We start from the raw sequence: 72089 nt of genomic DNA, 5'->3' as shown, positions 1-72089 counted from the left end.
GAAAGCTGGTTAGTAATATAAACATATAAGTAATAAGAGTTTCTATATTATCTAAATAAGAAAAGGGTGCATCTGGGGAACTGATAATGGAAAGTAGGAAGATAGCGGATGAATTATTCAGGTATCTTGTTTCAGTCTTCACTATAGAGAACACAAATAACATCCAGGAAATAGCTATAAATCAGGAAATGGAAGGGATGGAGGAACGTGGAAAAATTATAATCACCAGGGAAGTGGTATTGAGCAAATTGTTGGGGCTGCGGGCTGACAAATCACCAGGTCCAGGTGGACTTCACCCTAAGGTCTTGAAAGAAGTGGCTAATGAGATATGCACTGCTTTTAATTTTCCAAAATTCGCTAGATTCAGGGAAGGTTCCATTACGTTGGAAAATAGTAAATATAACTCTATTCAAAAATGGAGGGAGACACAAAGCAGGAAACTATAGGCCAGTTAGCCTAACATCTGTCATAGGGAAATTGTTCGAAGCTATTATTAAAATGTTATAGCAGGCCACTTACAAAAATTCAAGGCAATCAGACAGAGTCAACATGGTCTTGTAAAAGGGAAATCATGTTCAAACAATTTATTGGAGTTCTTTGAAGGAGTCACGTGTGCTGTGGATAAAGGGGAACTGGCAGATGTACTGTACTTAGATTTCCAGAAAGCGTTTGATAAAGTGCCACATCAGAGGTTATTGCAGAAAATAAAAGCTCATGGTGTAGGGGGTAACATTGGCATGGATACAAGATTGGCTAGTTAACAGGAAACAGTGTTGGCATAAATGGTTCTTCTTCTGCTTGGCAGGAAGAGACAAGTGGCATGCCACAGGGATCAGTGATGGGGCCTCAAATTTTTACAATTCATATAAGTGACTTGGATGAAAGGACCAAAGGAATGGTGGCTAAATTTGCTAACGACACAAAGATAGGTAGGAAAGTAAATCATGAAGAGGATGCAAGCAGGCTACAAAGTGACAAAAATAGGTTAAGGTGAATGGGCAAAGATCTGGCAAATGGAGTATAAAGTGGGAAAATGTAAAATTGTGCATTTTGGCAAAAAAAAATAAAAAGGAAGCTTATTATCTAATTGGTGAGAGATTGCAGTGTGCTGAAATTCAGAGGGTTGTGGGTGTCCTAGTGCATGAATCACAAAAGATTAGTATGCAGGTACAGCACGTAATTAGGAAAGCTAATAGAATGTTATCATTTATTGTGAGGGTCGTTGATTATGAAAGAGGGAGGTTACACTTCAGTTGTACAGGGTATTGGTGAGACCGCATATGGAATATTGTGTACAGTACTAGTCTCCTTATTTAAATAAAAATATAAATACATTAGAAGCAGTTCAGAGAAGATTTACTAGAAGAATTCCAGGGGAATGGGCAGGTTGTCTTATGAGGAAAGGCTAGTCATGTTAGGCTCATATCCACTGGAATTTAGAAGAGTAAGAGGCAACTTAATTGAAACCTTTACAATCTTGAGGGATCTTGACAGGGTGGATGTGGAGAGGATGTTTCCTCTTGTGGGAGAATCTAGAACCAGAGGTCGCTGTTTAAAAATAAGGGGTTGCTGATTTAAGACAGGGATGGGGAGAATTTTTTTCTCTCAGAGTGTTGTGAGTCTTTGGAGTTCTCTTCTGCAAAAGGTGGTGGAAGAAGAGTCTTTGAATATTTGTAAGGCAGAGCTAGATAGTTTCTTGATTAACAAGGGGATAAATGGAACATATTTTAATGTAAGGAGCCTGAGGAATAAGACAAATGAGCTGAGGGCACAGAAAGGCACGAGGGAGTGTGATATCATAGCTATAACCGAGACTTGGCTAAAAGGGTAGGATTGGCAGCTCAACATTCCTGGTTTAGGGTATTCAGATGAGATAGAGAAGGGGATAGAAGAGGAAGGGGGTCACAATACTGATTAAGGAATCAATTATAGCAGTGAGGAGGAATGATATCTCAGAAGGATCATCAAATGAGGCAATATGGTTAGAAGTAAAAAACACAAAATGGGCAAATACGCTGTTGGGTGTGTACTATAGGCCCCCAAATAGTCAGGGAGAGATAGAGGATCAAAAATGTAATCAAATTTCAGAGAAGTGTAAGAATAATAAGGCAGTAATACTAAGGGGGTTTAACTACCCAAATATTAACTGGGATACTTTTAGTGTGCAAGGTAGGGAGGGAGAAAAATTCTTAAGTTGCATCCAGGAGAACATTTTTAGCCAGTGTGTAGAAAGCTCAACAAGGGAGGAGGCAGTTCTGGACCTAATATTCGGAAATGATCCCAGGCAGGTGGAAGGCATATCAGTAGGGGAGCTTTTTGGAGATGATGACCATAACTCAGTTAGATTTAGGATAGTTATGGAAAAGGATAAGGCTGGGCCAGGAATAGAAGTTCTAAACTGGGGAAAGGCTAATTTTACTAAGATGAGATACAATTTGGCCCAAATGGACTGGGAGCAACTACTTGCAGACAAAACTGTGTCAGGGCAGTGGGAGGCATTCAAGGAGGAAATAGCGAGAGAACAGGGCAAATATGTTCCCATAAAGTCAAAAGGGTGTTCAAGTCCAAAGAACCTTGGATGTCAAGGGACATAAAAGTTAGGATTAAGAAAAAAAAGAGAAGCTTATGGCAGAACCGAGGGCTCTACACGGCAGAGCCCCGAGAGGAGTATAAAAAGTGCAGGGCAGAACTTAAGAAGGTAATTTAGGAAAGCTAAGAGAGTGCATGAGAAAGCATTGGTGGGTGGAATGAAAGAAAACCCAAAGGGGTTTTTCAAATATATAAAGAGCAAGAGACTAACTAGGGAAAGAGCAGGGCCAATTAGGGACCACAGAGGACATGGGTATGGTCCTCTATGAATAATTTGCGTCGGTCTTCACAATGGAAAAGGACAGCACAGATATAGCCATCGGGTGGAGAACTGTGAAATATGAAAGGAAATTAGCATTGAAGGAGAGGAGGTATTAGTGGGTTTAGCGGTCTTAAAAGTGGATAAATCGCAGGCCCAGATGAGATGTATCCCAGGCTGTTGAGGGAGGCAAGGGAAGAGATGTCAGAGGCCCTGGAAGTAATTTTCAAATCCTCTCTGGCCACAGCTGAATTGCCAGAGGACTGGAGGACTGCAAACATTGTCACATTATTAAAAAAGGGAGGAAGGGATAGGCCAAGAAATTGCAGGCCAGTCAGTCTAACCTCAGTGTTGGGAAGTTACTAGAAAGAATTCTGAGGGACAGAATATATCTGCACTTGGAGAGACACAGATTAATCAGGCATGCATCACAAAAAGCTAGCATACAAGTTCAGCAGGTAATAGGTAAGGCAGATGGAATGTTGGCCTTTATTTCAAAGGGAATGGAATATAAAAATAGGGAAGTCTTGCTAAAACTATACAAGGCACCAGTTATACCACATCTAGAATACTGTGAACAGATTTGGTCCCCTTATCTAAGGAAAGATATGCAGGCATTGGAGGCAGCCCAGAGAAGATTCAAAGGTTCGCTAGGTTGATCCTGGGGATGGAGCAATTTTCTTCTGAGGAGAAGTTGAGTCGTTTGGGCCTGTACTCATTGGAGTTCAGGAGAATGAAAGGCAACCTTAATGAAACATGTAAGATTCTTAGGGGGCTTGGACAGGGTCGATGCTGAGAGGTTGTTTCCCCTTGTGGGAAAGTCTAGGACCAGAGGGCTTAATCTCAGAGTAAGAGATGAAGAGGAATTTCCACTCTTAGAAGGTAGTGAATCTGTGGAATTCTTTACCGCAGAGGGCTGTAGAGGCTGGGTCATTAAGCATATTCAAGGCTGAGATAGACAGATTTTAAATCAGTAAGGGAATCAAGGGTATGGGGAAAAGGCAGGAAAGTGGAGTTGAGGATTATCAGATCAGCCATAATCTCATTGAATGGCAAAACAGACTCGATTGGCTGAATGGCCTACTTCTGCTCCTACTTCTTATGGTCTTATGGATAGTCAGCAAGGATTTGTTAAGGGAAGGTCGTGTTTGACAAATTTGATCAAATTTTTTGAGAAGGTAACCAGGAGTGTTGATGAGGGTAATGCATTTGATGTGGTCTACATGGACTTTAGCAAGGCTTTTGATAAGGTCCCTCATGGCAAACTGGTCAAGAAAGTAAGAGCCCATGGGATCCAAGGCAAAGTGGCACATTGGATCCAAAATTGGCTGAGAGGCAGGAAACAGAGGATGATGGTGGAGGGATGTTTCTGTGACTGGAAGTCTGTTTCCAGTGGGATCCTGCAGGGCTCGGTGCTGGGGCCCTTGCTGTTTGTGGTGTACATAAATGATTTGGACTTAAATGTAGGGGGTATGATCAAGAAATTTGCAGATGACATGAAAATTGGTAGGGTGGTAAATAGTGAGGAAGATAGCTGTAAACTGCAGGAGGATATCAATGGACTGGTCATGTGGGCAGAGCAGTGGCAAATAGAATTCAACCTGAAAAGTGTGAGGTAATGGACTTGGGGAGGGCTAACAAGGCAAGGGATTTCACTATGAATGATAGGACCCTGGAAAGTACTGAACATCAGAGGGCCCTTGGTGTGCATGTCCACTGTTCCCTGAGGGTAGCAGGGCAGATGGATAAGGTGGTTAAGAAGTCACATGGGATACTTGCCTTTATTAGCCGAGGCATAGAATACAAGAACGTGGAGGTTATTCTGGAACTGTGTAAAACGCTGGTTAGGCCACAACTGGAGTACTGCGTGTAGTTCTGGTCACCACATTATAGGAAGGATGTGATTGCACTGGGGAGGGTGCAGAGGAGATTTACCAGGATGCTGCCTCGGCTGGAGGGTCTGAGCTATGAGGAAAGATTGGATAGACTGGGATTGTTTTCCTGGAGCAGCGAAGGTTGAGAAGGGACCTGATAGACTGTAGAAGATTATGAGGAGCATAGATAAGATGGTTATGAAGACACTTTTTCCATTAGTAAAGGGGTCAATAACCAGAGGGCATAGATTTAACTTAAGAGGTAGAAGGCTAAGAGGGGAGTTGATGAGAATTTTTTTCACCCAGAGCACGTTGAGAGTCTGGAACTCACTGCCTAAAAGGGTAGTGGAGTCAGAAACTCTCTAACCTTTAAGAAGTATTTAGATATTCACTTGCATTGCCATAGCCTCCAGGCACTGGAAAATTGGATTAGTGTAGTTAGATCGTCATTGACTGGCTGTGCTGTGAACATCTATGAGTCTATGAGTCTATGAAAGGTTATTAAGAGTAGGCAGGAATGTGCGGTTGAGGTTACATTCAGATCAGCCATGATCTTATTGAATGGCGGAGCAGGCACGAGGGACTGAGTGGCCTACTTCTGCTCCTAATTTGCATGTTCGTATGTTGTATGCATGACCTGGACTTCCCTCGTGTGAAGATGTTCCCAGGGGACATCTAGGAGTTCTCACTGGTGGTCTCAGCTTTGCAGGTCCAAATGCAGACCAGTTGCACTCAGATGAGGGTTCTCTGGCTACAGGTTGATAGCCACAGACAATTTTGGTCAAGATAGAGAGAGGAGAGAGAGAGAGACAGGGTAGCTTTCCTTGTTCCCCAACAAGACTGCCTTCAAAACCAGCACGTTCAAAATTTAACTTTTTTTTTCTCTCAGCAATTTACTAGTCTTTGCTTTTCTTCAGTTTTTTCCCGCCCAATAAAATGATTGCAGCTCAAACAAATAATCAGATCTTCTTCAATTACCATAAAGGTCAGGTGACTTCTTGGAAGAGGCTTGTTGACAGTTCCAAGGTGAACTTATCACCATTTTAAAAAGAACCCCAGGCCAGCATTCAAATTTACAGATAATGCCAAGTCCTTCCCATTTGTAAGAGAAAAATTCAGGGCAGGATTTTCCATACCTGCAGGTGTCAGGCATGTTCAGCGGCATGAGCGGACAATATGGCGAGAAGACCAAAAATTGGTTTCACGACATCGTGAAACTAATTTCCAATTAGCGCTTTGCCCGTCAATGGTGGGTTGCGTTTTCCACTGTCAGATGTCAGGAACCTCACTGTAATCGGGCTGCACTCTCTGTATCATTATAAGGCCAGGCCACCGGAATCATCCCCCCCAAGCTGAATCATCCGCCCACTATCGCGGGAAAACACACCAACATTTTTCACAACAGCATATATAAGGAGTGCACCTGGAAGGCTGCAGTTCACTCAAAACTTCAAGGTTTGCTTGCCGAACTTGCTTCGGGCAGCACTCTCAGTCATCAGTGCCAGGCTTCGCAGACAGCACCACATCACTTTTGGCAGGGCTCTACCTACCAGACCTGTGGGTGGGGGTGGCTTTTCAATGGCTGCAGGGCTAAGGCCTGCTTGGGGAAGGGGGAGGAGTGGCCTCAGACAAGGGAAGAGGCAGAGTGGGGGCTGTACTGGGGAGGTGGGGTTTCCCAGGGTGTGTGTGGGGGCACATGTTGATTTGTGCAAGTGGCCTCAAGATAGTGAAGGCTGAAGAGCCAGTCTCCAGAGGACATGAGGCCAGATGGAGATGTGAGGGTATGTGTGAGAATGGGTGACGATGTCCCTTGAGCTGGCAGTGAGTCAGATGCCAGTGAATGTGTGATGGGCCTAAGTATGTGAGTTTAAAGTGATGAGATGGTTGCCTTACCCTGGCAGCATGGATGAGATCATTCATCCTCTTTCTGCATTGGGTGGCCAACCTCTTCTATGCAGCTTTGGCACTGCCCAACACTGCCATCACCTACCAAGCCAGAGTGATGATGTTGCTGCCCTTCCTGCGGCCAGAGTGGGGTTAGAGGGCATCATGATGGGCCTCCATGGTGTCCAACAGTGCTCGAGGGAGGGGTAACTAAACTTGGGGGGTTGCAGTCTTCTTGCTTTTCAGGACCATGTCTTCTTTGCAGCAGTCCTGGGCTGGAAGCACTGAGAGGTGGGCATGCGGCTGCACTTTAAATGTGATGCCGATGTGATGAAGCTGTGAGGTGACAGTGTGGTGGGCGAATCGGAGTCCTCCAGCTATCCTGTTTCCCAGGAATGCATAATTAATGCGGCAGGATTGGGATGATATGGTGTGAGAGGATGCCTTTGCAGCCAGTGGCTAAAATGTCGCTTTTCCCGCCCGCTACCGCACAGAGTACAAATCTGGGACAATTCCACCCCCAGTCTTGAGAGATATGATTCCAACACCCTGGATGCAGGAAGTTGAAAATATGCGATTCCTGCCTGCCCGTTTCGCCAGAGCGTCAAGCATAAAAATGAGCGGGCCTCTCAAAATTGGAGTCGATTGGCCCTTTAATTGCCTTAACAGGCCCTTTATTTGACAGCAGGCATGCTTCCGACATTCTCACACACCTGCTTAGCACAATCTCATGGCATAGCGCGATGATGTCAGAAACCCCTCCCGACATCATCACACACTATTTCACGCTACATCGGGAGTGCTGGGTGCCCGCATGGGCCACATAAAATTCTGGCCCATGGGGTCAAATGTCAAATTTTCCACATTGGCGAAAGGGTTTCCGAATTCAACTCTGAAGCATATGTAAAGAAAAAGCATGGTTCCTGTGTAATAACAGACTAATTTCCATTATGTGAAAATTAAAACATTTTGACTGAATTACAAAATTTGTTCAGAAGTATGTCTTAAGTGACACAATGGCAATTTTCAGTATTTAAAAAGTACATACTGTAAATGGAACAAAGTTCATACTATATATAAACATAACATAATTATATTACAAAATTACCCATTTTGCAGTTGTGTGAAACCTATAAGTAGATAGCTCCACATTTGAAAATTAAACTAAAAGACCTATGACTATGATCCTCTTTTCCAAGAGTGTGCATTGAATAAAAATGTGCCTTGGATTAGAAAAGAGGACCATAGTCATAGGTCTTTTAGTTTAATTTTCAAATGTGGAGCTATCTACTTATAAGTTTCACATATCTGCAAAGTGGGCAATTTTGTAATATAATTATGTTATGTTTATATATAGTATGAACTTTGTTCCATTTACAGTATGCATTTTTTAAATAAAGATAAATTCAGTAAAGAAATCTCAATTTAAATAACAATCAGATTAAACATTAAACAAAATCACACAAAGCAATTTTACATATGCACAGCTGCAATGAGGTTTATAAAAGCAAACCTAACCTTTCCACAGCAGCTAGCTTTCATGAACATTCCCTCAGAAATAATCTGCATTTTCAACGCTCCTGAGCTGTTAATCTCTTAAATTAAAAGAGAAATAGAAATCACTGTCAGTTTGCAAAAAAAAACCCTTTTATACAGTTCCATCATTGCATCCCTACTTTTGTATTCAATACCTCACCCAATAAAATAAAGCATTCCATAGCTTTCTTGACCACCTTGTCCAACTGTACTGCCACCTTCAAGGACCTGTGGACATGCACTCCAAAGTCTCTCACTTCCTCAACCCCTCTCAATAACTTCCCATTTATTGAGTATTCCCTTGTTTTGATTGTCCTCCCCAAAGGCATTACCTCACACTTCCCTGGATTGAATTCCATTTGTCACTTCTCCGCCCACTCAACCAAACCATTAATATCATTCTAGAGTCGACAGCTATCCTCTTCATTAAAAACTGCACAGCCCAATTTTTGTGTCATCTGCAAATTTCCCAATCATGCCTCCCACATTTAAGTCTAAATCATTAATATATACAACAAACAGCAAGGGCCCCAACACTAAGCCCTGTAGAACACTAATGGAAACCGTTTTCCATTCGCAAAAACATCCATCAACCAGTAACCTTAGAGATGATGAGTATTTAAAGAGCTGGATTCCTGTACCATGACAAAATGGATAGAAGACTTTACGGACATGAACTGCAACACTTGTATTATTTAGGGTTTGCTGATTAGCACTATTAGACGTATAGCAGCTTATATTTTCCAACCATTTATGGCATTCTGCTACATTCCTGTTTAGGCTGAATCACTGCTATGCACTGCAAGAAGTCATTCACTGCAAGAAGGACTCATTCAGCTTGTTATTGCCAGCAAAATCGTAATTTAGAGAAAGCTGCACCACCTGAAATGCTAACTTGTTTCATGTGAAATGGATTCCCAATGTCCATATCAATATGATGTTGCAGCAAAGAAAACTGGGCAGGCTTTAAAATGTGCTGCCAATTTACTATCATCCATATGTCACTGTCTCCAAAGGTCAATAAATGTCATTTGTTATCGTTCAGTGACATCATCCACAATATATGCTGATAATTCCTCACTACACATTCCACCACTGCCCCCTATCCCGCCATTGCCTCTGTTCTGCTAGATAACTTGGATAAACTTTAACTTGCTGAACTAAATATTGGGAAACTTGAAGATATTGTATTTAGTACCAGTTATAGATTCTGTTCCCTTTGTAAACTCTATCCAATGAACATCGGAGGTCTTCAGTGAGATCTAACCATTAATGTACTTCAGAGTATGGGTGAAACCTTTGGAGGCATGGGTACGAAATATTTGTAAAGACTTCTTATCTGCACCCCAACAGAGAAGAATTATGAAATTGTCTCCAAACTGCCTAATTAGTCTTACCCAAGCCAACAAAAAAAATCACAAAGCAAAATTTATTTTGCTTGTCTGTTTAGAGTAAGATGGTTCACAATGCCCAAGGTGATAGGGGAAGGGCAGAAGAGGGGCAAGTGTAGTGTGGCCTTTCAGGAGGATCCTGTTGAGTATGAAGACAGGATCAAGCAGTGTTGTGTTAATTACTGAGTTATATTTATAAACTTCTGTTCTTGTCCTACCTGAGTCTGTTATATTTACACATTAGCCTGTGTCATTCTGTAGTATTCAAAATGATTTATTAACATGAACTATTTTAATGTTACAACATACAAAATAGAAAAGTAGTTAATTAGTACAAATATTATTAAAAACCTTATACTAATCATCTGAAGCTGACTTTGTTTAGCAATAACTATTTCAAATGTCTTGCAATGAACACTTGTTGCTTATATAAAATTTACACTAATCTTTTGCTTGATTTCCTGAGAGGGAGGCAGATGGAATTGGCTACTGTTAGGCCCAGATTTTCATCGTAAAAAAGGTAGAACTGCCCGAATATCATAAGTCACACTCCCAAGCAGGAGACTTCCCATTTTCACAGAGCTGGGAATGAAGGCAATTCGCATTTCACGTAGTTTACGGAGACAGCTACATAAATCATTTAATCATTTAATTTAAATCATCAGCTGCATCCAGTGAAGCTGGGTTTGGTACCCCAGGAGCATAAGACCCTAAGTGCTCTGAATAGACCTGGTATGAGGAGTTCTGAACTTCATTGATTCATTTGGATAGATGGGATACCACTTTGGAGAGGTATGGCACCCCTTTGGATCTGGTCCCAAGGTACCTTTGGGATAGATCAGATGTCCTTTGGTGGAGGTAAGGTGCCCTTTGGTGGAGGCCAGGTGTCCTTTGGAATTGTAAAATTAGGCATGAATGTATGTAAAAAGTACACAAACTCATGAAGTTCAAGTTCATTAGAATTGTCAACAGACCTGTGAAAAATCAAGTGTCAAAACTGTCAAAAGCACCTGTTAAAATGATCTCTTAAAACCATTAAGAGGATCTGTCAATGGCTCCTGTCAACAGAACCAGTGAAAAGTCTCAGCTCTGCATTTGCCCTGAAGTCTGACCATGGTGGATATGGGATAAATTCATAGATGTAAGGGAAAAGGGTGGTGTGTGGAAACATGAGTTGGCACAAAGTTGGCACAAAGTTGGTAAAGGACTATAAAGGGGCATGGGGATTAACATGGAGGGCATCAGTGTCCATGGGTGTTGGTGCAAGAGCGTAGGTTGGCAAAGAGTGTAGAATGGGCCATTAGGTGTGGGTTGAGAACATGAGAAGGCATGGGTTCGCATAGATGGGGCATGGGGAGTGTTTGGGGGGTGAGGAGGTGTGAGGGATGAGGGTTATAGGGATGCTTTATGTTCCATTCTTTTTTATTTTTGGACACAGTGCCAGAACCCCGAGGCAGGACTTCTGCCCAGTCTGCCTCTGCATTCAGCAGCCCCCTCACTTCTTGTGGGGTCACCCATCAGGACTTCTAATCTAGCCTGCCCCCAAAGACCAAAAATCCGACATCCAGGCAGCCATTTTTAAATGTTGATTTTGCAGTGCTGGGAAACCCTTGACTCTGCTTCTCCGACTCATAGACGAAAATTCAGGCCTTAATGTCTAAATCAGCCATCAGCTGCTCTCTAACCACCTCACCAGCTGCAGCCTGGGCTTCCTTAGATGGCTCATGTGACATGGTTCCAGCTACATCCATGTTGGAATCCTTCATTTCATTGATTTCTGGCACAGTCTCATCCTCAAGGCGTAGGTTCAGTATTTCCTGCAGGGCAAAGTTGTGCAATGCACAACAGATCATTACAATCTTTGAAACTTAAAATAAAGAAATGTAAAGTACCCGCTGACCAGTCCAGGCACCTGGAATGTGATTTTACCTTCCTAATTGTCCTCTCCTTGAGTCCCAGTTGTTTTGAACATGATCTTACAATGTTATGTACAGGATTTTAAAAGATCAAATATATGTTTTAAAGTTGTTTTTATCTTACTGAAGAGTCTTTTACACTGAAACCTCAAAGAAGTCAGATAAATATTGATTTTAAAAAGTCATATACATTTAAAGATCTTTTGAAAAAAAATGTTTTGGATTGGGGGAGACTGGATTTTAGCAAAATAAGGCAGGATCAGGACTTATGGGAAAATTTGCAGAGGAGGAGTGGGGGCGTTCAAAAAGAAAATGGGGAGGGTACAGGCTCAACATGTTCCCTCTAGGGTGATTGGAAGGAGTAACAAGCCCAGAGAACAATGGATGACCAGAGATATTAAGGTTACAATGAGAAGGAAAAGAGAGGCTTTTAGCTGGTACAAGGGAAGCAAATCAACGGAGGCATTTGTGGAATACAGACAGTGCAGGTTGGAGCTCAAGAAAGCAATTAGGAGAGCAAAGAGGGGATATGAGAAAGCTCTGGCTGGTAAAAGTTGGGAAAATCCCAAGATATTCTAAAAAGTATATTAATGGGAAGTGGATAACCAGGGAAAGAGTAGGGCCCATAAGGGACCAAGGGGGCAATCTATGGGTGGAGCCAGAGGACATCGCTAGAGTGTTGAATGAATACTTCACGTCTGTCTTCACCCAAGAGAATGAGAAGGTATTGAACTTGGAAAGAGAGATTACGAGGTTTTTAAGTAAATTGATATTTGGAGTGACAAAGCATTGGAGGTGTTGGCGTGCTTAAAAGTGGACAAATCTCCAGATCTGGATGATTTGTGTCCCAGACTGCTGAGGGAGGCAAGGGAGGAGATCGCAGGGGCTTTGACCCGAATTTTTAATTCCTCCCTGGCCACGAGGGAGATGCCAGAGGACTGGAGAACAGCTAATGTGGTTCCGATATATAAGAAGGGTTGTAGAGATAAGCCAGGGAACTACAAGCCAGTGAGTTTCAGTTTGATCAGGGATAGTTAGCATGGCTTTGTCAGAGGGAGTTCATGCCTAACAAATTTGATTGAATTTTTTGAGGAGGTGACCAGGTGTGTAGGTGAGGGTAGTGTAGTTGATGTAGTTTATATGGATTTCAGCAAAGCCTTTGACAAGGTCCCACATGGGAGACTTATAAAGAAGGCAAAGGCACATGGGATACAGGGTAATTTGATAAAGTGGATTCAAAATTGGCTTAGTTGTAGGAGGCAGAGGGTGATGACAGAAGGATGCTTTAGTGAGTGGAGCCAGTGTCCAGTGGCGTGCCACAGGGATCTGTGCTCGGTCCCCTATTATTTGTCATATATATAAACGACATAGATGACTATGTGGGGGGTAGGATTAGTAAGTTTGCAGATGACACAAAGATTGGCCGGGTGGTTAACAGTGAGGTTGAGTGCCTTGGGCTACAGGAAGATATAGACTGGATGGTCAAATGGGCGGATAAGTGGCAGATGGAATTTAACCCTGAAAAGTGTGAGGTGATACAGTTTGGAAGGAGTAATTTGACAAGGAAGTATTCAATGAACAGCATGGCACTAGGAAGTTCTGAGGAACAAAAGGACCTTGACATGTGTGTCCATAGATCTCTGAAGGCAGAGGGGCATGTTAGTGGGGTGGTGAAAAAGTCATATGGAGCACTTGCCTTTATCAATCGAGGCATAGATTACAAAAGTAGGGAGGTCATGTTGGAGTTGTATAGAACCTTGGTGAGGACACAGCTGGAGTAGTGTGTGCAGTTCTGGTCACCACATTATAGGAAGGATGTGATTGCACTGGAGGGGGTGCAGAGGAGATTCGCCAGGATGTTGCCTGGGATGAAACATTTAAGTTATGAAAAGAGGTTGGATAGACTTGGTTTGTTTTTGTTGGAGCAGAGAAGACTGAGGGGGCGACCTGATCGAGGTGTATAAATTTATGGGGGCACAGACAGGGTGGATAGGGAGCAGCTGTTCCCCTTAGTTCAGTCACAAGGGGGCATAAGTTCAAGGTGAGGGGCAGGAGGTTTAGGGGGGATGTGAGGAAAAACATTTTTACCCAGAAGGTGGTGATGGTCTGGAATGCACTGCCTGGGAGGGTGGTGGAGGCAGGTTGCCTCATATCCTTTAAAAAGTACCTGGATGAGTACTTGGCACGTCATAACATTCAAGGCTTTTGGCCAAGTGCTGGTAAATGGGATTAGGTAGGTAGGTCAGGTGTTTCTCACGTGTCGGTGCAGACTCGATGGGCCAAAGGGCCTCTTCTGCATTGTGTGTTTCTGTGATTCTGTGAAAGTAACTTCGATCTCCCTAAAGAGTCTTTTGCACTGAAATATCAAAGAAGTCAGAAAGGGTGCAATGATATTCTGGTCAGTTTAACATCCATGGTGGATAAACTTTTAGAACCAATAATTAAGGAAAACAGAAACATGCTCTTGGAGAGTTTTGAGTCAATTAAGGAAAGCCAGCATGGATTTGCTGAAGGCAAGTCATGCTTGACTAATCTCGTTGAATTTTTTGATCAAGTAACAGGGAAGATTGATGAAGAGAATTCTGGAAATGTTGTCTATATATTGATCTTTACAATGTATTACATAAAATGTTGGTTAACAAAATTGTGGTTTATGGAATAGAAGGGTCAGTGTCAGCTTAACTAAAAAATTAGCTTACGGACCAAAAACAATGAACCGTGATAATTGGTTGTTTTTCAGATTGGAAGATGGCACAGTGGTGTTCCCCCAAGGATCTGATAATTTGTTATATATAAATGACTTGGATATTGGACTACAGAGTACAATTTCAAACTTTGCCGATGATACCAAGCTTGGAGGTATTGTAAACATTGTGCATAATACCGATCAACTGCAACAGAGCCTGGATAGTCTAGCAGAATGGGTAGACAAGTGGCAGATGGAATGTAATACTGAGAAATGTGAGATGATGCATTTTGTCAGAAGGGATAGGGAGACAATATAGACTAAATGGCAGTGTTCTGAAGCGTATGCAGGGGCAGAGGGACCTGGAGGTACATGTGCATAGATCTTTGAAGGTAGTAGGAAAAATTGAGAAAATCTTAGCAAAGTAGGTATTGAGTACAAAAGCAGGGAACTTATGCTGAACCTTTATAAAGTTCTGGTTAAGCCACAACCAGAGTATTATGTTCAGTTCTGGTTACTACACTTTAGAAAGATGTGACCTTCTAAATCCTTGAGATGGTGCAGAGGACATTCAGCAGAAAGGTTCTGGGTATGGGGGAATTTAGCTACAAAGTTAGTTTGGAGAAACTGAGATTGTTCTTCCTGGAGCAAAGGTGGTTGAGGGAGATCTGATAAAGGTGTGCAAATTATGGCAAGTTTAGATAAGGTAGTCAAAAGAAAAGCTGTTCCCATTAGCTGAAGGTATGAGGAATTAGGGGAGACAGATTTAAGATTTTAGGCAAGAGATACAAGGGGGATGTGAGGAAGACCATTTTTATGTAGTGAGCAGTAATGACCAGGAACATACTGCCTGTCAGGGTGGAAGCAGAGCCAGTCAAAGATTTCAAAATAAAATTTGATAGGCATTTGATGGGAATAAACTTACAGGTCTACAGAGATAGTAACATTTGCGCCACACAAATGCCAGGCAATCTGCATCTCCAACAACAGAGAATCTAACCATCTCCCTTTGACATTCAATGGCATTACCATCACTGAATCTCCCATTATCAACATCCTGGGGGTTACTATTGACCAGAAACTGAACTGGGCTAGCCATATAAACACTGTGGATACAAGAGCAGATCAAAGGCTGGGGATTCTGAGATGAGTAACTCACCTCCTTACTCTCCAAAGCCTGTCTACCATCTACAAGGCAAAAATCAGGAATGTGATGGAATATTCTCCACTTGCCCGGATGAGTATAGCTTCCACAACACTCGAAAAAGCTAATGCCTTCCAGGGCAAAGCGATCTGCTGGATCGGAACCCCATCCACCAATTTAAATATTCAATCCCACCACCAGCAACGCACAGTGGCAGCAGTGTGTGCCATCTACAAGATGTCCTGCAGCAACTCACCAAGGGTCCTTCAACAGCATCTTCCAAACCCGCGACATCTACCACCAAAAGGACAAGGTGGTAGACACAGGGATCAGTATTTTTTGCTCGGCATGCGAGCGAGAACCCGACTTGCTCAAGCGTGAAATAGTGCGTGCTGACATCAAGCAAGTGTCTGGACGTTATTGCGCACTTGTGCGATATTTCAGGCAGCTGGCGCGCGGGAGAGATGGAAACACACCCGCTGACAATTAGGGGGCTTATTAAAGCCATTAAAGCTGTAATTAACCGAGATTTTTCATTGTCCGTCCAATGCTACGGTTGATGGGTGGGCGAATTGGCCAGGCAGCTTTTGCATTTTTCAGGAAATGGGATGAGATTTTTGTTATGAAATTAAAAAACATGGACAGAATTTTCCTCTTGTATATGTCCTGATGACTGATTCTGCTGCGTGGACATTTTTTCCAGAATTTAAAATCTTTTTTTATTGCGTTTAAATTCTTCAGCTCCCTGAGGCAGCTCTCTGCCTCACGGAGCTTTCATTCCGCACTCCCCATGCTTGCGCTGACTTCAATGCTTGCCTTCCTCCCGCCCCGACCCCGGCAGCCAATTAATGGTCAGCCAGTGTGAAATTGCGGTCAGGGGCCGATCACGATTGGGGGTCCGTTCCCCGGCAGCTCCCGGGCCCAATGATCATAGGTGCCCGCTGAACTAAAAATCCTGCCCACAGCAACACTACCAACTGCAAGCTCTGCTCCAAGCCACACACCATCTTGACGTGGAACTATATCACTGTTCCCTTTCTGTCGTGGGATCAAAATTCTGGAACTCCCTTCATAACAGCACTGAGGGTGCATAGACACCAAATGGACTGCAGTGGTTCAAGAAGGCGACGTGCCATCACCTTCTCAAAGGCAATTAAGGATGGAAAATAAATGCTGATCTAGCTAGCAACGGGCACATCCCATGAAAGAATATAAAAGGGCAGCGGAATGAGAATAATTTGATTGCTCTGCAGAGAGTTGGCATGGACCCAATGAGCCAAGTGGCCTCCTTCTGTGCCTTAATGACTCTATGACTCTATGGGTTGGATTTTTGTAGCATTGGGCCAACTCTGAAGGCCTTTAAAAAGGGCGGGTGGGACCCAATTCCAGGAATGCCGGTAATTTGCACCCTACACTGCCAGCTTGACCAGTTGCATTGTGGGGGCTGGTGATGGATTGATATGCAGGCAGCTGAAGCCTCAAGGATAAAGCTGGGTATTGAGCTGATCTCTGGGAAAGAGCTGCTTGCAACGATTTATCGTCCATGTAATCCATTTTGATAAAAAAAAATCAGGGTAAATTCTAAACTATCCTAACCCCCTTAACCACTTATCTTACCCTCCCTATGTAGTGAATCAGGAGGTATTCCAAGATTTCTGTTCCTGCTGCTTTTCCATAGTTTCTTCCCCACTATCCCTTCCTGCTGAAGGTATTAACACCTGTCTGGGGTATGGCTTTGAGGGGACAGTAATCCACTTAGCCATTCTATGCGTGTGTTCTTACAAACAGCAAGAGTTGGACACTTTTTTTGTACAAGGACATCCTTAACTGATTTTCTTCCAAGTGCACTTTCAATAATGGTTGCCAATAGCAACCAGGAGCAAGAATTCTGTTAGGAAAAAGTAACTAGAATCAGCAGTGCAAATGCCAGGAATTGGCTCATGACAGGATCCTTGGAATTCAAACTAGAAAATGCAAATATAAAGGCAGCTTGAACCTGTGTGGAAGTTTGAATAATCTATCAATGGTATTGTTGTGAAGGTGTGTTCCAAGCATCACCTTCTCCTGCACTTCATAACTTCAGCTATGCCTGCTATTTTATGCCTTAATTGACTTAATGCAAAGCACTAATGAATCTCAGTTTTCACTGAGCTAATGTGAAAATTACTGATACAAGTGAAACAGCCTAAATCTTAGTTCCTTTTGGAGCAAAGAACAGGCATGTTCAATTGTTAATGATGCAATATCTATAATTAAACTTCTCTGATTTACGTGAGTTTCTGAGCTTTTTATGGTAGACATGACATTCTGATTATAGTCGTTATTGTTAATAGAAAGATCAGGAAAGAATCTTCTTCCAAATGAATAACACAGGCTCTACTGTGCCTGGAAATTCAGATGCAATATGATCATATTCCTGTTTTGAAGGTATTGGGCAGAATTTTTCGGTCGTCGGGAGGGTGTGTGCCTGACCCGAACAATCGTAAAGTGATGTGCAATGACATTGGGCAAGTGTCCCAACGTCATCGTGCACTCACGCGATATTTCAGTGGGTGGGCATGTGTGGGAGTTGGCAGCGTGCCCGCCAACAATTTAAAGACCTATTAAGGCCATTAACAATCCAACAGATTTAAGTTTTTCGTCAAGCGGCCTTTGCATATTTTGTGAAAATTCATCAACGGGTGGGATGAGGTTTCGATCCATCGTTAAAAAAATAAGTAAAAAAATTTCATACTAATTTCTAACATGTCCCTGCTCGTGTGACAGGATCACATGAGGGGGCATTTTTTTTAACTTCTTATAATGATTTATTTTTAATTTTTCATATCTTCATCTCCCTGAGGCCGCTCTGTGCCTCAGGTAGCTTTTCCTGCATGCTTTTGAACGCATGTGCGGAAGTTCATTCTTGCCCTCCTGCCTCCCCCCTCCCCTCCCTACACAGGCAGCGCTGAGTGCTGCAGCACACGTTTCACGCTGGGTGAGCCGTAATTGGCCCACTGGTGTGAAATGGTATTCTGGCCCCAATCGTGGGTGGCGGTCAGCTTCCCAATTGTTCCACTGAGCCCACCCAACAAGGGCAAAATTCCGTCCAATGTGTTTTTAAAAAATTTGTCCTCAGGTTTTGAGCATCACATAGCAAAGCCAGCATTTATTCTCCATCCCATGTTGCCTTGAGAAGATAGTGGTGAGCTGCTTTCTTCTTGAACTGTTGCATGTAGTAAAGATACTCCTACAGTACTGTTAGGTAGGTAGTTCCAGAATATTGACCTACCAACAATGAAGGAACAGTAATATGTTTCAAAGTCAAGATAGTGCTTGACTTGGAGGTGAGCTTTGAATTGATGGTGTTCCCATTCATCCGTTGCCCTTGTTCCTCTAGGTGGTGGAGGTTATGGGTTTGGGAGGCGCTGTTGAAGGAGCCTTTGTTAGCTACTTCAATGCATTAGTGATGGATGGCATGGGTGTTTAAAGTTGTGAATGGGCTGCCAATCAAGCAAGTTGCTTCATTCTGGATGGTGTCTTGCTTCTTGCGTGTTGTTGCAGCTACACACGTTCAGGCTATTTCTTCACACTATTGGCTTCTGCCTTGTAGATGTTGAGAGACTTTGGAGAGTCAGGAGGTAAGCCACTTGCTACAGAAAACCTAGTCTTTGCTCTAGTAGCCACGGCATTTATATGGCTGGTCCAATTGTCATATTGATGCTAACGTGATAAAGTGAAGGATTGCTCTGTGAAAGAAAGATGATCATATAGCAATTTCTCAGCATCCATATTAATTCAAAGCAATAATTATGTACCTACCAAAAATGATGTTAAAAATCCCTATGCTTACATATTTGACAACATTTTGTAACCTCAATGCATATAACTTTAACTTTTTTGTGAGGCATGAGCATTTAAAAAAATAAGATCAATTCAATGAGTCTCAGCTGATGGTGGAGGGTTCCACTAATGATGAATAGAGATAGTAGAATAGGGCTACAGTGTTCTAACTTATCTCTGACCACTATTCATACTGAGCAAGGCCCCATGCTAACATATGCTTGCTTCAAACATGCTGTTTGAAAATATTGCACATTGCATTGCTGGTTCATAATCATGAACTCTGGCTATGCCAGGTAACATTGCAAATAGGTAGTAGAGACAAAAATAAATAAAATGTTAATGTTTAATTTGAAAGAGAGATAGGTTAGTTCTGATAAAGGATCATACTTAATGTATGAAGTTAAATTTAATCCATCCTGAAAGTACGTGCAGAATGGGAGTAGATCTATAACACAGTGAAGTTGGGTTCCTGGAAATTGTGAACATCCCATTTTAAGGATATAAAAGTAATGAAAAATGTGCAGCTTGATTCACTAGTTTGTTACCAGGGATGAAATATCACAGCTTCGAAGTCAGACTTGAGAATTTAGTGTTTTTTTTTTATCCAGAGCTCAGAGGGTTAATGGGTGAATTGGGAGAAGTCTTCAAGGTAATTAGTGATAGGTTGTTCTCCTGGTCAACAATTTTAAGATAATCCCAAGGAAAACTAAGGCAATTAAAGAGTGTGGAAATTGTATTATAATGGGAGATACTAGACAAAGCTCCATAAAGGGTTAACTGTAATTGTCTATGATGTCATAGAAGGAAGTGACATATATTCATTTAATCTGAGAGAGTCTAAGAGAAAGCAGCATGGAAAGAAGCCATTGTAAGGGAGTGCTCTCAAAACTGTAAAAATGTTACAATAAAGTTAGAGTCTTAGCAGCCGATAGTGTTTAGAAGGTATTGAAGTTACTCCAGACCAACAACACATTAATATATGGTAAAATGATGGTGATAGAAATTCTCCACTAGAGAGCTATGAGAAAGTTGCAAGCCTTAATCAGGCTTAAGCATGGCTAAGGTTGTACAAGAGATTTGCTCCATTTCGCACCACATCGGGTCTTGCAGCGAAGCCAGACTGTGAGCAGGTCAGTACAGAATGGGTGACTGTGTGGATGATGTTTTAGTTACCTTGGGGAGTTATGAGGGTAAAGCCACATATATTGAAGCCATTGATGCATTGGAGACGTATTTCAATCCCAGGAAGAACATCATTGTGGAAAGCACAAAAGTCAGTAAATGTACCCAGAGACATGTCAACGCTTCTAATAATGATTTGTACAGATTAGCAGAAAACAGTGGGAATGGCAATCTGAAGGAGGAGCTAATTCACAATACAATAGTTGTTGAAATAAAGGATGATGCATTATCAGGTTTTTGCAGTCCCGAGAAGACTTGACACTGCTGAAGGTGATTCAATTAAGTCAGCAAGCCGAGCTCAGGAGGCAGAACTGGTCAGTTGTCAGTAGGGAGAGAGATAGCTCAAATCCCAAAGTAACCGATATAGTTGAACTTTTTAAATTCAATCATGGGATGTGGGCTTCACTGGCTAGGCCAGCATTTTTTGCCCATCCCTAATTGCCCTTGAGAAGGTGGTGGTGAGCTGCCTTCTTGAACCACTGCAGCCCATGTGGTGTGGGTACATCCACAGTGCTGTTAGGAAGGGAGTTCCAGGATTTTGACCCAGCGACAGTTAAGGAACAGCGACACCAAGTCAGGGTGATGAGTGACTTGGAGGGGAACTTCCAGGTGTTCCCGGGAGACATAAAGCAATTAATGGCAGCAGCCTAGACTAGCTGTTGCTGGTGCGGCAGAGAAAGATGTGGATGTGGGAATTGTCCCACCAAAGATGCACAATGCCATTGGTGCAAAACAATTGGGCATTTTCAGGCTGTATGTCGCAGTAAAAAATACTCAAAAAGAAAAGTTTTAAAGAGAAACACAATGCATGAAATTAAAGATTCATAAGATATTGAAATACACTTCTTAGGAGAGTTTAAAGAAGTGGAAATTATTGGAGCACAGAGATCCTGGTAGAAGGACACACTTTAAGCGAAATACTGGAGCAGGACTGTCAATTCTTTCAGATACTGAACCAGGTTAAACAGGAGAGGATCGTGTTTCCCGCCACCAGATATCAGGACATAATTTTAATACATTTGCATCTAATTATAAGCCCTGCTCGCCGGATTCATCCCCCCACATTAAATTTATCACCCACGTTGGCGTGACTTCAGAACAGCATGCTTCACGACTGCCTTTAAAAGACGTGCACCTGGTGACCTGAACTTCGAGAGGAACTTGGAAGTGAGTGCACACAACTTTGCGCAGCACTCATGAGAATCGCCTGTAGGACACCAAAAAAGGTTACTGCCTTAAAGCGGCAACACAATTAAAGTGACAAATACAAGAAAAAAATAACGGCTATGGATAGCAAATTGGATTTTGTTGTTGGGGATTTGAAATAAACCAGCATGAGGACAGAACAAGAGTTCCAATGAGAATCGGAGCTATAGAAAAAATGGGCGAGAGGGCACAGCGAGAATTGCAGTGGGAGTTGGGGATTTAAAAACTAGCTGGGGTGAAGGCAGAATAGCAGTTAATTAACATTTTATTGTGGTTACTTAAATTCCAATTTCAGTGAGGCAAATAAATAATTCGAGGCAGGGTGGCTCATACCCATTGAGTGCATGTCCTGTACCATGTGGGGGCATGACCCGTATCCTGGACAATGACGTGCTGAAAATGCCACCAAATGGAAAAACTTGAGCACCTTATCTTGGGGCTTGAGGAGCAGCTGGTGTCACTGAAGAATATTCATGAGGACAACAGCTACATGGATAGCACGTTTCAGAAGGTAGTCATCCCACAGGTTATGAAAGAACAGGCAGAGAGGGACTGGGCAGGCTGTCAGACAGACAAGAAAGGCAAAGCAGGTAGTGCAGCAAACCCTTGAGCACATTCCAGTTTCTAACAGGTACTCAGTTCTGAGTTCCAATGGGGGAGAGGGTTCCTCTGGAGAAAGCAGCGAGTCATGACGAGAGCATTGTGGGGGGCTCAGCTGTGCAGGGAGAGAGAAGAAAAAAACAGGAGAGCAATAGTGGTAGGAGATTCTATATTTAGGGCAACAGACAGGTGCTCTTGTGGTCGTAGACATGATTCCACGATGGTATGTTGCCTCCCTGATGCAAGGGTCATGGATTCACCAAGTGGCTTCAGAGCATTCTGGAGGGTGAGGGTGCATAGCCAGATGTCGTGGTTCACATTGATGCCAATGATATAGGTGTAAAAAGGGATGAGGTCCTGCAGGCTGAGTTCAGGGAGTTAGGAAAGAGATTAGCAGGCAGGACCTCAAAGGTAGTAATCTCCAGATTATTTCCAAGGCTAGGTGCTAGTGAGTATGGAAATAGGAGAATACACCAGATGAATGTATGGCTGGAGAGTTGGTGCAGGAGGGAGGGCTTAAGATTTCTGGGGCATTGGGTCCAGCTCTGGGGAAGATGGGATCTGTACAAGCCTGAACAGGACCTTAAGGCACAGATAGACACGTGGCAGCACAATATCATCTCTATAACAGAAATTTGGCTTAAAGAGGGGCAAAACCGGCAGCTCAGCATCCCTGGATATAGATTTTTCAGGTGAGATAGAGAGGGGGCTAAAAATGGTGGAGGTGTAGCATTATTAGCTAAGGAATAAATTACATTTGTGAGGAGGGATGTTGTACTAAATGAATCATCAAATAAGGCCAGAAGGGTTGAACTCAGGAATAAAAAGGGGGCAGCTGCACTACGAGGAATGTACTATAGACCCCCAAATAGTGAGAGGGAGATAGATGAGCAAATAGGGGAATAATAGTTGGGGACTTCCACTACCCTCATATCAAATAGGATATGAACAATGTAATAGGAACAGAGGGAACAAAATTCTTGAACTGCATTGAAGAGAACTTTTTCAGCCAGCACAGAACAAGCCCAACAAGAGGGAGTACAATTCTAGATTTAGTCTTCGGGAATGAAGCTGGGCAAGTGGATGAGGTAGCAGTGGATGACTATTTTGGAGATAGTGACCAGGATACAGTTAGATTTAATATAACTATGGAAAAGGGTAAAGATGGAACAGGAATAAAAGTTTTAAATTTGGGAAAGACAAATGTTACGAAGCTGAGAGGTGATCTGGCGAAAGTGGACTGGTTACAGCTACCTGAAGGGAAATCAGTCTCAGACCAATGGGAGGCATTCAAATGCGAGGTTCTATGGGCACAGTGTAGACCTGTCCCCACAAAGAAAAAGGGTGGTGGTGACAAATCTAGAGATCCTTGGTTATCTAGAAGTATACAAGGTTAGAAGTATACAAGGTAGGATAAAGCAGAAAAAGAAAGCTTGTAACAGTCACAAAAAACTTAATACTGTAGAAAGCCTAGAGGAGTATAGAAAGTACAGAGGTGAAGTAAAAAAGCTAATTAGGAAAGCAAAGAGAAGATATGAAAAAATATTGGCAGGTAAAATTAAAGAAAACCCAAAGATGTTTTACCAGTACATTAAGAGCAACAGAATAACTAAGGTAAGGCAGATCAGAGATGTACATTGTAACTTGTGCTCTGATGCTGAAGATGTGGGCAGGATTCTCAATGAGTGCTTTGCCTCTGTCTTCACTAAGGAGAGGGATGAAGCATATATTCTAGTTAAAGAGGTGCGTGAAAAATTAGGTACAATAAGCATAATGAGAGAGGAAGTACTGGAGGGACTGACTTACTTGAAGGTGGATAAGTCAACAGGGACAGATGGGTTGTATCCCAGGCAGTTAAAGGAAGCCGGGGATAGAAATACTCAAAAATCAAAATTGGCTCAGTGACAGGAAACGAAGGTTAATGGTCGATGGATGTTTTTGCAAATGGTTTCCTGTGGCATTCCACAGGGCTCAGTGTTGGACCCCTTGCTGTTTTATGTATATATTAATAATTTGGTTTTAAATGTGGTTGGCTTGATTGGGAAATTTTCAGATGACACAAAAATTGGCCATGTGGTTGAAGAAGATAGCTGTTGTCTCCTGTGGTTTGGTTAAGTGGACAGAAAAGTGGCAGATGGAATTTGATCCAGAGAATTGTCAGGTAATGCATTTGGGGAGGGCAAACAAAGCTAGGGAATGTACAATAAATAGGAGGATATTGGGAGGTTTAGAGAAAGTGAGAGACCTCAGTGTGCATGTACACAGGTCCCTGAAAATAGCAGGACAGATGGATAAGGTTGTAAAGAAAACATATGGTTGCCACTTTACAGGAAGGACTTAATTTCTCCGAAGAGAGTACAGAGGAGATTTACAAGAATGTTGCCAGGGCTTGAAAATTACAGCTATGAGGAAAGATTGGATAGGCTGGATTGTTTTCCTTGGAACTGAGGAGGCTGAGGAGTGACCTGACTGAGGGGCATAGATAGAGTAGACAGGGATGCCTAGTTTCCCCTAGCAGAGAGGTGAGTTACCAGGGGGCACAGATTTAAGGTAATTGGTAGAAGGATTGGAGGGATGTGGGAAAAAACTTCTTCATACAGAGGATGGTGGGTGTCTGGAATTCACTGCCTGGTTTGGTGGTGGAGGGAGAAACCCTCAACTCATTTAAAAGGTACCTAAAATCTGTAACCTGCAAGGCTACGGACCAGATGCTGGAAGGTGGGATTAAAATGGGTTGTTAGTTTTTTTTTCATTTTCGGCTGGCGCAGTCATGATGGGCTGAATGGCCTCCTTCTGTGCTGTGACTTTTCTATGGTTCTAAGAGGTGTTGTGCATTTGCACGGGGCACAGGCAAGTCACTAATTCCCAGCTGGCTTTCAATGTGGTACTGGGGCAAGGGCTTCAGCACGGGTCAGTCCAGGGGTGACGGGGGGCTGGGATGTGCTGGGGGGCAAGGCTGCACAGGCTGACTGAAGGAAATACTCAAGCACATGCTGGGTGGTGGGGGGGGGGTGGGGAGCAGTGGTGAGGGAGTGAGGGAAGTGGCCACACACTTGGAAAAACTTGTCAAAAGTGAGAATTCTTCCACAGCTGAGACCATTCAACGTCAGCTCCATTGACATGCTTGGAGTCAGGTCTCTGAAGCTTTTTGCCCACTCAAGAACACAAGAGCATGAAAGTGCTACCAAATGCTTCAGAACTTTTTACCCCTCAGGCGCAGACTTCGAATTAACGTGACTTTTAGGGAGCAGCAGAGTGATTGGCCAACTGGGCAGGTTGTAGAATCCCTTTGTGAAAGGTGGTCATGGTGCAGTCATTGGTGGAGGTGCAATGTTTTTATTAAGGTTTTGTAGTAAGTGAAGGTATAGCCTCTCCTACTGTCTATCAGGGATCGCATGATATTTCTTGGAGGCTCCAACCAATGAGCTCTTAGTACGGTTAATCCGGGGGTGGGGCTTCTTGTTGAGGACCTGGTTCAAACATGCAGCATCTGAAAAGCTCTCTGTAATAAAGCTGTCCAGTACATCAAGTCATTACCCGTTTGGACCAGCATCTGCTATGGTTCAAGCTATAAGAGAACCTTGAAGTGTGGGTTAAGAGAATGCCTGTGCCTGAGCTGAGAGCACAGCATGCAGTCCAATGAGCAAAGCTGCCGCCAATTAGTCAAGTGGAGTGAGTGGAGGTGGGTGGCGTTTTAGACAGCCAATGAGCACACTACACACTGGCCATCCAAGTGGTGGCCAGCATTTTCCTGCATGTGTGAAGAGGCCGTCAGGCTTAACCAAGAGAGGTTTTTAGGACACATATGTTAACCCACATCTCTGTCTTTTTCATCCTGCAGGAGGAGAACATCAGGTTCATGGAGTCTAGTGATTTAGCGGTATGCCTCATGGCTTATAGAGACCAGAGAAGAAGAAGAAGAGAGCGGCAGAGGTACCTGGCTCAGCAAAGGGAGGAACATCTCCCTCAAGATAGTGCGGCGACAGGGCCTGCTGTGCACACAGCTGTAAATCCACAGTAAGCTGTCACTTGTAGGGGCCTCACTAGACCCAGGGTCTATAAACAGCTCCTGTATTTCCTAAAGATGACCAAGAACCAGTGTCACCAAAGACTGCACATGTCTAGAGAACTGGTAGGTCACATATGCCACCTGTTGCAAGATTTGGCGCCACGGGGACATGGAAGACATCCATTGCCAGTGGCCGTGAAAGTGACCGTGACGCTCAACTTTTACGCCAGTGGCTCCTTCCAGGGCTCCAGGATGACCTGTGGGACCTCACAAGCCTTCTCGCGCAAGTGTATCCAGGAGGTCACGGGCACCATCTTCGTGTAGGCCTAGAACTTTGTGCATTTAGCCCGGGATCAGGAAAGCCAGGAAGCAAGAGCGCTGGGATTTGCGCAGATCTCTGATATTCCACAGGCACAGGGTGCCATCGACTGCACTCACATGGCGCTTGAGTCACCATGGCAACAAGCAGTCAACTACATCCACTGCAAGGGCTTCCACTTGCTGAATATTCAGCTGGTGTGTGCGCCCACCACAAACTATCCCACAGGTCTGAGCACGATTCCCAGGGAGTGTCCACGATTCCTACACACTTAGCAGGTCTCAGACCCCTGACATCTTCCAGGATCCAGAGAAGCTCCAGGTTGATTCCACAGAGGACGTGGCTGAAGATGACCATGTGGTTGCCCCAGACTGTAGCAGAGCAACATGATAATGAGTCTCATGCCGTGACTATGGTGGAGTAAATGATAGATATTTTGAAAATGAGGTTCTGGTGCCTCGACAGGTCTCGGGGAGCACTGCAAGACAGTCCCCAGAGGGTGTCGTGCTCCACAACCTGGCACTGCAACTGGGTGAGGACCAGGCTGAAGAGGAGGAGGTGGAGGAGCTGCATGTATCTTCCGACAAATGCTGTTTAGTTGCTTTCAGGACAGTCCACAGATCTTCACACAGCTTCTGTGAATGTCTAACTCCTGTCTGGTGTGTGTTCTGTGGTCAGGGTCAAATCATGTAAATGCAGGCGTGAAACTTTAAAAGCACTTGATCCTTTGTCAGCCTTCAGCACCCGATCTTCAGGAGCACAGCTTCACCGGTCACAGATGCTGCAGAGAAGAGGGGCCAGCCCCAGCTCAAAGGTGCTGAGAGCACACAGAAGGAATGGGAGAACTCTGTAACGCCTGCCCATGGCATTCTGGCAGCAATGACAAACAGCTCCGAGGTGCAGGCATCACTAAAGTGTTCAATGAGTGTGAGGCCGGACCATCATTTTGGTCTGAAGTTTATACACTGCACAGGAAAGAGGCCCTGGACTGAAACACCTGCCTTTATCTTGGGCAGGAACCAAGGTTTCACATCTGAGTGACACGAACACTGCTCATCAGAACAAGGAGCCATACATAGGGAGACATTCTTGGGAGTTTATTTACAATAGTGAACATATGTACAAGTGATTAACACCAGTGCCCAGGCTGTGCAACTACATCTTCTTGACCCTCCGTCCTTTTCAATGGTTGGCGGAGAGGAGGGCTGTGGCCGCAGGGGTGACCAGGATCGGGGACGTGCTGGGTGGTGGAGGACTGGGCTGGATGCTCCCGCAAGAGTTGGCGCGTCGCGCGTCTGTGAGTGTCCAGGTCGCAGCCGATGCCATCCAAAACCTAAGGACGGTCGTGCTCGGACCTGATGTCATTTTAGGTCTTGAGGTGGCCCAGGTGCGCGGTGGTCTTCCGTCTGAGCGTTCCCCTGTTCGGACGGAATTCCACATTGGCCCCAAGCCCCGAACCCTCCCTCGGGTGCTGGTGCTCCGCAATATGAGCCACCTCGGGGACATGCCCTCTGTGCCTTTTGGCACGACAAAGAGGAGCTTTTTGTACGGACTGCTGCTGCACACCTTCCATTTTCTCGCCCTGGCGTGCCTTGTTGCCGTTCGGCGGTGGAGGCCCCCGATGGGAGGCCCTCTACGGAGGTATTCTCCCCCTTTCTATCGGGGACCTGGGTTGGAGGGTGTTTCATGCAGCAGTCCCCTATAATAGGAGAATGCATAGGTTCACGGACTCTCAGGACACATGCCCTTTTTGCGGTCTTGTGGAGTCCGTGGACCATGTATACATAGGGTGTTGTAGGCTGCACTCCCTTTTTAGTTACTTGAAAAACCTTTTATTGATGTTTTGTTTGCACTTCAGCCCCACGCTCCTGATCTATGGGCACCCAGTGTGGAAGGGGGTCGGGAAGGAGGAGGACCTCCTCGTGAACCTGCTCCTGGGCCTGGCCAAGTTGGCCATTAACAGGTCCAGGCAGCGGGCGATCGACGGGGGAGTCCCGCCCGATTGTTTGTCCCTCTTCCGCGGCTACGTTCGCTGCCGGATGTCCCTGGAGGGGGAGCACGCGGTGTCTGCTGACACTCTCGAGGCCTTCCGTGCTCGGTGGGCACCGCGGGGACTGGGGTGTTTTGTTGACCCTTTTAATCACATTTTGATTTAAAGTTTGTAAGGTTCCTTTAAACTTTGTCCTTGGTTTTACAGCTGACCTGAATTAGGGGCTGTGCCTGATTTATCCCAATTTTGTTGATTTGGTTTTCATTTAAAAGATTATCAAGAGTTCATTTTCTTAACGATCTCGTGGAGGCAATTGTGGATTCAGTTTGTTGCTTGACACTGAGGAGAGAAGGTGTGTGGTGTTGGTGTTGCTGCTCCTCAGTGTTTCAACTGTTTCTGCTGCTGCCTTTGGGGTTGTTGCTTCTGCGTGTGCTGCTGCTGCCCCTGCACTCGAGGGTGTTTGCTGCTGCTGCTGCTGCCCCTGCACTCGAGGGTGTTTGCTGCTGCTCCTGGACTCGAGGGTGTTTGCTGCTGCTGCTGATGGACCTGCACTCAAGGGTGTTTACTGCTGCTGGACTTGCGCTCGAGGGTGTTTGCTGCTGCTGCTGGACTTGCGCTCGAGGGTGTTTGCTGCTGCTGCTGGACTTGCGCTCGAGGGTGTTTCCTGCTGCTGCTGCTCCTGCACTCGAGGGTGTTTGCTGCTGCTGCTGCTCCTGGACTTGAGGGTGTTTGCTGCAGCTGCTGCTGGACCTGCCCCTGTGGAGCAAAAGGAGAGAGAGGGAGAGAAGAAGAACAGCTTCTGTTGCTGCTTCAGGACAGGAAGGCCAGGAGGCCAGGACTGTGTCTCAAAACAACATCCTAGGTGGGTGTCCAACGTTATTGTTTGTGTAAGGCGGGGGCAATAAAGGACTGTGTTTTGTAGGGGGAGGAAAGAAGACTGCAGGAAGGTTTGGGGAAGGAAGAGAGGGGGGTGTGTGGTTAAAACCACCTTTCTGCTACCCCCCCGCCCCACCCAGCCCTTTCCCAGTAAGGCCAGCGGTGGCTGGTAAAGACATCGCCTCCCCCTGCAAGAAGATCATCAGGCCCCCACCCAACGTCCACCTTTCATTGGAGACACCCACCTGGACTCTTCCCTTTTCCCTCCTGTGCCTCCCTGCCCTTCACTCCTCTCCCTCCTCTACTCTCCTGTACAAAAGCGGGAGGTTATTACTACCTCTCTCCCTAAGGAGGAACATTGTATATTTAAAAATATATATATATATAAAAAAATATATATAATTTAAAAAAAAAGGCCAATCCTTCCCAGAGTGGGTGTGGCTCTGGCCCTAAGGCCAGTTCAACATCTCCTGTGGCCGGGCCCTCGAGGGCTAATGTGGAGGCGGCTTTGTCACCGTTGGCAGGGCCTACAAAAAAGACCTATGCGGGGGTGGTTGCTTCTGCAGCTCCTGCTGCTCCCGCTGCCCTGTCGCTATTCCGTCTCCTCACCAGGGCCCTCGGGGTAAAATGCTACGCTCACCCTGAGATGACTATTGAGGCCTGCGTAAAGGCTCTGGCTGGGGTTGTCGGCCCCTCAGCCATTGTCGCAGCCTCAAAGATGTATGGGAAGGCCATATTCTTCTTGAGGTCCGAGCAGGCGGTGCAACTCGCCCTGCAGAAGGGGCTCACTGTGTGCGGGACTTTTCTGGCGGTGGATCCCCTTGAGGCCACCGCCCAGAAGATTGTTATTTCAAATGTCCCGCCCTTTATACCATGTGGGCTCCTCCTCTCCCACCTTAATAGGCTGGGGGAGGTCAGGTCAGGGGTTGCGCCAGTCCCGCTTGGCCTCAAAGACTCGGCCCTCCGCCACGTGTACTCCTTCCGGCGCCAAGTTTTCGTCCGCTTGGCCCAGGAGGAGTGCCTGGAGGGGGCCTTCTCAGTTAATTTTGAGGGGACCACCTATCGGATCTTCTGGACCGCGGAGGGCGTGCGGTGCCATGCCTGTAAGGAGGTGGGGCACGTAAGAAAGAACTGACCCGCCTCCAAGGCCACGAGGCCCACCCAAGCGGCCGCGGCTGGCACCGCCCCTCCTCCCCCCGCCACCACTCCATCTCCGTCCCCGCAAGGGGAAGCGACCCCAGCAGCAGCTGCCATCTCGGCTGCCGGTGAGGCGGGGGGAGAGCCCCCGTGCCGTAAGAAGGCGCGGAGGAAGACCAGAAATTTGGAGGCGGTCCGTGAAACGTCCCAAACCCCCCAAGCACCTGGAAAAACCGGCTCGGGGGAAAAATCATCATCCGGCCCCGGCGTCGTGTCCGCGTGTGCTCCCGGGTCCGTGGGCGCTAAGGCGCCGAGTGCTGGGCCCAACATCGTCCCTGCGCGTGCTCCCGGGGCTGGCGGGGAAAAGACACGGGACCCCAAGCCAGGGAAACAAACATTGAAAACCCAGAGGGTGGAGTGTCCGGGAGGGCTGGGCAAGGAGGAGGGGGCCTCGGAAATGGAGGTCTCCCTAGCCCCCAGCCTGACCCGGAAGAGAAGTCACGCTTCGGAGGAGGAAGTGGGCGACGCCCAAACTGAAGAAGTTGGGTGTGTCCCTTCCCCTGATGAAGAGGTGGTGGCGTCTCCACCCAGTAAAACCTCGCCCTGCCCTCTGGGGGAACCCGAAACCCCTACCCCTACCACTGTTCCCCCTACCAGTCTGCTGCAGTCCCCTGAACAGGGCCCCTCGGGGGTCACTGAGGGCACCTCCCTTGTGGTGGTGTCCGTCTCCAGTGCACTTAACACCCCCGAGGTACCTTCTGGCTCATCGGGGGACTGCAGCTTGGAAATTTTAAAAAATATAAATGGGTCATTGGGTGGCGGCGAAAAGGAGGGCCTTCCCGCTCCCTCCCAAACCTTGACACCGGGCGTCCTATGTTTAGGTCAGGAGCTTGTCCTGAGCTCCCCGGACGACCCGGTGCCGGGAGGAGAGCGGGCATCAGAACTGCCGCTGCCCTCTGGCCCAAAAAGTTTAGAGGAGACCAGAGAGGACTCCTCTGGCCTTGATCCTGGGGGTGAGATCGAGGCACAGATGGAGCCAGCTGGCAGCTCTGAATCAGCCCCCGTACTCAATGCGGGGGAGGGGTCGGAAGCTGGAGGCGACGACCCGGAGGAGGACGGGGTGTCGGTGGTGAGCGTTGGGGATTACGCGGAGTCGCTCTCAAGCGAGGCGGTGGATCCCCTGGTGCCCTCCACTGACTCCCCCCTCATCCCCCTAAGGAACTCTGGGACTTTTTGTCGGGGCACCGCGGTCGCCGAGACAGGATTCAGTTGGCCTTGGACCGGTGGCATTCGTTTCCGCTGGTGTTCTGGTCCACTCGCGAGGCTCTCAAGTCTCCCGAGTTGGATAGGAACGCGCGGCGGAGGGTCCAAACGTTTCTCGCTGGGCTCCTGAAGGAGAGGAAGGACTAAAAAGTCCTCTTCTTTTTAATGACTTAAGGTGAAGGTTTGATGTAACTTTGACAATGAAGACGACTATAGCCAGCCTCAACATGCGCGGCAGCAGGGGCGCACAGCGCAGGTTCCAGAACTTCTCGGTCCTCAGGGACGGGAAGTATGCGTTGTGCTTCCTGCAAGGAAACCCATACCATTCCGGGAGACGAAGCCACGTGGCTCATGGAGTGGCGAGGGGGGGTCTACATGAGTCACCTAGCCTCCAATTCTGGCGGGGTGGCTATCTTGCTGGCCCCGCATTTTCAGCCGGAGATCTTGGGGGTCAAGGAGCCGGTGCCAGGCCGGTTGCTGCACCTGACTGTGCGTCTGGGGGGGGCGGTGCTTCACTTTGTGAATGTGTACGCTCCCCTGGGCACGCAGCAGCAAGCGAGCTTCTTTGAAGAAGTGTCCACTCATCTCGGCTCCATCAACGCTGGCGAGTGCATCGTCCTCGGGGGGGATTTCAATTGCACCCTCGGGGTCCGGGACCGTCACGGTACCCCGCACTGCACGCGAGGTGTGAGTAAGTTGCGGGACCTGGTCAGGTCCTTCGACTTAGTGGACGTCTGGCGAAATCTCCACGCTGACTCCAGCGTGTTCACCTTTGTGTCACCTGGAGTCAGAGCGTCCAGGTTTGACCGCCTTTACGTTTCGAAGGCGTACGTGTCCTGCGTTCCGGCTGCTTCTATACAGCAGGTTCCGTGCACGGACCACCGTCTGGTGTGGGCGGAGCTCACTTCGTTCTGCGCTCGGACGGGGTCCGCGTACTGGCATTTTAATAACCTGTTGTTGGAAGACCAGCGGTTCCTGGACTCGTTCCGTCGTTTCTGGGCCAGCTGGAGAAGGAAGCGGGGAGGCTTCCCCTCCTTGAGGCTATGGTGGGACGTGGGCAATACTCACGTCCGAGTTTTCTGTCAACAGTACGCGAAGGGGTCGACAATGAGACGCAAATCCAGGGTCGAGGAGTTGGAGAAGGAGGTGCTTGACCTGGAGGCACATCTCCGTCAGCCCGACGCGGACCCGGCCCTGCTGTCGGTGTACGATGAGAAGAAGGGCACGCTGCGGGACCTGCAACTGGTCGGGTCTCGGGGCGCGTTCGTGAGGTCGCGGATCTGTTTCCTTAAGGAGATGGACCGTGGCTCCCCCTTCTTCTACTCTATGGAAAAAAGGCACTGGGTCCGTAAGCAGATCTTTACGCTGCTGGCCGATGACGGATCCCTTGTCTCGGATCCGGAGGGCATCAGGGCCATTGCCCGAGATTACTACACTGCCCTGTTCTCTCCGGATCCGTCCAGTGAGGAAGCTTGCAGAGTTTTGTGGGAGGACCTGCCGCAGGTCGGCCCGGATTGCGCCGGAAAGCTCGACTCCCCTATAAGTCTGGGGGAGCTGACCGGCGCACTCAACGGTCTTTCTAGGGGAAAAACCCCGGGACTAGACGGGCTGACCGTGGAGTTCTTCAGGGCGTTCTGGGACGTCTTGGGGAGCGACTTCGCGGGGGTCCTGGGGGAGAGCATTGCTACCGGGGAGATGCCCCTTTCGTGGCGCAGGGCCGTGATTGCCCTGCTGCCGAAGAAGGGGCATCTCCGCCTTCTTAAAAACTGGCGCTCGGTCTCCCTCCTCAGCACGGACTACAAAATCTTCGCCCGAGCCATGTCTTCTCGGCTCGGCACCGTGCTGGACCACATGATCCACCCTGACCAGTCCTACACCGTCCCGGACCGAACCATTTATGATAACATCCATCTGGTCCGGGACATCATCCACCATTCCCAGAGGGCTGGTCTGTCGAGCGCCTTCCTGTCTCTCGATCAGGAGAAGGCGTTCGACAGGGTGGATCACGAATACTTACTCGGAACTCTGCGAGCTTTCAGGTACGGGACGCATTTTGTCGCCCGGATCCGACTTCTGTACACCGCCGCGGAGTGTCTAGTGAAGGTTAACGGGTCCCTGACGGCACCCCTTCGCTTTGAGAGAGGGGTACGTCAGGGCTGCCCCCTGTCCGGCCAGTTGTATTCTATTTGCGTGGAGCCTTTCCTGCGCCTCTTGCGGAGGAGGTTGTCGGGATTGGTTCTGCGCGGGCCGGGCATCGGGGTGGTCCTTTCGGCTTACGCTGATGACGTGCTCCTTATGTTTAGTGACCTGGCTGACCTGCGGAGGATGCGCGAGTGCCAGGAGGTCTACTCTGCCGCTTCTTCTGCCAGGATCAACTGGGGTAAATGTTCTGGACTCCTGGTCGGTCAGTGGCAGATGGATCCCCTACCCGAGGAGCTCAGGCCTTTCACCTGGAGCAGGACCAGCCTCCTCTACCTGGGGGTCCATTTCTGCCCCGCTGAGGAATCCTGGCCAGCAAACTGGCAGGAACTGGAGACGAAAGTCACCGCTCGCCTGCGGCGCTGGACAGGACTGCTCCGAGTGCTATCTTACCGAGGTCGAGTTCTGGTCATAAACCAGCTGATCGCCGCCATGTTGTGGTATCGGCTGGTCACTTTGACCCCTCCCCCGGACTTTGTCACAAGAATCCAGAGATTGTTAGTCGACTTCTTCTGGGACAAAAGATTGCACTGGGTCGCTGCCGAGGTTCTGAGTCTCCCGCTTAGGGAGGGTGGTCAGGGGCTAGTGTGCCTACGCACACAGGTGGCGACTTTCCGCCTTCAGACCCTGCAGCGATACCTCTACGTCGAGCCTCCTCCTAGATGGTGTGCCCTGATGACATATTTCTTCCGTCAGGTGCACGGCCTGAATTATGACGTGCAGCTCCTGTTTATAGAACAGCTGGGCCTCGGTGGCTCCTTGCAGGCGTTGCCCGTCTTTTACCAGGACCTGATCAAAGTCTGGAAAGTGGTCGCCTCGCGACCCAGCTCTCCCCCGTCAGGAGTAGCGGCTATCGTCAGAGAGCCGCTGCTCAGGAATCCGCCCCTCCGTCCTTTTCAGTGGTTGGCAGAGAGGAGGGCTGTGGCTGCAGGGGTGACCAGGATCGGGTACGTGGTGTGTGGCGGAGGACTGGGCTGGATGCTCCCGCAGGAGTTGGCGCGTCGCGCGTCTGTGAGTGTCCAGGTCGCAGCCGATTCCATCCAAGACCTGAGAACGGTTGTGCTCGGACCTGATGTAATTTTAGGTCTTGAGGTGGCCCAGGTGCGCGGTGGTCTTCCGTCTGAACGTTCCCCTGTTCGGACAGAATTCCACATTGGCCCCAAGCCCCGAACCCTCCCTCGGGTGCTGGTGCCCCACAATATAAGCCGCCTCGGGGACATGCCCTCTGTGCCATTTGGCACGGCGCGGAGGAGCTTTTTGTACGGACTGCTGTTGCACACCTTCCATTTTCTCACCCTTGTCCGCTGCCCGGGCACGCCCTGGCGCGCCTTGTTGCCGTTCATCGGCGGAGGCCCCAGATGGGAGGCCCTCTACGGAGGTATCCGCCCCCTTTCTATCTGGGACCTGGGTTGGAGGGTGTTGCATGCAGCAGTCCCTTATAATAGGAGAATGCATAGGTTCACAGACTCTCAGGACACATGCCCTTTTTGCGGTCTTGTGGAGTCCGTGGACCTTGCATATATAGGGTGTTGTAGGCTGCACTCCCTTTTTAGTTATTTGAAAAACCTTTTATTGATGTTTTGTTTGCACTTCAGCCCCACGCTTCTGATCTATGGGCACCCGGTGCGGAAGGGGGTCGGGAAGGAGGAGGACCTCTTCATGAACCTGCTTCTGGGCCTGGCCAAGTTGGCCTTTAACAGGTCCAGGCAGTGTGCGATCGATCCCGCCCGATTGTTTGTCCCTCTTCCGCGGCTACGTTCGCGGCCAGGTGTCTTTGGAGAGGGAGCACGTGGTGTCTGCTGGCACTCTCAAGGCCTTCCGTGCTCGGTGGGTACCACGGGGACTGGGGTGTTTTGTTGACCCCTTTAATCACATTTTGGTTTAATGTTTGTAAGGTTCCTTTAAATTTTGCTCTTGGTTTTAGAGCTGACCTGAATTAGGGGCTGTGGCTGATTTATCCCAATTTTGTTAATTTAATTTAATTGTTTTAACTCAACAAGAGTTACATCTTCTTGACCTTTCTAACTCTGCCACTATATCTTGGTGCTCCCAGGACATCCACAGCCAGGGTGGAGGCAGCCTGCTGACCGCTACGCCCTGTCTGTGATGACCTTGACAGGCATCCTCTGGAATGCTGAGAACTGGAGGGCCCCAGGCTGCTTTCGGGCCTTGCTGTGTGGCAGTGGCACCTTCCTCAGCCTGTGGAGCAGGAACCGCTGGTGACACAGGAAGAGGGCATTTGGATGGGCCGGACACTCCTGGAGTCACCTGTGATGTGCACCTGCTGATTCTCCTCCCTCTGGGTGCCCAAGGGTCCCTGGCTGACTCCTTGAGGAGAAAGAGAAGCTGGAGTGAGATTGAACTGCCCCACAGCCTTCTCATATTGACACTGTTGGAGGCCAACTATGGCATTAGCGATGGAGTTCAGCCCACGCAGCAGTGCAGGACCAATGTCCTGGGCCAAGATTTCCATGGTGGCTGCAATCCTACCAGTGTTGATCTTGGTGTGTTGGCATGCAGGTGCTATCACCTCAGATTGGGGGCGAATGGATTCTTCCATCATCCCTTACAAACTGAGGAGTGCAGCGGACAATGTTCCCGAGCTTGCCTTTGCAGCTCCAGCATCTGTGACATGACTGAGTCCAGAGCCTCACCATCTGACTCAGGATCTGCAAATTTCTGGCCTCCAGCAGCCCTCCAATTGCTTGATGTCGGGCATTCCTCCACTAGTCTGTGATCTCTCTCTTTTGTTGTGTGCCAGCTTGTCCTGCATGAAGACAGATGGAGAGAGTGCAAGCAGGATGCCTGCCAGGCCAGATGAGAACCATGCCTGGCATGTGTGGGTGGCGACTGGTTCCATGGATGGGAAGAGGGTACGGTTTGCTAGGCAGATGAAGGTGTGTGTGTGAGAATGAACGGTGATGTCCCTTGAACTGGCAGTGAATGAGATCCCTGTGGATGTGTGACAGGTTTGTGACTGTATGTGTTGAGAGTGATGAGAAGAGTGATTTAACTTGGAGGAATGGAGGAGATCATTCATCCTCTTTTTGCACTGGGTGGCTGTCCTCTTTTGCAGGGCATTGGCACTGACCACTGCTGCCATCATCTCTCAAACTGGATTGGTGACATTTCTTTGCCCAGAGCAGGGGTCAAGGATTTCACGGTGGGTCTCCACTGCATCCAGTAGGTGCCAGAGGGAGGCGTTGCTAAATTTGGGAGTAGTATGTTTCCTCCTTTTGGCATCTATGACTTTGCAGCAGCTTCCGATCCTTCAGAGAGATATCTGTGCAGACATTCAACCTTCAAATATGGCACCCAGATTACTGGTGGCCTGAGGTGATGGCGGGGCGGATGAATCAGAGGCCGCCATGCCAGTGATCTTGTGTTTCCCAGGAATGCATTATTAATGAGGCAATGGGAATGGGACAATGTGGCACAAAAACCCAGCATTGCGGCCAGTGGGTAAAATGTCCTTTCTCATGCCCATTACCGCATTTAGTGCAAACCTGGGATAATTCTGTAATAAAGTGCTTCAATCTCCCGCAGTGTTCTCAACTCTCTGGAAGGCCGTTGTGGACACATTCTTGTCAAAATGTATTTTCCCTGGAAGACAAACGCATTGGCAGAGTGGGATAACCGCTTTCCATAGCTGCTGATGACTGGGCAGTGAGACCCATGACTATTGAACTGTAAGGTTCGTGAAACATTTTCAGTGAAAGACTGATTCAAGAGCAAAGCCTTTGGGACATGGACGACCGCACACACTTGAACAGGAAGATGTCAAACTAGCACTCTCTCTGGAATCTTCAGCTCCCTCTTAGCATACTGGAGAATGGCCTTAGAAGATGGAGTTTGATGAAAGAATTGTACAGCTGTATCATTCACTGCTGCATTCAGGATGAAAGGGTATTCAATATCGGGGATTTGAATAAATCTGGAAGATGAAAAGAAGAATGACAAAGATCCTGGAGACTTTGCAGGATATGAAAAAAATACAGCTTCCCTACTGTACATAGGGTACCACTTGCACTCTCTCTAGGTATTGGTAACACTGGGCAAGTTTTCCCTTCATCGGGTGGGCACGGTGAGCAGACCAGAGATCAGGCGGGAAACAGATCTCTGCCTGCGATTGTGCCCCGACCGTGATTTCACGCTGGCTGGCCAATTAACGGGCAGCCGGCGTGAAAGGCGCGCTGAAAGGCTCAGCGGTGCCCGGCTGGGGGTGGGAGGAAGGTGATCGCGAAAGTCTGCACGTGCACAGGGGAGCGCAGAGCTGTCTCAGGGAGCTGAAGATTTGGAGAAAGGATAATAAAGATTTCATTAAATGATATAAACATGTCCTCATATGTGGCTCAGTCACATGAAGAGGTACATGTTTAAAATGAAGTGGAAAATGTTTTTGTGTTTTTTACTCACCATTGGAAACCTCATCCCATCCATGGATGAGGCTTTGTAAAAAATGTGAAGTCCACCTGGCCTATTCGCCCGCCCACCAACCCAACGGTTGAGTGGGAAGCGAAAAATACAACTTAATTAATACTTTAATAGGTCTCTCAATTGTCGGTAGGCGCGATGCCATCTCTCGCATGTGCCCGCAGACCAAAAGCTCGCGAGAGTGCGCGATGACATTCAAACACTCACCTGACATCATCGCATGAGATCTTACATCTCATCGGATCAGGCATACGCCCACCTGAAGGACGTAAAATCCGGCCCATTGTCACACTTGCTTCAACGAGAGGCTGCTCTTTTTATTCATTCAGGGGATGCGGGCTTCGCTGGCTGGCCCCAGCATTTATTGTCCATCTCTCGTTGCCCTTGAGAAGGTGGTGGTGAGCTGCCTTCCTGAACTGCTGCAGTCCATGTGGGGTAGGTACACCCACAGTGCTGTTCGGAAGGGAGTTCCAGGATTTTGACTCAGCGACAGTGAAGGAACGGCCGATATATTTCCAAGTCAGGATGGTGAATGACTTGGGGGAACTTCCAGGTGGTGGTGTTCCCATGGGTCTGCTGCCCTTGTCCTTCTAGATGGTAGTGGTCGTGGATTTGGAAGCTGCTGTCTAAGGAGCCTTGGTGAATTCCTGCAGTGCATCTTGTAGATAGTTCACACTGCAGCTACTGTGCGTTGATAGTGGAGGGGGTGAATGTTTGTGGATGTGGTGCCAATCATGCAGGCTGCTTTGTCCTGGATGGTGTCAAGCTTCTTGAGTGTTGTTGGAGCTGCACTCATCCAGGCAAGTGGGGAGTATTCCGTCACACCCCTGACTTGTGCCTTGTAGATGGTGGACAGGCTTTGGGGAGTCAGGAGGTGAGTTACCTGTTACACAATTCCTAGCCTCTGACCTGCTCTTGGAGCCATGGTATTTATATGGCTAGCCCAGTTCAGTTTCTGGTCAATGGTAACACCCAGGATGTTGAAAGTGGGGTTTCAGCAATGGTAATGCCATTGAAAGTCAAAGGGTAATGGTTGGATTCTCTCTTGTTGGAGATGGGCATTGCTTGGCACTTGTGTGGCATAACTGTTACTTGCCACTTGTCAACCCAAGCCTAGATATTGACCCGGTCTTGCTGCATTTGGACATGGACTGCTTCAGTATCTGAGGAGTCGTGAATGGTGTTTAACATTGTGCAATCATCAGCAAACATCCCCTCTTCTGACCTTATGATGGAAGGAAGGTCACTGATGAAGCAGCTGAAGACGGTTGGGCCGAGGACACTACCCTGAGGAACTCCTGCAATGATGTCCTGTAGCTGAGATGACTGATCTCCAACAACCACAACCATCTTCCCTTGTGCCAGGTATGACTCCAACCAGTGGAGAGTTTTCCCTGTTTCACATTGACTCCAGTTTTGCAAGGGCTCCTTGGTGCCACACTCAAACAAATGCTGCCTTGATGTCAAGGGCTGTCGCTCTCACCTCACCTCAGGGGCTCAGCTCTTTTGTTTGTGTTTGAACCAAGGATCTAGTGAGGTCAGGAGCTGAGTTGCCCTGGCAGAACCAAAACTGGGCGTCACTAAGCAAGTTCCGTTTGATAGCCTGTTCCATTACTTTACTGATGATCAAGAGTAGATTGATGGGGCAGTAGTTGGCCAGGTTGAATTTGTCCTGCTTTTTGTGTACAGGATATAACTGGGCAATTTTCTACATAGCTGGGTAGATGCCAGCGTTGTAGCTATACTGGAGCAGCTTGGCAAGTTCTGGAGCGCAAGTCTTCAGTACTATTGCCAGGGCCCATAGCCTTTGCAGTATCCAGTGCCTTCAGCCGTTTCTTGATATCACATGGAGTGAATCAAATTGGCTGAAAACTGGCATCTGTGATGCTGGGGGCCTTCAGAGATGGCTGAGATGAATCATCCACTCGGCACTTCTGGCTGAAGATTGTAGCAAATGCTTATCTTTTGCACTGATGTGTTGGACTCTCCCCTCATTGGGGATGGGTATATTTGTGGAATCTCCTCCTCCAGTGAGTTGTTTAATTGTCCACCACCATTCACAACTGGATGTGGCAGGACTGCAGAGCTTAGCTCTATCTATCACTTGATGCTTATGTTGTTTGGAATGCAAGTAGTACAGTGTTATCACTTTACCAGGTTGACACCTCATTTTTAGGTATGCCTCGTGGTGCTGCTCCTGACATGCCCTCCATTGAACCAGGGTTGATGGTATCTGTTTTCATTCCATTCATGGAATATGGGCATTGCTGGCTAGGCCTGCATTTATTGCCCATCCCCAATTGCCCTTGTTCAGAGGGCATTTCAACATTTCAACCACATTGCTGTGGGTCTGGAGTCACATGTAGGCCAGACCAGGTAAGGCTGGCAGATTTTATTCCCTAAAGAGCATTAGCAAATCAGATGGGTTTTACAACAATGGTTTTATCATCAGACTTTTAATTCCAGATTTTTATTGAAGTCAAATTTCATCATCTGCCAGGATTTGAACCAGGAACCCCGCCCCCCCATGTGTCTAGAATTACTCACCCAGTGATAACACCACTATGCCACTGCCTACCCTAGGGCCATAAGCCGGGCCATAAGGTTTGCAGGTTGTGTTCGAATATAATTCTGCTGCTCACAGCGCCTCATGGATGCCCAGTCTTGAGCTGCTAGATCTGTTCGAAATCTATCCCATTTAGCACGGTGGTAGTGCCACACACATGATGGAGGGTATCACAGGATCACACAGTGCAGAAGAGGCCCTTTGGCCCATCGAGTCTGCACTGACACGTGAGAAACACACATAGACATTTGTATGCGTTTAATCTGTTGTTAAATTAATAAATGTTGCATTTCATTTTATATAAAAAATCTTTTGAGGTTCAGTGGTCTTATTCCTGAGTTCAGAACTGCAACTCAAACATACCATTTGAAAGTATAGGTTATGACAGTTGTTCAAGTTTCTCTCTGGGATTTAAGCAACTCAGCCTTTATCATCTGGTGTGTCATAACACCACTTAGAAAGTTGTCTGCTGATCAACTCTATTACAAATAGGCGACTCAGCCACATGTTACAACAATCACTTTGAGACATCCTGAGGTCATGAAAATCATAGTCCTTGGGTGCAGCAGAATCTTCTCAAGCAAAGCTCCTGAGCAGGATCACTGTAGACACAGCTGGATCTGTGCTTTCTATCAACTGGGAACCTGCAATGTGAATGTCTCTTCTTCTAATATCAGAGCAGCCTTGCCTCTCTCAATTCATTCTCCTGCTCCTCCTCTATTAATGTGCTGCACAAGAGGCTCCTGCTCAAATTTCCCTATCTCACAGCGAGGAATTATGTGGCTGTGAGTGTCACACATTCATTATGACACAGAAGGAAGCCATTGGTTCCATTGTGTCCCAGCTGAAAAGTGCCAAAAAATGGTCAAAACACTCTCCAAACAAAATACTCTCTGCAACTCTGAACTCTTCGGCTGCAGCTACATCGCTGCTGCTTTTATTTCCTTATTTATTCTCAAGATATGAGCATCACTATCATTTATTGTCCATCCCCAGTTACCCCTGAGAAGCTGGCAGTCCACCTTCTTCTTGAACCGCTGCAGTATATGTACTGAATGTGCTCCCACAATGGCATTAATTAGCTCCAGGATTTTGACCCAGTGATGCTCAATCAGACTGGGGCAATTCTGAATGTCAAAGTTCAGTCAGGGGTAGTCTTGTGGTGACCCTATTGTCCAGCTCTGTTGCACACAGAGGTGTCAATGCAGAGTTCGCTTGTTAAGCCCAGGTTACTATCCTGTGAAAATCTGTCACATGCCCCTTAGTATCTCAGTAAAAGTTTGCATTTTGGTTGGATGCACCTAGCAACCACCAGGGACAATCTTACCTGACACTTGGCTTTGTCACTGTTAACTCTGCATGCATCTTGTTGTTATTTAACCTTTTAACGTCTCCTGGTTCCTGGCTTTGACCCCAGATTCAAATTTCTTAACTGTGGTTACAACCCAGTATGAATCCATTCGGTCCCACATTTGTTTTGTATTTTAATATGTTGGAACACGGACAATTTACAGCTGTCAAGAGAAGGTCAACAATTTCCATCTTTGCTGTCTGTGGAGCATTGTGGGTATATCCTGGCAGACCAAAGTCATGAATGTGACACTCCTCACAGAGATAGACTCCCAAGTTTGTTAGCACTCATCAAAGAGAGCTGGCTTCATTGGCTTGGGAATGTCCGCAGGATGGAAGAGAGCCACATATCCAAGGACTTTTTGTACGGTGAGGTAGGTGGAGTTAGATGGCCAGTGGGCCCAAAGCTCCACTTCAAGAATAACTGCAAGCGTGACATCAAAAGCCACTAACCATCAATTATCGCAACTGGGAGTCATTCTCTGCCAGAAGAGTCAAATTGAAGGCGGGTCTTCGTCTTCACAACGACTGTGTGGTGGTCATTCCTAACGATACAGTCATGGACAGATGCACCTGCAGCAGGCAGGTTGGTGAGGATGAGATCAAGTATATTTTCCCTCTTGATGGTTCCCTCATCTGCTGCAGACCCAGTCTAGCATTTAGGACTCAGCCAGCGCAGTCAGTAGTGATGCTACTGAGCCACTCTTGGTGATGGACATTGAAGTCCTCCACCCGGGGTCCATCTGTGTCCTGGGTTGATGATGTCAAGATAAGAAGTAACCAGGTTTGGATCAGAGATCAGTTGAGATTTGGAGAAATAGTAGAGAAATCACCACACCCACGGTCTTATATTGCCTAGACAGATCATGGCACAGTGAGAAGAACAGAAGAGCTTTGATTGCAATTGGGCAAGAGAGTGACAATCAGAGACCAGAGAGATCGCAAAAATCAGAAAAGACGTCAGCAGGCTATCTCGAACCATCTTCTAATTCAAATTCTGTTCAATAGCATTCAGAGGACCAACAACAGAATGAGAATGGTTTATTCCCTATGTATGAGAGGAGAACGAGGGATGGTAGACTAGTGAAGGCACCACCGTGCTTACTGGTGTAAGAGGAAAATGATTGTGGTTATTGGAGGTCAATCATCTCAGTCTCAGGATATCGCTGCAGGAGGTCCTCAGGGTTGTGTCTTAAGCTCAACCATCTCAGCTGATTCATTGCTGACCTTCCCTCCAAAATAAGGTCGGAAGAGGTGATGTTCACGGATGATAGTACAATGTTTAGCATCATTCACAACTCCTCAGATACTGAAGCAGTCTGTGTGCATATGCCACAAGACCTGGAAAACAGGGCTTGTGCTGATGATGGGCAAGCAAAATTCATGCAACACAAGTACCAAGCAATGACCATCTCCAACAAGAGAATATCTAACCACCTTCGCTTGATGTTCAATGGCATTACCATCACTGAATGCCCCACTATCAACATCCTAAGGGTTATCATTGACCAGAAACTGAACTGGACCACTACAAGAGCAGGTCAGTGGCGGGGAATTCACAGTGGCAGCAGTGTGTACCATCTACTAGACCAACTGCAGCACTCACCAAGGTTCCTTTGACAGCATCTTCCAAACCCATGACCTCCACCACCAAGAAGGACAAGGGCAGCAGGTGCATGGGAACACCACCACTTGCAAGTTCCCCTCCAAGTCACACACCATCCTGACATGGAACTATAATCATTGTTCCTTCACTGTCGCTGGGTCAAAATCCTGGAACTGCCTTCCTAACAGCTCTGTGGATGTTCCTACACCACATGGGCTGCAGCAGTTGAAGAAGGCAGCTCACCACCACCTTCTCAAGGGGCATGCTGTGGTATAATGGTATTTTAACTGGACTGGTGTTCCAGAAACCCAGGGTAATGCTCTGGGGACCTGGGCTCGAATCCAACCACAGCAGATGGTGAAATTTGAATTCAATAAAAAATGTGGAATTAAAAGTTTCATTATCACCATGAATCAATTGTTGTAAAAAGCCATCTGGTTTACTAATGTCCTTTAGGGAAGGAAATCTGCTGTCCTTACCTGGTCTGATCTACATGTGACTCCAGGCCCACAACAATGTGGTTGGTTCTTGAATGCCCTCTGAAAAAAGGGCAATTTAGGGAAGGGCAGTTTATGCTAGCCTTGCCAGCAAAGCCACATCCCATAAACAAAGGTGAATATCTTTAAAAAAACTGGAGGAAGGAGAGAGAAGAAACAAGAAGAGAACATGGAGACAAAAAGAAAAATGACAATTATCTAAGAGATCAAAAAGATGCGACATTTCCTGTGAGACTTCAAAACACAGAAATGTAATTCTCAGAATGAGTAAGACACTGAAACGTTGGGTTTCCATTGAACGTTGAAGTCTGAACAGAGACTTGGGGAGAGATATAATATAATGAAGTATGTTAAACCAGGTCCCATAAAGCGTTAACTACAATAGTATTAGGAACTAGAGTTAGTTTTAAGTAAGTTATGTGCACTTGTGTGTTTTTGGAACAAGATATAGCTGTAAGTTTAATTTTTACATTTTTTAATTTGTGTGTTGAGAAAGGTGAATCCTGGGTTTTGTTTCAGTTTAGAGGTTCTGTGAAATGGAACCAAGAAGTCTCTAAGTTCTGTTTGAAAACCTGCATTTTTAATGAGGTTTTATGACTCAAGAAGTGGCTTAGGGAAGTTAAAACAAAGTAGAAAAAAACCGGGCTGTTGCCTAGCAATAGGAGATAGAGATAGAGAGAAACAGGAAAGCAGTTTGAGTTCAGTTGGTCTAGGGATATCACAGGGTGAGGAAGCTGGGCAGGAGAGGGAATTACAGAGAGCAGATTTCCCAAAAGAACAGAAGAAAATCCCAGTGCCAGGGAGTGGAGACAAAAGAAAGCCCCAGGAATACAGCTAAGTCAAGGAATAAGGACAGAAATTGGGAACAGATTCTGTTCAGTGAAGTCAAAGTAAGGAGCAGAGGAAAAGGCTCCAAATTGAAGAGAGAAAGCTGCGGGGAACAGAATCAAGTTAAAGCGGGCTTGCAAGAAGCTAGAAGATCTGAGGAGACAGCCAAAGATTTGCAACCTATGAAGCAGTGGGGTTCTGTTGGCACAGTGAGTATCTGAGAGAATGTGGAAAGTGAAGCTTGAACGCTTGTGGTGATCCAGGGGAGAGGAACATTGGAAGGAGAGATAAGAACCTTGGAGGTGGATCCTTGTTGAAGACTTCTGGGAGAAAGTGTTGGTTGGGAGAAGATTCCAAGGCGAATTCTTCAAACATTGAGTTTGGAAACCCTTGGGAGGAAGATGGAGTTCAGTGAGATCGGTTGGCTCACGGTGTGACAAGCGAATAGGGGGAGCTGATGAGGGATCCACAGCATCTGTTTGGGGTGGCTTCTGAGACTTAGTTTCAGAGCGTGGTATGTCTGACCACAGTCACCTTTTGGTTTAAATGGACTGTGTACTTACTGTGAACATTAGAGTATAAGATAGATTTTGTAACTTGTGTTATTCTTACAAATCTGCATATATCTGTAAAGGTATGGTTGTTGGTGAAGGAGTATTTTAATATAGTTCATCTTTTCTTATTTAATAAAGGTTTTATTCTTTCATTAAAAGTACATCAGCAGACTCTGTAACTCTGTTCAGTAGCTACCTTTTATTTTTTGTTTAGAAATGTGGAGGGTGGCTACTGAACAGAGTCACCGGGCAGTGTTCTGCCTGTCGGGTGAGCCATGTGGGAGCGGGCGCGGGCACGGGCACAGGTGGGTGCAGACCCAATTACCGCCTTTGATCGGGTCTGTCCTGCCATTTTACACGGACGGGTGAAATGCCGCTCCCGAGGACAGAGGGTATGGGCGGGTGGTGGCGGGACTGCTATGACCGTCAGCTCCACTGACGACCCGGTGGCCTGTTTAAAATTGCTCATGCAGCCTTGGAAAGGCTGTCAAACATGGCCATCAGAACGGCTCCCCAGAGTGCTCCTGGTGAGCAGGCCAGGCAGGAGGGTAGGGCAGGGGGCCACTGTGCCCCTCGTTTCTCAGATGATTGCCTTGCTGCCCTCATTGAGGAGGTGGCAGCATAGCAGGAAGTCTTCGTTCCCAGAGATGGGAGGAGGAGGCCACCTGACATGACCAAACGTGCCTGGGAGGAGGTGGCGTGGATAGTGAGCTCCCGCGACGTGGTGCGGTGCACCTGGATCCAGTGCCGCAAGCATTTCAATGATTCTTGTGCTCGGGAAGGGTAAGTACCATGTTGGCATTGGTCACATAACCCAGCAGGTAGGCTTTCCCCTCTGGCCGCACCCCCCACCACAACCACCACCGCCCCCCCCCCCCCCCCCCCCCGCCCCCCACCACCACCACCAACTCTGAGTGTAGTGACTGCACTGAATCATTGACGGCATGTGTCCTTCCCTGGATGGGCCAGCAGGTATTGGCTGTGCCGAGGTCACCCTGAGAGGGTGGTGGTGAGATGGGTCCTGCACCCGCAGCATGTGATACAGTGACACCCACATTACTGTTTTGGGATCAAATTGGAGGGTCTGCACCTAGGCGCAGTGCTGGAACTGCAAAACATGTCAAAGTCAGGCTGCTGACATGCTGCGAGGGGAGCTTCCAGCTGGTGGGGCACCCATCCATCTGCTGCCCTTTGCGTTCCACATGCTTGTGCCTCCTTGCTTTGCGAGGTTAGACTGAGTGGTGCCAAATGTGATATAGGCAGCATTTGGCCAAGTGGGGGGGGAACAGGCCTGGCATCTTTGTGTGATGTGCGGCAGCTGTGGGGTGAGGAGGCACTGGAGCCTTGCAATGTCCCACTCTGGTTGGGGTGGGACGGCAGGAAAGAGAATCCAGGTACAAGTTGCACTAATCAATGCTCTTCTCTCCTTTTCAGGAGAAGAATGCTCATAATGCCACTGAGCGGGTGAGGGCTGATGGAGGGCTGGCCCACTGGCCATCATTACCAGCTTTGAGCAGGAGGCCCTCGATCTGGAGAGGCGCCATGTGCCCAGGTCCATTGGTATCAGTGAGGCTGGGCAGGTATGTTTGCCCAGCAGTGAGGTCACTATTAGTGTTCCAGCAGCCATGGCAGTGCTGAATGTTCATTGATTGAAGTTTGCAACATGGCTTGACCAATGCTTATGGAAGGATGAGCAAATAATGATCCGGGGGACAGGGATGCATATTGACATTGTCTCCACGTTAACTGATCCAATGTCCTTGTTCTTCCTTTCAGCATCAACGGAGCAGGGCCAGGAGGAGGAGGGCCCTGAAGTCTCTGACCCGCCAGTGTCAAGCCATCTCTGCCAAGCAGGCACCAGCACAGATACTAGCACCTCGATGGGAATTAGATCATCGGCTAGTGTCCCGGGGAACAGTGGTGAGGACACTTCACAGTTGCTGGAGGAACTGGCGGAGGCAGAGAGTGCCCATAGCGCCAGCAGTCGGAGGACTGCAGGAGACCAGGCACATGCTCAGTCGATGGCTGATGATGGGCCTCTGGAGTCATCCGTGAGGCAGCAAACGTTGGAAGTCCAGCAGGTGTGTGGGAGGATCTGGCGGAGATACATGAGGCTACACTTGGCTTGGTCTCCATGCTGGAGGAGTCCATGCGGAGCGTAACCGATGCAATGAGCCTCATCGCTGAGCGCCATGTTTCCTCCAAGGAGAGAGTGGTGACCCACATGGATAGGCTCCTCCAGGAGACCAATCAGGGCTTTTTGGGGATGTGTTCGGACCAGCAAGCCCTCACATTGGCATTAATCTCAGCTGGTCAGTGCCAGTGTGGGAGATGGCCTGGGCACCAAATTTCCCAGCTCGGTGCTCATCCATCTACAGTGAACAGGGAGGTTCAAAGCGACCTCACATTGGCGCAGCAGCTGCCTGTCGTCTCTGCGGGCACCTCCGGACGAAGACGGCAGCTCCTCCGCCCCTCTGCCAGTGATCGTTCATCCGATGAGGCTGCGACGACTGGGGAGATGCCAGCTGTGAAACTGGCCACTCCCTCCCAGGTGGGGCCAGCACAGACCAGAGGATGGCCTCCAAGTTCATCGAGGCCAACAGGACAGCAGAGTGAGCAGGCTGTCTCCGATGCCAGTGCCAGTGAGGGGGGAGCACCTAGACGGATTACCCAAGAGCATAAATTTAAGGCACCTTAGGTTTCTCACTGGTGCTTTTGTGTTGCCCTGCAATGAGGTCATGATTAGTTGATGTGCTGTTTAACACCTTTGTCATTTTGTTTCCTTAAGTTCATTTTGTTATATCATTAAATTTAGACATGTGGCCATGGTTGAAGGTGACTCTTTTCCTGTGCAGGTGGATGGTTACCCATGATGTTATAAGTGAGTTGTGTCACATTGAGCTTTATTGACTAGGCCCTTAGTTAATGTTCCTATCCAGGCAGGTTTAGCACACAGGTATCATATATGGAGCCTGCAGCACAGGCTTTTGTTGGAGGTCCATTTGTGGTGTTCTACCTGAAGGTTCATTGGATTAAAGCCTCCTGGGTGTCCCTGCCTCCCTGGAGTATGCCTGCGTCAACGTCTACCCCCTCAGCGTTTCCCTTTGTGTGCTCATCCTCGGACTCACTGCTGGACTCATCATGTGACTAAGTCTTCATCTTCTTCGTCCACAGTGTTGCCCCTTTCTAGTGCAAGATTATGGAGAGCGCAACATGCAACCACTATCAGCAACACATGATCTGGGGGGTACTGGAGTGCGCCCCCTGAATGGTCCAGGTATTGGAAGCAGATCTTGAGAAGACTGATGATTCTCTCCACCACAGCCCATGTGGAGCCGTGACTCCTACTGTAACACTGCTCAGCTTCTGTTCTTGGATGGTGGAGAGGCATCATCTTCTAAGGCGATAGCCCTTGTCACCCAGCAGCCATCCATCCAGCTGGGCTGGAGCACTGAAGAGCCCCGGCACCTGGGAATGTCTGAGGATGTAGGTGTCGTGGGAGCTGCCTGGGTACCTTGCACAGACTTGTAAAATCAGCATCCTGTGATCACACACTATCTACACCTTCCTGTTGGTGAAGGCACTGGGATCACCTGCTGGCACCTTGATGGCCACATGTTGCAACCTGGACACGGAGGAAGCCAGCAATCGCTGCAAAGCCCCTGGCTCGGTCTGTCTGTCTGGCCTGATTCCAGAAGCAGTGGATGAAGCTCAATGCATGCCTGAATAGAGTATCTGTTTCCTGCTTGACACAAGTGTATACAGCTGATTGGGAGACACTGCAAAGATCACCCACTGATACCTGGAAAGAGCCAGAGGCATAGAAGTTGAGGGCAGCTGTGACTTTCAACACCAATGGCATGGGATGCTCACCCGCACAGTTGGAGCAGATCTCAGGGCCTATCATCTGACAGAGTTGACTGTCTCCCTTGACAGACGGAGCCTCCTTTGGCACTGCACCTCAGACATATTGAGGTAGCTGCTTCGCAACCTGTATACCCTGGCAGCAGGATAGTGGCATCTTCTGCAGCCCCTACCGCCTTGGACGTCCTCTTGGCCCTGCACTCTTTGTGCCTGCACCTCTCCTCCCAAATGTGGCACCCCTGGAGGCTGAATGTGCACTCCTGGCCTCCTCCTCCTTCTTTGATTCTATGGCCCAGATCTTCCGATTGGGGTAGCAGCAAATGTTGACACATTTGGCGCTGTTGAGCATCAGGACCCAGAGATGTTCCAACTTGTGCACATGATGAGCAGTATATCCACGTGAATTTGAACCTCCCAATGGACAGAGATACACTGCCCTGACAATTCTGTAGGTGCCTCCAAAACCACATGGAACTGACTCTGCCATCGAAGACTTGGGCTAGATGCCCTGAATTTTCCCAGAAATTTACACCAGGCTGCCTAGAACTTTTAGTCAAACATTTGGACCAGGGTGGGAAGTGATTTCAGTGGAAGCTGAATTGGGAGGGCCTTTTTCTTGTACAGAAGGTATTTAAAAGTAAACTTGAAAAACAAACAACACCCCACCTCCCCCCCCCCACTCATTATCCACTGGATTATAATTTTGAACTCACAAGTTCATGACCAGCAGCTGTCCAAACTGAAAAAAATATAAGAGCAAACGAAAGCATTTAAAAAATATAGGAATTTTTACCTATTTTACTAGGATACACTTACAATACTGTAAAATGTATTTTAACATTTATTTCATTTAAATTACTTGGAAAAATCTTGAAATGAATTTTAAAAGTTTACTTATATCACATTAAAGATTAGATAAACTCATAAATGCAATTAAAAGTCTTTCAAAGCTTAAAAATGGTTAAAAATATTTAAGAACTTTAAAAAAAACACACACCACAACAATGCAAGGCTGCTGGACCTCAAGGAATGTCCTTACATTGTTGACTTCAAAGGCTGCTCTGCCTTGGCACTTTTGTGCCTTGCCAGGACCCCTTATGGCTCTTTCTGCAGTTGGCTGCATCCGGAAGCCGGGATAGGATGTCCCTAAATCTCCAGTGCAAAAACATAAGGCCTAGGGTGACTGGATGTCTCAGTTTGACTGGGACAGAACAGGTTTTTTTTACTGAATCCTGGTGTCCCAAAGTTTTCTCCAGATTGCTCAACTATCCGCTTTCCAGCTCCGCTGAGGCCCCTCCCCTTTGATCCACCCCTCACATTCCATCTAATGTTAGCAAACCCAAAATAAAATCTGTTCTCACACTATGCTGCACCCTGGGAATAAGAATTGTTGAGAGGGAGAGATGGGGAACAGGGAGTACTTCCCGATAACGTTCCCTTCACCTTGGATTCCTCTTGCGTCTTTGTCCACATCAAACCAGCAATCCTGAGATGGAAAGGAAGTGTTTTGAGTGCTCTGCACTCCCCTCCATTTGGAAACAGAGGAATTGTCTCAAAAGTCAAGCCTGTCAGTGGGGAAGCACGTTTATTACTATAGGTGAGTGATGGGGGAAGACTGTGGCCTAGCATTGGCTTCAGAGGTGGGGGGTGACCACCTTCCAGCCCAACCCAACCAAACATGGACTAGATTCGAGGCTGTGACCCTTGGGTATGCCACAGCCTCACCGCTGACTGGAAAATCTGGGGCTATGACTTTTCTACATTAAAGACACGATTTGAATGCAAGTTGTCAGTAATTAAACTAATTTAACTTGTAAGTATAGTATCAATTTTATAACTTTTTTTAATATAAAGGAGGTACAGGGTAGCAAAATCTGTGGAGTGCAGTTCAGAGAGGCTAGATAGCACTCAAAGGTCAAGAAACAAAGCTGGAGATTGCTGTAAATATGAGAAGATTTGAAGTTTTTCTATTGCTTCAATGTATTCCATGGCTGAAGAATAATCCAGTTCTCCAACATCTTATCCAACGGCTATTCTTCATGTGTGCCCCTCTACGCTAAAGTTGGGAATTTTCCACTTAAGTGCTTCTAGCATACGCTAGTAAACTTCTGTAGCCACAGCTCAAGATTTTCTGTTCATTCATTTAAATTTAAATTTCTGAAAGGGAAAATCCAAGATGAAGTGCATATTTGATATGGCTGGGTGGTGGGGATAGCTGTGATTACAGATCTCAATCCAATTAATTTTCTTATCCAATGCCCACTGACAGCAAAGTTCACTAAATAGTTATCAGGATTGGGATATTGAGCTGAGGTTTCTCTTCACTACCAATTGCATTCAAACTAGGGATCAGCACAGATCAAGAATCAAACCTGATACTTTCCAATCTATGCGGTTTGATATTCAAGTTCAAGATTGACTCACTAAAAAGTGACTATCTCTTTTATATTTAGTGGAATTCCCCTAGCTGCATAGAATCATAGTAATTTTTTTTTTCAGACTGGGGCATGATAGATAGTGGTGAAAGGGTCAGTGCTGGGACCACTGCTTTTACAGTGTAAAATTTCAAAATTTGCCATGTTTGTAGGTATGGCACTGCAGGACATAGAGAGGCTAGCCAAATGGGCAGAGAAATTGCAAATAGAACTGAACACAAAGAAGGGTGAAGTGGTGCATTTTGGCAGAAGAGATAGGCAGATGAAATATAGACTTAATGGCAGGATTCTAAAAGAATGTGCAGGAACTGAAAAACCTGAAGGGTCATGTGCAAAGATCTTTGGAGGTAGCATGACATATTGAGAGGGTAATTAGCAAAGCATATTGGATCTTGGGCTTCATAAATAGAGATATTGAGTACAAAAGCAGGGAAGTTATAGCTGAGCCAAAGGATCTGCTTTCAGAGCACACATGAATGAATGATGAATGAATGAAGCCACAACAGTATTGTGTCCAGTTCATTCTTTAGGAAGGATGTGAGAGTCCTTGAGAAGGTGGAGAGGTGATTAACAAGAATGGTTCAAGGGATGGGAGTTTTTAGCTACAAGGTCAGGTTGGGGATGCTGGGGTTGATCTGCTTGGAGCAAAAGTGGTTGATGGAGATTTGATAGAGATGCACAAATTATGATAGGTTTAGATAAGGTGAACAAATATAAGTTATTCCCAATAACTGATTATACAAGGATAGGACACACATATATAAGGTTTTGGGCAAGAGATGCAAGGGGGATGTGAGGAAGAGCTTTTTACACTGTGACTGGTAATGACCTGGAACTTGCTGAATTTTATACTGGTGGAAGAAGACATGATCGATAATTTTGAAAAGAAATTGGATGGGTACTTAACAAAAATAAACATTCAGGACTTGTAATAATTATGGTTTTATTTAGTGTGCAATGTATCTTTAAGAATAATACCTGTTAAGGAAGGTCACATGATCTTTGGAAGGAATAATTTGACAAGTAAGTATTCAATGAACGGCATGACACTAGGAAGTTCTGAGGAACAAAGGGACCTTGGTGTGTGTGTCCATAGATCTTTGAAGACAGAGAGTGATGTTAGTGGGGTGGTGAAAAAGGCATATGGGACACTTGCCTTTATCAATCGAGGCATAGATTACAAAAGTAGGGAGGTCATGTTGGAGTTGTATAGAACCTTGGTGAGGCCACAGCTGGAGTACTGTGTGCAGCTCTGGTCTCCACATTATAGGAAGGATGTGATTGCACTGGAGGGGGTGCAGAGGAGATTCACCAGGATGTTGCCTGGGCTGAAGCACTTAAGTTATGAAGAGAAGTTGGATAGATTTGAGTTGTTTTTGTTGGAGCAGAGAAGACTGATGGGCGACCTGAATGAGGTATACAAGATTATGAGGGGCATGGACAGGGTGGATAGGGAGCGGCTGTCCCGCTTAGTTGAAGGGTCAGTCACGAGGGGACAGAAGTTCAAGGTGAGGGGCAGGAGGTTTAGAGGGGATGTGAGGAAAAGCTTTTTTACCCAGAGGGTGGTGACAGTCTGGAATGCGCTGCCTGGGAGGGTGGTGGAGGTGGGTTGCCTCACATCCTTTAAAAAATACCTGGATGAGCACTTGGCACATCATAACATTCAAGGCTATGGGCCAAGTGCTGGTAAATGGGATGGGCAGGTAAGTCAGGTGTTTCTCATGTGTCGGTGCAGACTCAATGGGCTGAAGGGCTTCTTCTGCACTGGGATTAGGTAGGTAGGTCAGGTGTTTCTCACATGTAGGTGCAGACTCGATGGGCCGAAGGACCTCTTCCGCACTGTGTGATTCTATGATTCTGTGATCTGTAATAACCAATAGAAGAGTAGCGTAGGCTACCTTAACAGTCAGTGTAGAGATAGAGTTGGAGTTGAAAGCACACACATAGTTGCTGCCGAGTACATTGTAAATGAAATTGATGTTTCCACCAAAGAAGTGTCTGCAGATCAACTCTATCATTAATTGTCCACTCTGCAACAAACTGGCGACAATGATAAAACATAAGAAATCAAATTAGGAAGAAATTGACAGTGTAACCCGCCCAGTGATTGTAAGTGGGAAGCTCTGTTAGAGTTGAAAAAGTTATCCTCTCTCAAAATGCCACAATTTGGGAGAATTGATCCTTTTGAACCAGCCACAGATGATGGGTCTCAATACATAGAACGCTTCCGTTCTTTTATCAAGCAAACGAGATTATGGGGTAAGAGAGGAGACAAGCAATCTTCCTGAGCACTTGTGGTAGCAAAACTGACAGTCTAATTTGAAGCTTGATGGCACCCAATGCCCCAGATTCAAAGAATTTTGATGAATTAGTGGATCTGATGAAGGGCTACTTTCAACCAAAGCCCTCAGTCATAATGCAGAGGTTCTGGTTTAATTTGTGAAATAGGGCCCCAGCTGAGACAATTGCATGCTATGTGGCAAATTTGAAGCAGCTAATGGAACATTGTGAGTTCGGTACAACTCTGAACGACATGCTCAGAGATCGTTTAGTGTGTGGTGTGAAAGAGGACACTATTCAGAAAAGATTATTGACCGAAGTGAATCTGGATTTCAAGAAGGCGCTAGAGATAGCGCTGGCCATGGAAAGTGCAGTAAGAGATTCAAAAGCAATACAGGATAAGCAAAATGGCGCCGTCCTCCATGTCAGGCAGGACACCTCAGACGAAAGAAACGTGAAAAAGTGAGTCTGCAAAGAAGCGGGAAACAGCCCCCGCTAGCTGAAGAATAAAGAAAAATAACTTAGCAGTGAAATCGGAGAATAATTTTAATATAAGTGGAAACAATCAGTCTTTTAGCGATTGGCAGTTTAAAAAAATTGAATGCTACTATTGTCACAGAAATGGACATATAATGAGGCAATGCAAGAAAAGATTCAAGCAGGCTTGTAAACAAAAGGAGAAACCCAATGAAATCTACAATGTAGAAGAGCCTGAAACAACAAATTCAGACATTGACTTGTTTAATCTGAAAGCTGGAAAGACAGAACTAATATTTGTCACAGTGAAAGTAAATGACAAACATGTTAGAATTGAAGTGGACACAGGAGCTTCCACTACAGTAATTGGGGAACATAATTTCAGATATTTGAATAATGGTGAACATCAATTAAGTTTAAAAGCCAAGCTAAAAACATACAGATGAAGACATTCAAGTGAAAGGCATAAGCAGAGTAACTGTCCATTATAGAAGCCAGTCGGCAAAGCTACCTTTGATGGTGGTAGCAGGTGAAGGGCCGAGCCCCCTGGGATGAAATTGGTTAAAGGAGATTAAGTTATAATGGGCTGACATTTTCCAGTTGAGAGCAAATGGCCTACCAGAGCTACTTAGAAAGTACGCCACCATCTTCAAGGACGAATTGGGGAAAATCCAGGGCCTGCAGACCAAGATTCATGTGGATCCAGGAGCAACCCCTTGCTTCATGAAGGCAAGACCAGTTCCATATGCCCTGCAAGAAAATGTCGACATTGAACTGAACAGACTAGAGAAACTAGGCATTATACAACCTGTTCAGTTCTCAGAATGGGCAGCACCCATAGTCCCTGTCATTAAACCTGACCAAAGCATGCGAATTTGTGGAGACTACAAACTGACGATTAATAAAGTAGCTAAGCCAGACAGGCATCCCATTCCAAAAACCGAAGACCTGTAAGCCAAGCTGGCAGGAGGGACAAGGTATGCAAAACTTTATGTGAGTCATTATCAACACTAGAGTTGGATAATGCCTCCCAGGAATTTGTCACAATTAATACCCACAAAGGGTGGTACCAACATACACAATTGCCTTTTGGTGTGTCCTCCACTTGTGCCACCTTTCAGAGAACAATGGAAAGCTTACTGCAGGGACTGCCCCAAGTTGAAGTCTATTTAGAAAACGTATTGGTGAAAGGATTTACTGGAAAAGAGCATTTGGCAAACTTAGAAGTCTTAAAACGTTTCTTGCAAGCTGGAGTGCATTTACAAAATGAAAAGTGTATGTTCCAAGCAAGGGAGGTAATCTATTTGCGTCACCGGGTAGATTCACAGGGCCTCCACCCGGCTAAGGAGAAAGTGAGAGCCATAAGAGAGGCACCTGCGCCAAAGAATGCCTCAGAGCTCAAATCATTCCTAGGAATGATCAACTATTATGGGTGGTTCTTACTCAATTTGTCTACAGTGCTGGCCCCCCTGCATTCTCTACTCAAAAAGAACCAGCGTTGGTCTTGGGAGGCGACCCAGAAAGAAATTTTCATAAAGGTGGAACAATTGTTCCACTCGTCCAATCTATTAATGTATTATGACCAGACAAAAGAATTGGTGCTGACATGTGACATAGCTCCCTAGTCCTAGTGAGAAATGCTTTCTCATCGGATGGATGACAGCACAGAACGGCCCATAGGTTACGTATCAATGGTGCTCACCACAGTGGAAAAGAGATAGTTGCAGATAGACAAAGAAGGCCTGTCCATCATCTTTGGTGTCAAGAAATTTCACCACTATGTACACGGATGCCATTTTACAATTGTTTCAGACCATAAACCATTGCTAGGATTGTTTAGTGAGGACAAGGCTATACCACCATAACCTCAGCAAGAATACAACAATGGGCTTTAATTCTGGCAGAATATGAATACACTTTCATACGTAGGCCTGGCAATTAAATCTCAAACACCCATGTCCTTTTGCCTTTCCAAGAAAATGATGAGCACATCCCAGTCCCACAGGAACTTGTTTTACTGTTAAATTTCTTAGATTCCTCACCGATATGTGCTAGACAGATCAGAGACTGGACAAGTTGGGACCCAATCCTATCTTAGGTACGAGAACAAGTTCTACATGATTGGTTATTGGAGCCTATATCTGATTAAATGAAACCGTACTTCAACAGAAGGCATGAAATAACCAGCCAGGATGGTATCTTATTGTGGGGAGCATGAGTGGTAGTCCCTCCAAAAGAAAGGGAGCTACTTTTAAGTGAACTACACAGTGCCCATCCAGGAGTTTCCTGAATGAAGACCATAGCATGCGGCTACCTATGGTGGCCTAGGATAGATGGCAAAATAGAGAGTTTAGTAAAACATTGCATGAAGTATCAGCAACTGCAAAAGTTGCCAGTGACACCTCTGTTACACCCATGGAAGTGACCAGGTAGACCCTGGGTGTGGTTACACATTGACTACGTTGGACCTTTCCTGAGAACGATGTTTCTGCTCATTGTTGATGCCCATTCAAAATGGTTGGACGTATATGAGGTGAAGTCACCAATGTAGGCCACCACAATTGAGAAACTAATTCAGAGTTTTGCTGTTCACAGACTACCAGGAGTAATTGTTTCTGATAATGGCATGGCATTTACAAGTGCTGAGTTTCAACAGTTTATTAGCCTCAACAGTGTTACTAATGTGAAAACTGCACCGTACCACCCTTCCTCAACGGGATTGGCTGAAAGGGTAGTTCAAATGTTCAAGACAGGCATGAGAAAGCTAACTGACAATTCCTTTGCAACCAAGCTAGCACGCTTTCTTTTTCATTATGGGACTACCCCTCATACAACAATAGGTGTCACACCTGCAGAGTTTTTATTGAAATGCCGTCTCAGGAGGCGATTGAGCTTAATAATACCGAATTTAGAGGGGAAGGTGTAAAGAAGTCAGGGAATCCAGAAAACTAGACATGACTAGCATAGTCATGAGAGGAAATTTACTGTGGGAGAGCCGGTATAGGTGATAAACTTTGGAGAAGGGCCAAAGTGGTTACCGGGTGAAATAAGTATGGTGACTGGATCTATATCTCTCTATCTTGCCACGTGGAGGTGGAAGGCTGGATCATTCACAAACATGTGGACCATTTAAGGGAGAGAGAGACTAATCATCAAGATATGATTCCACCAGTGATCATGACCGGGTCTGTGTTTACTATTGTGGATACTAAACCCAGGACAGACATACTGATGTCCGAGAAGAGTTGAGGAATCGGAACTGAGAGTTGAGGATACGGAACTGCAAGTTCCCACCTAAGTACCTGATGTTCAGGCAACTCCGGAATATGAGGTTTCTGACAAAGAATCTGAAGTTGTGGAGCTGCGACATTCCACACATACCAGGAAGCCACCTGAAAGACTGAACTTGTAAATTCCTTACCCAGTGTAAATATTATATTGTCTTGAAAAATATGTACTTGTAAATATAATATGTAAAGCCAAGTCAAAGGGAGAAGAATGTAGTAATTATGGTTTTATTTAGTATGTAATGTACCTTTAAGAATAATAGTTGTTAGGGAAGGTCGCATGAACTGTAGTAACCAATAGGGGAGTAGTGTGGGTTACCTCAGCAGACAGTGTATAGATGGAATTGGAGTTGAAAGCACATGTGTAGTTGCTGCTAAGCACATTGTAAATAACCTTAAAGTTTCCATCCAAGAAATGTCTGCAGATCAACTCTATCACTAATAGTACAACTCAGCCAGCCTTTAACAGGGCTACAGTGATAAAGCAGTGAAACAGGACTGCCTGGATTGCTCTACAGAGAGCCAGCATGGATTTGATGGGTCAAATGGCCTCCTTCATAATAATTCTATAGTCTTATGACTTTAATTTATGGTGGACATCCCAATCACGCTCATGTGAACGGAAATTCCACTGACTTTTCGACTCTGGCCCGGGGGAGCCCGCTGGGGGGAGCTGGAAGATTCCAGCCATAATCTTCTGTTTACTTGTTCATTAGGGATAATGCTGATGCAAACTGGTACTGTAGAAGAACAATGCGAGTTTGACATTTACAGCACAAACTTAATTTTAGTCCATGGCAACCTTTTATTAATAGAACCTTGTACACATATTGACATTTATGAAGTTAACAGATTGGCAACAATTCAGGCTTTGTGTGAAATATGGATCTATAATTAACTGCATGGAACACAATCCCACATCAATGGGGCAAAATTTGCTGGAGATGAAGAACACTGAGGAGTTTTCATCATCCAAAACAAAAGCAGTGCCTGGGGATTGAATGCTCTATTCTGAAACTGCTTGATTTTCAGTGATCCCTCACAGAGACTGGTCTGAACCTTCCCATCCCACCCATGGCGGGTTTGGTGGCAGGCGGGAGCAGAGAATCTAGCGGCAGGCAAAAAGTTACAAATCCACCATCATAAAAACAAGTCATAATTCTCCTGATGGTGTGCTCAAGGCGGGTCTGATATCCCACTGACTAATGGTGCGACCGCTATTTGTATTCATTAGCACATCATGAATGCTCATTAAAACAGCTGCTAGCCGGATTCTTGCCATGCTTTACAATCTTCCATCATGCCGGTGGGAAATCAGTGGCTTCATGTCACAGTCATTGCATCTCAAGGGTAACACACGGGACTGTAGGATTTGGGAATGCAGGCAATAGTGAGGGAGGCACAGCTGTATCATACAGGGCATTCCATCAATGAAGGCTTGTCACCTGTTCACCGGATGTGACACTCCTAATCGATCAAAGGCATCCACTCATTGACCATGAGCAACTGATTGGTCATTAATATGCTACATCAGAGATTGATACACAGAGCTAGGTTGGGTCAATCAGCCCACTTAAACTTTAGCGTCCCACGCAAGGCTCAAGATGTTACATATCTGTGATGCCATCTTGGTCACCTCGATATGTGTGCTAGTGTCTCAGGGACAAAGTAGCATCAGCCGTCATGCAAGTAGGTCAGAAAAAACTATGGACCCTTATAGTTTCCAAATGTGTCATCCTCTGAGTTTCTCTTTCTTGCCGCTTGAATCATTAATGTCTTCAAAGTTTCCTTTTAAGGAGAAGGCAGAAGCACATGTGGATCCAGGGCTCAATGCTGCTGTTGTCAGAGTCCTAATGCAATGGAGGAGACAAAGGAGGGAGAGGCGACTACGCATACAGTTCCAGCAGGAGGGACATGGTCAAGTGGAGCCAGAGAATGAATAGGAGAGTCAGAAGGAGAGACCCAGACAATGGAGGTGATTGGCCAGATCTAGGGCTTATCGTCCAAGAATATCCTATTTACAAATGAGTGACAGGAAATGTCGTGTGTGTCTGTGCTTGTCCCGAGCTTTGGTACGTCGCATGTGCCACATTCTTCGTGAAGGCCTGACACCACGTGTAGTTGAAGGGTATCCCCTGCCAATGGCTTTGAAGTTACAATCAATTTCTTGGCCTCTGCTTCTTTCCAAGGATCAACAGGGGACCTGTGCAGCATCTCTCAGTCTACAACACATCGATGCATAAAGGAGGTCACAGACGCCTTTTGTAGGAAGACCCATCATTATGTCAGGTTTGCTGTGGATGAAGATAGCCAATCTACGAGATTCACTAGCTTTGCCACCATCTCAGGCTTCCCAAAAGTGCAGGATGTAATAGATTGCACCCATGTGGCTATATGGGCTCCATGGCAGCAGGCTCTAATGTTTATAAACCGCAAGGGCTATCATTTGATCAATGTACAACTGGTGTTCCTCCACCATTTCTGCCAACTCCAGCATGATGCCACCACTAAACACATCTTCCCTTCACCCCCCACTGTCGGCATTCCATAGGGACAATTCCTTCCGGGACACACTGGTCCACTCCTCCAACATGCCCAACACCTCAAACCCCTCCCACGGCATCTTTCAATGCAAGCACATATGGTGCAACACTTGCCCCTTTACCTCCCCCTCCTCACCATCCAAGGGCCCAAACATTCTTTTCAAGTGAAGCAGTGCTTGCACTTCCCTCAATTTGGTCTACTGCATTCGCTGCTCCCAATGTGATCTCCTCTACATTGGGGAGACCAAACACAGACTGGGTGAACATTTTGTGGAACACCTTCGGTCTGTCCGCAAGCATGACCCAGACCTTCCTGTCACTTGCCATTTCAACACACCACCCTGCTCTCATGCCCACAAGTCTGTCCTTGGCCTGCTGCATTGTTCCAGTGAAGCTCAACGCAAACTGGAGGAATAGCACCTCATCTTCCAATTAGGCACTTTACAGCCTGTCGACTTTAACATTGAGTTCAACAACTTCAGACCATGAACCCTCTCCTCCATCCTCACCCCTTTCCTCCCCCCACAACTTTTTTCAATATTCATTTTTATTTTTTAACTTTAATTTTAATTTTTTTTCTTCCACTTATTTTTATTATTATTTTAAAATTCATTTTCATTTTTATTCATTGTTTTATCCCCACCTTTTAGCCTATTTCGATCTTTTTTCCCACCACCATCCCTTCCCCCCACCCCACCCCCACTAGGGCCTTCTGTCCCTTGCCCATGTTGTTCTTTCCAGAGTGATTACCCTTTGTCCAGTTATTATCACGTTCTGCTTTCTATCCTTAATGTCAGCATTAGTATCTCCTTTAGCCAGTGCTACCACCATCAACAACGTTTTGACCATTTGTTTATGACATCTTTTGCAATCTCTCCTTTGCCTCCACCTATCACTGGCCTTCTAACCAGCTTCACCGGTCCCACCTCCCTTAAACAGTATAAATCTCGCCACATTTTTACTTCTCTTAGCTCTGAAGAAGAGTCATGTGGGCTCAAAATGTTAACTCTGTCTTTCTCTCCACAGATGCTGTCAGACCTGCTGAGATTTTCCAGTATTTTTTGTTTTTGTTTCAGATTTTCAGCATCCGCAGTATTGTGTCCTAATACAACTGGTGTGTGATCACCGGAAGCACATACTGCATGTTTGTGCATGTAAGCCTGGGAGGTGCCTTGACTCCTACATCCTGAGTCACTCCCAGGTGCCTGAGATTTTCGAGGGGCCATTACCTCTGCAGGGATGGCTGCTTTGGGATAAGGGGTACCCACTGAGACACTGACTGATGACACTGGTGCATCGCTCTCAGAGTCATTCTGAGGAGAGGTACAATGCTGCTCACAGCAGACCATAGGGCTTTAAAGACACATTTCAAATGTTTGGAGCACTCAGATGGCTCACTACAATACATTTCCGACAGGGTTTCCCGCATCATCACAGAGTGCTGCGCCCTTCACAGCCTGGTAATGCAAAGAGGTGACCCCCTGCCAGAGGATGACCTGGAGGAGGATGACAGCTTATCAGAGGATGAAGATCCAGTGGCCCAAGAACCTCAGGAGGCTTCTGAGGGTCAGTGTGAGTGTGATCACACCATAGAGGAAGGAAGGTGTGGGAGATGTGCCCATGATATGTTAATCGCTGACAGGTTCCAGGAAGAGTAAAGTTAAGTGAGGGAACATGACCACATCTCTCCTATCCATCAATGCCATTTTCTTTCAACTCAGGGGATGTCCACCCACTAGCAGCCAGAACAAGTGCCACATTCACACTTGCCTCATGAATTGCCAGGCCATGATCTTTGCTTTGGTCCATGGGGCCCTATGAGTGAGCTCACTCTGGGAACTGAGAGCCCACTTAGGAAGAAGAGCAATGCAAGAGAAGACTTGAAGCCTTCACTGCCATATAATGATGCAAAACTGCTGTGACTGAGATGTGGACATGTCTAGGAATCTCCTCCTCCCATACATGTCTTTTCTTCTGCCACTACCACTGAGGAGACACAAATGCTGCTAGAATATCAAAGCTGCTGAGCTGCCCTCACTCAATGGTGCTCCTTGAGGAAGAAGGGTTAGAAACACTTAAATCACACACTTCCAACAAAGATTTAAACACATCTGCCCGACATCACAAAAGGGGAGCAGATACTAGTTCAACTCAGGTTGATATTACAGGAATGTGAATCTCACAGTGGGACACTATCATTGAGCAGGAGGAAGGCTAAAGCTTGAAATAAGAGGATTCTAAGGTACAAAATCACAACACCTGCTATCGACAGGAACATTCACATAATGATCAAATATATTAACAAAAATGCAATTTATTTACATATCTATCATACCCATGACCCAAAAGGGACATCAATTTTCCTTAACTTTTCTAAGTCTACCACTATGCCTGGGTGCAGCCCTGACATCCACAGCAGAGGTGGAGACAGCCTGCTGACTGCTATGTCCTGATGTCTGCAATGTCCTCAGCAGATGTCCTCTAATAGCCCGAGGCCTGGAGGGCCCTGACCTGATAAGGGTCACCTGCTCAGGGGCTGAAGCACCCTCAGTGGCCTGAGAAGCTGGAGTAGGGGCTGTGAGTGGCTGCACACCCTTGGTGTGTCCTGAGAGGAGGCCCATGGGGTGTCCAGCTGATGCTCATCCTCCCTGTGGGTGCAGAGGGCCCCACCCTGCCTCCTGCAGGAGATGGTGCACCTGAAGGGGGGTCAATATGCCTAGTCCCCATGTCGCCTACATTTTGATGGTGTCTAGCAGGGTGTGTGGCCATGGAGTACAGGGCTGAGCGTAAATCCAGCAAGAGCTGCTGGACCAAGGTCTCTGTGGTGGTTGAGCCTTCCCATGGTGACCTTGAAGCACTTGCATGTCGGAACCACAACATCAGACAGAATGCGGATGGACTCCCCCATCGTTCACTCTAGTTCACTGAGTGATTTTCAAATCTCTGTCTGCCATTCCACCGCCTGTCATTGCATCTCCAGCATTGAGTTGGTGGCCACTTCCAGAAGCTCATCATCTGACTCAACTGAGTGGGTGGCTGGTCTCCAGCAACCCTCTGAGTGCCGGAGACCTGGGCTATCCCTGCCTCCAACTGCTGCGGGGACGTGTCAGTGAGGCGTTCCCCCAGAAATTGAGCTCGAGCCTAATCTACATCTGTGCTCCACCAACATATGTCTCTCTGAGCTGGCGGAGGGTGTGTTTGAGAGCCGTGATGGCTCTTCTGGAGCTTCCTCCTCAGATGTAATCTGGGGGCTCGCATTGGTGGTGCTGGATTGGCCTGGAGGCCTCAATCTGCTGGTGCCTAGAAAATAGAAAATGGAGTTTCAGTTAATGAGCATGAGCTAGATAAGACTGCATTCATCTCACTGTGAATGTCTGAATTTGATGAAGTGATGGAGCTGTGATCCGCACTGGGTTGGTGGAAGAGGCCGATCTCCCCTTCCCCACAGGAGTGATCCCTGTCTTCCCCAGCCAGCTGGGCTGCAGCTTCCTTTCCTTGAATACACTACGGGCGAGGTTGTTGGCCGTCCCTCCCCTGGTCTGTGATCTCTCGCGCCTGTTCTGCGCCAGCTTGGCCTGTATGAAGAAGAAAGAAATGCATGTGATGAGAAGAGATAGAGCAGAGGTTAGGTAAGATGCATGTCCCCTGTGTGTGGTGAGTCCTCCCCAGAAGGGACAGAGGATGGAGTGTGAGCAGCATGATAGATGGAATGATGGTGATGCGAACGTTTCAGTGAGAGAACGACTATTGATTTGTATCCCCTGCTAATGGTTGTGTGAAATCCCTGAAGAGAGTAGCTGTTTCAGTGCATGATGCCATGATGAGAGTTTAAAATAGAGGCTGTTGAAGGATGGCTTACCCTGGCGGAGCGGATGAGATCATTAATCCTCTTCCTGCACTGGGTGGTACTCTGGGCACGGGTGCCAGCCACGCTGACTTGCTCTGTGACCACCTCCCAGGCCAGAGAGGTGAGGTTGTTGTGCTTCCTGCAGCCATCCGTGGGGTGGGGAAGTACCTGTGCACGTGCAACCCTTTGATTAAGGCTTGGAAGGCCTGGTGCATGAAACGAGGTGCTGCCTTCCTGTTCAGGCTCTCGGCCTTCCTCTTCTGGCTGCTAGACATCTCTGGTTGGCTGGAGAAAGTAAGATTATGTGTTGGACAGATGTTTAAATATGGCACCCGGACCTTCGAACCCACCAGCTGACAGTGGGCAGACGAGTCAGCTCCTGACCCGTCAGGTGATTTGGACCAATACATGCCTTTGCATAATTAACAAGCCTCCAAACCACAGAATCAGGCACGATTTGCTGCCATTATGGACAGCGAGCTGGGCGCTGCCCAAACCGCCCACATCACACTTAGTTTAATTATGGGAAAATTCCACCCATTGAGTTTGAAGGCTTTTGTTGTAAAATGTTTAGTGTCACAAAAGTCAATTCGCACTTCCCTCTGCATTCACCCACAATGGCTATGTCAACAATGTTTAGTGATGAATTTAATTACAAATTTATCACTTTTCAGCAATGACACTTTAATTCTGATTTTAAGCTACCCCGTCTAATGGGAATAGGATAGGTTCAACTTGGGTGCTTGTTTTACAGCTGTTTCAACTTTAGGTTCCATTAAAGCCAGTGATGCTTTTAACTATGCATCCAAAAAAAGTGATCTTCCATTTCTAATTAAATCATTGCTGTCTACTTTGAAATTTAAAGTAATTTTACACAATGCCTCCAGCTTCATTTCAGGTCTCTGCCACATTCTGTACATCTGATTGAATCAATTTCTGTTTTCGGCAATGCATAGTTTTTCAGTCACAAAGGGTAGAAATTTGACTTTGTAACCTGGGTGTTAAATGATTTGGTGAAATTTTTATGTCAAGTGGAACTCGTGCAATGTGCACAATTCTGTTGTGGGTTACTGGATGCTATTTTGGTGAAGGCTAAACAAAATCCTTACCCAAAACCAAGGCAAGCTTTGGCCATTAACATAGGCCTCTTTTCTATAAATGTCTGTTTCTTTTCTCTGTTGTAACTTTGGCTTGTGGTTTAGACAGACAGCACCAGTGATGACTATTTCCAGGCAAACTAACACTCAGCAGCGCAGTGTGGAAAAGAGGTTAGTACTCACCTACATCAACATCTGTCCCAGTCCCAGGACTTCCGAATTCACTCCCAACGCCAATCTCAAGACCTCTTTGGACCTCTTTCTCCCCCGCTCCCCATATCACTCCCCCATCTCCAGCCCCTATCTTCTAGCACCCACCAATAGCATTCCTAACCTCATTCACAACAATTCTGCAGACACCCATGATGTTCTTTACCAATTCCTAGCAGCCCCACCACCTCCCAGTTTGCACTTCAAGGCCCCCTAAAAATATTGCATGTTACTGTGATGATCTCTGTTGACCTCCAACAGCCTCTCCATTTTCGCATTCATTTGTGGGCTGCAGATTGTGAAATGCTGCAAACGTTATCAGCAGAGCCCTGGAAGGAGACGGCCTGAAGATATTGAAGGCTATGATCATCTTGACAGCATTGCATGGCCACCTGCTCCTCCTGGATGGGGTGGTCTGCTTCCAGAAGACTGCACATGTCTGTGACCACCGACTGCAAGAGCCTGAGCCTTCGATCGCACTGTTGAGGATGAGGAAGCTGACACTTCGGCTATTTGGTTCTGTGCTGAGGAGTATTGCCTCCTTTGAGGTGTAGCCCTGTATCCATGACCCTGTCCCATAGAGGTGCTTGTGGCTGTGGATAAGGCTGATGTTGCTCCTGGAGTTGTTGTTCCTGTTGCTATTGCTGCTAGGCTGCATCAAGCTGTTGCTCCTCCCCTGACACCACAGCATAGGTAACTCCATGTGACAGGGAATCTCATAGGCATGAAACTGAGATTGAGATCAGTGGAATCCAAGGCACAGTTTTAATTCCCAAAGAAATCAGTGAATTCAGGCTGAAAGAATCGCTCCAACACCATCTTTAGGGGATTTAACATCCTGCATTCACCAAAACTCACCTGACCTTGCCTGGAATAACCACCATCTTAGCATCCATTTGAGGAGGCAAAATGGGACTTTGTTTTAATGTCTCATCCAAACTATGAATAATGCACCCTGTATCAAATGTATAAGATTCTCTCTGCATTTCATATATTGGCTATCTAATGATCGAATATTTTTCTTATGGTCACCTGTTACAAATTCGCCAGCAACAATGAAAGTTTACTCAAACAGTAGATTTTCCAAATCAGTACAAAGGTAATTCCTATAGGTTTCTTTTTTCCATGACTGGTGAACAGTGATCCTGTGGATGATTCAGTGAAGTAAAAACAATTGCTACTGCATGCCGTCAAACCTTAAGCAAACTTTTTTTTATCTTACTCAACAGTTTTCAAAGACACGTTCATCACTTAAAGTGTATTCCTCAGTGCATTTTCCTGATAGTGTTTTATTACCAACATGTTACCTTTCCTCAAACTGAACAGTGACATCTTTTGAGGTGGGAAATTATTTGATTTTATTAAAAGACTGCAACATGATGGATGAGAAAATGAGAAGCTTGATGTTTTATCACCACTTTCATTTCGCAAGCTTATACCTAATTCAAATGTTTTAGGAGATAACGGTTGAGAAATTGTGCTCGTTAGCACCATTTTTGGGATGCTATGAGTGCTCTGCAATCTCCAAAAAGGCATTCACAATGAACCAGATACTATGTGGAGCATTATGTAACTGCTGTTCTTCTGCACTCCTGTGAATCATCTTGGGCTGAAGCCTGTCTTATCACTCAACCACAAACTTTTCCAGAAATCTAGTTGTTAGCTCTCCATGGTTTTCCCCATATTTAATCAAAGTAAATCAAGAGAATCATCAGGCAATTCTCAGCCTGGCTATGAATAAAAAGTGGTATAATTACAGTAGAAAATACTAATGATATTTATTGTTGACAGGAGCATTTGTACTTCACCAGATAGTTGTTTTTTACTTGGTAAAGCTGTGATTAACATTAGCAATACTGGAATGTTGTAGGACATAAAAACTGCATGAAAACTGAGCATTATACTCCAGACCAGGACCAGGCTTTGGGATGCTGGGTGGGGGGAAGTGGGCACATGATTGGAGGAGGTGGAAGAATTTCTGCAGAGGTTCCCTCAATTAATCCCAGCAGATGGTTGACAGTAATTCCAGGGAACAGACATAAACAGCATTCACACAATTTCTTCTGGGTTTCTGCCAGTCTTCCACTAAAGTTTTTTTTTTATTCCAGGTTTTGATATCTATTTTTACATTTTACAGTAACAGCCGTGAATTATTTTTATGCTCTTTTAGTCAGTCAAATCCGCCAAGTCTTTGAGATGGAATCCACTCTGTCATGTTGCCACTCTTATCACCACTTTTACTAATTTTTGAGAACAGGCTCTTCTCCCTCACCAAACTGTTTTCAGTTAATGTACAGAAATTATCAACATTTGTAAGGTGTTTTCATTAAACTGCACCACCATCCCTTACCAATCAGTAAATTTAAACAGCAATTATGCACTCCACAGCAGCCTATTTAAAAATGTTTTAAGTTGTGAACTAATGGGGAAACATTGAGGGTTTTACTGTAAGAATGTAATCTTTCACGCTGCTACCAAAATGGCATTCTTACAGGTCTCATTCAACAGATTCAGATTCCTGCATTCCCACAATTTTGTCAGCAGTTTGTTAGTTTTTACGGAAAAGTGGCCAGCTCTCCCATTGATTTTTTATGAAAAGGGGAATGTCAGCTCTTATATCGCACTGCAATGTTAACACGTTTCTGGAGTAAATCCAAAAAGAATTTCTATATAAAATGTCAGTGAAATATAAGTGAATGCTAATTAAGTCATTCCAGTGTAAAGGATATTTGATATTTACATAAAGAGTGGGTGTAGTTTTTATCAGACATTTTACTTGATATTATTTTCAAAATGACATGTACAATGATCATAAATGACAGCTGTATTGTGCACATCATTTTCCTACTAATATGTTTACTCCCCATCATAGATTCAAGAATTATGGGAATTTGTTAAAACTCAGTAAGAAAATAGTTCTCTTTGAATAATTTAGTTAAAGTCAGAAATTCTAGTTGAGTTATACTTTTGGATATTATGGAATATTTTTACTAATAGGAAATATTTTCTTCACCTGATTTTATGGGCTGGATTTTCATCTTGGAGGCAGGGGTTAGGTGATTTCCCAACATTGCAATCCCACCTCCCAGCTGGCCGTTCCCTCTGGAGTTATTTTCATGTCAGAGAGTCAGGCTGGTGGAATCCTCCTTACCCCATTTCACCTCCTTAAAAAAAATTATATTTCTAACTTTTCCCCCAAGGAAAGGCCGTAACCTGAACTGTTAGCTCTGTTTCCCTCTCCACAGATGCTGCCAGACCTGCTGAGAGTTTCCAACATTTTTAGTTTTTACTCCTATCATCAATCACCATATTAAAAACAAATATAACTTGTGAATACAGCATTTCATTATGACATGTGAAGTTGGCAACACCTTTCGAACTTACCAATCATCTGTTTCCTGACTCCAAATCATGGTCTACCTCACCTCTGTGCTGATGTGAATCACTTTGCCTTCCAAAACCAGCCCAACTGCATGAAAATTGCGGAAGGTCTGAAATGCCCACTTCCACAATGGTACCAGCAATTTTGGAACGTCAGCGCATGGGCTCCCTTGGATGTTACTTTCCCCCTTATCCTGTACTGTTGAAAATTGATGGCGCTGAGAATGAGGAGAAAATCTGGGATTTGGACTGTACTTAAAGCCCGCCAACGTGGCCCCATGATGAGTTGGGAAAACCAACCGCATATATCTAATAGTTTGAAAATGCTAATTGCTGCAATTGCTCCACTTCTTAGAATGATTTGGTTACATGGGCCAAGGGTATAGTAAAGAAAGGTGCAATCTTCCCACCAGCACAAGTGATTCTCACCTTTTAAAAGCAAGGATTTTTGTGGGGAGTGTTCCACTTTTACTTAATTGAGGAAATGGCTGAATGTATTGTAGTGGTTATGAAATATAATGAAATAGAACACAGCTGAAGATCTTACAAGTTTTAAAAAGAATGCAGGTTAAAAGTATAAGTATTGATTTTATGAAACAAAAACACTACACATAGATAACTGCATAATATGGTGCTGAGTTACACACTTCAGGAGGTTGCAGGTTTAACCTTTGGTCTGCACTAAGTTTGATAAACTAAGTCAGAGGAGCAGCAGTTCATGCCACAGCTGGCTTCAAGGAAGAATTGTTCCTGATTTAGATTTTAAAAGTCTATACAATAAAATGCTTTGTGCTTGCTGTGAATGTTCTAACCAGATGCCTAGAAACTTGAGTGCGCTCAAACGGTTGCATTAGGTGAGGTGGGGAGTTGTGGTGGTGGTGGGTTGGGGGTAGAGGATGGTAGGAAACAGGGAACGATTCATGCCCTTGAATAGATGGGCGATAGGTCTGAGTTGTATCTAATCTTAAGTGTCAGGCTGCATTAACATCAATGTGGTCATCTGTAGACACCTAATGGGCATCCCCAGGTCACCGGAAAAGAGGACACACTCTCAGGTAAGTCATAAAAAGAAACTAGGAGAATGAGGTCTTACTGGGAGAGGGATGTCCACAGAGGCGGAATTGAAGGGATCAATGATAGTGATCCTAAAAGTTATCTTTTAAAACCTTATTGTTTTAGTGGCAGCTTGTAGTAGCCCCTTTGAATGGTCACCTATTAGGCTGCATATTGAGCACATTTTCCTGGCATTTTCCAACACCAGGCTGCCTCAGGTCAAAGATATTGCAGATGGTGCCTCAAACATTAACTGATTATTAGATACTTTACATATGCAAATATCTGTTTCAGGCATCAACCTTGAATGCCTGTTTTTTGTCTATACCAATATGGCACATCTAGCTTATGTGCTTCCTACTCACCACACTGGAGGCTTAGGAAGATGTTTAACTTCCACAAAAAATAGGGCGAAATGTAAAACCCCTTGGTGGCCTGCAATACAAGTTAAGATTATGCTAGTTAAATATCACTACTGTTAACATCATGAGCAGTAATGTAAAACTGTTAAATTCTGTGTGCTTGACAGAGATGTTCACCAAGCTTGTACTTCTCCTATGGACCAAATCCTATGGAACTATAATACTGAGATTATAACACAATAACCCTCTCATCTCCTCTTACATGACCATCAGATTAAATATTTACAAATAAGTTTTAGCAACAAGAAAAATAAAATATTTTGTAAGTATTACAGTTTAAGGAGAAAGAGGGAGCTTGCATTTCTACAGTGCATTCACAACCCCAGGATGCCCCAAAGCACTCCTACAGCCAATGAACTATCCATGAAGTGTAGTTAATGTTGTTTAGGGGGAGATGGTGGCATTGTGGTAATGTCACTGGACTAGTAGCCCAGAGGCCCTGGCTAATGCCCTGAGCACATGGGCTCACCTCCCAGCATACAGCTGGTGGAATTTAAATTGAGTTAATAAAATCTGGAATTGAAAGCTAGTCTCAGTGATAGTGGCCATGAAACCTTTGTTGATTTTTGTTAAAAAGAAGCCCATCTGGTTCATTAATGCCATTTGGGGAAGGAAATCTGCTGTCCTCACCTAGTCTATCTTACTTGTATCTCTGGATCCACAGCTGCCCTCTGAAATAGCCCAGTGAGCCATTCAGTTCAAGGCAATTAGGGATGGGCAACAAATGCTGGCCTTGCCAGTGATGCCCACATCCCATCAAGGAATATATATATATATAAAAATGTAGTTTGGGTTGATAAATTAAATTTATGAGCTAATGATATTGTTTAAGATGAGGCTTTTTTGTCTCAATGAAGGAGCCCAATGTTTGTGCCAGGGCTAGTGCTGATACTTATGGGGAGGAGCTCAAAGCAATGCTGAGGCTGAAGTGAGGACCAGGTTCAGATCATGATGCATGACAACCTATTTAAGGCTGATTATTAGAGACTAGAGTGCAATATTGCTTCAGTACAAACCATAAATCTATTGTGGCAAGTGAAAGGAAAAATCAGAATATTATAACAGTGTAAGGAAATGAGGAAGGTTTTAGGATGGGATAAGGATTGAGAGGAAGAAAGGGAAGAAAAGTTCTGCCATCTGTTTCCTTCCTTTTTTCAGATCTACGTGTGTCTCTAACATCTGCTCTTTTATTGAGGTGCTTAATTTTTATCTTTGACTTTCTCCGTCCCGGGGAATCAAAGGGATAGGCAGAGAGAGTGAGAAAAAGAATAAGAGACAGAGATGAAAAAAACTGTAAGATGAATATAGAAATATTTTACCAATTCTGAAAGGAGGTGCATTTGTGTATATTGTATGTTTGTATTTTACCTTTAGTAAGAGTTAATTAATATCTTAATTGCTTTTTATATATGCAGATTATCAGCATAAAGAAAAATTTCCTTTAATCCTCCTCTCATTTGAGGTTTGTTAACT

This window comes from Carcharodon carcharias, chromosome 6 (genome assembly GCF_017639515.1).
Source record: "Carcharodon carcharias isolate sCarCar2 chromosome 6, sCarCar2.pri, whole genome shotgun sequence".
Taxonomy (NCBI): Eukaryota; Metazoa; Chordata; class Chondrichthyes; order Lamniformes; family Lamnidae; genus Carcharodon; species Carcharodon carcharias.
Note: the sequence above shows the minus strand (reverse complement) of the source record.